Source organism: Microplitis mediator, chromosome 5, assembly GCF_029852145.1.
Source record: "Microplitis mediator isolate UGA2020A chromosome 5, iyMicMedi2.1, whole genome shotgun sequence".
Classification (NCBI taxonomy): domain Eukaryota; kingdom Metazoa; phylum Arthropoda; class Insecta; order Hymenoptera; family Braconidae; genus Microplitis; species Microplitis mediator.
The window spans coordinates 5,492,761-5,564,849 of record NC_079973.1 but is presented as its reverse complement, the minus strand read 5'-3'; the positions used below and the strand labels follow the sequence as shown (position 1 = coordinate 5,564,849).

The 72,089-nt window shown below is 29.9% G+C and overlaps 3 protein-coding genes and 1 non-coding gene across 6 annotated transcripts; 1 reads left to right on the top strand and 3 right to left on the bottom strand.

Annotated features, from left to right (window-relative positions):
- Positions 1-10,222: 10,222 nt before the first annotated feature.
- On the bottom strand, positions 10,223-13,115 carry LOC130667810 (uncharacterized). Of its 2 annotated transcripts, XM_057469664.1 has the most exons (4): positions 12,775-13,115; positions 11,087-12,657; positions 10,794-10,986; positions 10,223-10,430 (listed from the first exon to the last, which is right to left on the bottom strand). In XM_057469664.1, the coding sequence occupies exons 2-3, from the start codon at positions 12,542-12,544 to the stop codon at positions 10,921-10,923; spliced, it is 1,524 nt and encodes a 507-aa protein (XP_057325647.1). In that variant the 5' UTR covers positions 12,545-12,657; positions 12,775-13,115; the 3' UTR covers positions 10,223-10,430; positions 10,794-10,920. The 2 variants fall into 2 exon arrangements, with proteins under 2 accessions (XP_057325647.1, XP_057325648.1); XM_057469665.1 differs by lacking the exon at positions 12,775-13,115 and having other exon boundaries at positions 11,087-12,670.
- Positions 13,116-16,830: 3,715 nt separating this feature from the next.
- On the bottom strand, positions 16,831-23,879 carry LOC130668634 (venom metalloproteinase 3-like). Its single transcript, XM_057471005.1, has 10 exons — positions 23,834-23,879; positions 23,297-23,502; positions 22,198-22,293; positions 21,971-22,088; positions 21,685-21,917; positions 20,253-20,413; positions 19,920-20,087; positions 19,715-19,846; positions 17,252-17,903; positions 16,831-16,977 (listed from the first exon to the last, which is right to left on the bottom strand). The coding sequence occupies exons 1-10, from the start codon at positions 23,877-23,879 to the stop codon at positions 16,831-16,833; spliced, it is 1,959 nt and encodes a 652-aa protein (XP_057326988.1).
- Positions 23,880-25,771: 1,892 nt separating this feature from the next.
- LOC130667731 (pelle-like serine/threonine-protein kinase pik-1) lies at positions 25,772-30,131 on the top strand. Of its 2 annotated transcripts, none has more exons than XM_057469553.1 (5): positions 25,772-25,926; positions 26,025-26,210; positions 26,818-27,147; positions 27,225-27,658; positions 29,091-30,131. In XM_057469553.1, the coding sequence occupies exons 2-5, from the start codon at positions 26,096-26,098 to the stop codon at positions 29,421-29,423; spliced, it is 1,212 nt and encodes a 403-aa protein (XP_057325536.1). In that variant the 5' UTR covers positions 25,772-25,926; positions 26,025-26,095; the 3' UTR covers positions 29,424-30,131. The 2 variants fall into 2 exon arrangements, with proteins under 2 accessions (XP_057325536.1, XP_057325537.1); XM_057469554.1 differs by having other exon boundaries at positions 25,828-25,934.
- Positions 30,132-52,937: 22,806 nt separating this feature from the next.
- On the bottom strand, positions 52,938-53,100 carry LOC130669206 (U1 spliceosomal RNA). The gene has a single exon (XR_008990139.1). It is a non-coding gene; the product is annotated as a U1 spliceosomal RNA (small nuclear RNA).
- Positions 53,101-72,089: the final 18,989 nt, after the last annotated feature.

Sequence of the window (72,089 nt, the reverse complement as noted above, 5' to 3'; positions counted from 1 at the left end):
GAAAGTACTTGCAGCAAGATCATCCTTTCACTATCGACCAATCGTCATTGATGATTTAAAATTCATTTTTGTGATTCTAATTATTGGATGTACTTGCGCAATTATTTGTTTTGTCGCTGAAATGCTTATCAAATTAGTTAAAAGTATTAAACAAAAGCGGCCTAAAAAATATTATCGGTCAATAAGCTTAACGATGGCGATCGAGTATGTCGCTATCCGATACAGAAGAATAACCAATCGATTGCACATGTTGTTTAGACATCTATAAAAATATTTATTTTTGGTCCAAAATTTGAAATGGTCGTAGTATTTGGGGTGACTAGTTCACCCTACATTGTTCCTAAAGACTGTAGATAAACATTTACAATAAAATCTTGTTTTTTTTTCCTTTAAAGGTGGTGTTTTATTTAGGGCTACTCTTCCCCATGGAAACCCAGGTGGACAAATAGTATACGCACTTTGGCCAGTAAAAAAGAAAGCCTCAGACCCCATGTTTATCAGCCTCGGCTTCGTCTCGGCCAATAATTACATGTGATATGAGACTTTTCTTATTTTACTGGCCTAGGTGTGTAATATACTATTTTGTCATATCAACCGCGAAAGTTGGATTTTCGAGCAGCATGCAGAGGGCGCAAACTATACGATTTCTGGCAATCTATAGTTTAGTTAACTTACCTCGAACTTGTGTCGAAAAGTAACTTCTCTCTTTCTCTATCTCTCTCTACATTCCTCCATGACTACTAAAATACGCTGTAGATGAGTCGAATTATTTTTTAATTCGACAAACGTCCGCTTGGTAGTGTAATCGGATAAATTGCAGAAAAAATCTTAGCGGCAGTCGAATCTTGTAAACGACTCCAAACATACGTACATTTAATTCACCTTCATTTAATCTCGTGTGACAAGCTTTGTATTTAAGGTAGTTGTTGCGTAGATTAATTTAATGTAGGATTTTTATAAAACTTCACGTGATTGTTCTTTGATTGACTCCAAATCATATGAGACTAATCCGAGTAACATTGACCACCCCAATTTTGTGAAAAACGATTTCAAAATATTAAAATTTTAACACGGGCTCTTACGGAGAGTAGAAATTTACGGGCGATTTTTTTTTAATAAAATCAAAACGCAATGTAGGATCTTTCTAAATATTTAATGTGTTTTCAAAACTGAAATTACAAACCACATAAAAAGAAAATGATAATTATTGACCACGTCGTTTCTGAATTATAATTTATCAAAGCTTGAAACTTTTTCAAAATTTTAAAGATGCACCAAAACAGTAGTGTGATGTGGCAACAGCCCTTATATTATATATAGCCAGATAAGCGCGCGAGAATATGAATAGGTACATAATATAAAAATATAAACAATAAATAGAATGAACGATCATTAATAATCCGAATTATTCTATTATTAATAAAAGAAATTAATTAATTAATAAAATTAAATTTTTGTAAATTTATGAAAGGGAAACGTTTTATGAATTTGTTTTCAAACAAAATAAAGACAATTTAATATTTATTTTTTATTTATCCTAAAAATAAATACATTGTTCAATTATTTCGTTTGATAACTTTTTAGCGTTTATTATAAATAAAACAGAAAAATAATAAAATTTATAGATTAAATAACGTGTATATAAAACGTGTATGCGCAGTAACAGTAAACAGTGTTACTACGATCACTTCTCGAATATTATAGATGTATGTGTATATAAACGAATTGACACTATTTGGGTGAATGTGAGAGCAATGTGACTGTACTTTTACAAAAGTTTCCAATGAGTGGCGTTAAACTAACCACTTCAGTTATACTGTTTTTTTAATTTGATATGCTATACTTTTGAACGTGACTACCTCGAAACAACTACCTTAATACTTTATGCTCAAAGGTAGGAACCCAGATAGACTTGAAGTGAAGGCACGCTTCGCTCGACCGGATAAAAAACTCGGTCTCGATAAGAATGCGCCCATAGCCTCAAACTTGTGACGTCACTTCAAGCCGTCAGAATCCCTACCATTGCGCATATGTATCGAAAATAACTACTTTAATATCATGCTTACAATAAATAAATTTATTAATCGTATTATTTAGAAGCTTTGAAATCATGATTTGTTATTGCTGTTCTATAAGAATTTATTATGAATCTCATTTAGATTGCTCAAAAGTAGGACATTCATCACAATGGTTCCAAACAATATATATCTATATATCGCGTGCCAAATGCCAAAAGGGCGTATAAAAGTTATACGCCCTTTTGGCTTTGAAGAACCAAAAGGGCGTATAATTTTTTTTTTGGTGCCAATCGTTTTGTAAACATGTTCTAAGCCTCAAAATAAAAAAAAAATTTCCAAAGCCAAAAGGGCGTATATCTTCAGATAAAAAAAAATTTTTTATACGCCCTTTTGGCATGGAACCCTATCTAACTGCTGTAATACGCCCTTTTGGCATTTGGCACGCGATATTTATCACAGCAGTGCATCATTGAGAATGATAATAATTTGTACTTACAGTATAGTTAATTAATATTATTTATTCGACTATTGAAATATTGAATTTGTTTATTGATAAAAGGTCATAGTAAACAGATAAACACCCTAATAGATGTTATCACTTTTGTTATAATTAAGTATACATATTTCTTTTTCTTGCGTACAACGTATTGACTTTATTATTTTTCTAAATGGCAACGTCAAATGTTTTATGTGATGACAGGGAAAAAGATCCCCTTTAGAATAAAAATTAGTATTGTATATTTTCATAAAATGATATCATTCACTTATTGTAGAACATTGAATACATTTCATGCTTAATAGTCGAATTAACACTACAAAGTGAAATGAAGAATGTTTCATTAATTTTCTTGTCTATTTGTGTGGTTTCAACTAGTTGGAAGATAAAAACCGAAAATTTTGATAAATATCCGGTCTTCAATGACATTGTGGTGAGTTAATTAGAAAATTATACGAGTCTTAAGTATCGTTAACGTTAATCACTTTTATTAATAATATTTTGAAGGTTCAAATATTGAAGGAATGTTTTCCAGACACTGAAAATATAATTGTTAGTGATCCAGTAGGGAATTTCATTGAATCCGTAAATAATTTACGTCCAATCGTCGCAATATTGTTTAATTTTCGTTTCGATATAATTATCGACTTTTATTTTCCATACATATTTCATAATAAAATTGATACCTACGTATCGATCGTAGATTCGTATGAACAGTTTAATACTACGTATTTGTTATTTGCTAGTAATATTATTGATTATCGAGATGTAAGAGCTGAACTATCTATTATTTTATACACAATGAAAAATGGTTGTGTGGATGTCATGTATTTTTTAGTTCTGATGGACAACATAGAAGCAATAAATTCAATATTCTTTTGCTATAATTCACTAAACGAATTGATGATATATACTTATAATCGATTTATGAATTATGCTCCCGACGATTGGAATCAAGTTAAAATTTATGATAATCAGTGGACTCTTTACAATAGGCCTTATTACAAAGGTAAAAAGAATTCTATGAATTTTAAATCTTAATTATTAAATTAACCTCAGTCTTTGATCTTTAATTTTTCCTTGTACTGTGTGTTTATAAATATGTTTTAGTACCGATTAACTAATCAATTTTGTCTTAATTCCTTAAAAACTTTTTTTTTTTAATAAATTCTGGGACATTTTTTCAACTTCGGGAACGATTTCTGCTTCTTTCAAAGCTTTAGTACTTTCTAAATACGAATTAGCGAAAATCTCTATTTTTCAATAAATCATCTCTTAATGCTACACTGAAAAAAATAATCGGTAGCAGCTAACTATTGGCAATCGCTAGCCACGGCCGATTATTTTTCGGTAGCCGCTACCGATTATTTCGGTACCAGTTGCTTAATTTTCGGTGAAAGCTACCAATTTTTTTTCGGTAGCTGGTACCGATTACAATCAGTAACGGCTACCGAAAAATAATCGGTAGTGATGAATAATCGGTAATGAATCGTGGAAAGTCACTAATTTCACTAATTCGGAAATACGAGAGTACTGTCAAAGAAAATTTTTGTTTTTTTTGAGATCGTTTGAAAATTTAAATACATCAAGTAAACACTAATTTCACATTCTTCAAAGATCAAAAACTGGGACATTAATTCAGATTGAAATAGCATAATATAAAAATCGATTAATTTTAACAGAAAATTTATGTAGAGCTTTGAGTTTCGACCGAACAAGAAAATTGGATGGTTATATTTTAGATGCTCGATTACGAATCAAAGAAGAAGCAAAATCATATATTGATGAACATGAAATTTCGATAATATCCAGTAAAAATTATACAAATTTCGTTAACAAATATGACGCTAATTTGATAAGTGCTGTTATCAATTCATTGAATGTTTCATTCATTTATTACGCGATCTTTGATAGAATAAATGGCTACGATATGGCTTCTTTTGATTATTTTTCCAGCGATCTGTTTTTTTTTGAAGAACATCCCGATGATTACTATGGATTGTTTGGTTCTTTGTCTGTTTTTACATCGTATGATTCAGTACACATCGTTACACATAATCGTGGAGTTTTGTCACCGATTGAAAAAATATATAATTTCTACGGAGTTACAACTGTTGTATCTATGATCATTATTCTTTCAATCACATATGTTGCTATATTTTTATGGGAAGGAAAAAAATTATCATTTGCATCTTTTGAAATTCTTCGTCTTCTAGTCAATGTGGCCCTTAAAACTCAAATGGAAAAATTATCAAAGCGGATATTTTTTTCAATGATATTTTTATATTTTCTGATAATACAAGCAACCTTTCAAGGACGTTTAGCAGGATTTTTAACTAAAATAGAGAATCAGAAAAGTATTGAGACTCTCGAAGAACTCGAAGACTCACCATATACAGTAATTTATGCTGATAAACTCTCATTCTTGTATATTGACGGTCCAATAAGAGATAAGAAGACAATAATTAGTGATTATTTTCTATGTGAAGATGTGATAAAAAATAACGAGTCAGTAGTTTGTATGGATGATTTGAAAAAAAATTTAAATGTTATAACTCAATTCAATTTATCTTATTCAAAGCAACCAATTCTCAGCCGATATGGCTATCTAAATTATCGTAAAAATTTTCCTTTGGCATTACGAGTTGACAATATTTTATTGAAGTTAACGGAAGCTGGGTTATTACAAAGGTGGAGTGAAGAAGCCGTAGCTCAGGACATTTTTAAAATGAAAGTACTCGCAGCAAAATCGTTGGTTCACTATCGACCAATCGTCATTGATGATTTAAAATTTATTTTCGTGATTCTAATTATTGGATGTACTTGCGCAATTATTTGTTTTGCCGCTGAAATGCTAATCAAAATATTCAAAAGTATTAAACAAAAGCGGCCTAAGAAATATTATCGGTCAGGAAGATTAACGATGGCAATCAGGCTTATTGTTATCCAATACAGAAGAATAACCAATAGATCGCACATGTAATAAAATCAATGTAAAAACAAAATTATTTGTAAACCAATTATATTTTTTTTCATAATATAACAATTTTTATGTGTGCAATAAATCTAGATCTGCTGTATTTATGAAATTTTTGTGTCGCCAAAATTTTGTTTGCTCATTTCTAATCACTTGGCAGAGAAATCAATAAATTTCCGTGAGTTTGAAGAAAAGTTGTCCCTTTTTTCCCATTCCCTCTCAAGTGGACGTATGGAAAAAAATTTTTTTGATCGAAATTTGGCAAGGACCATTTAGGGTTACTGGCTCATCTTACATTTTTTTTTATTACTGTAGATGAACACTGATAAAGAATAGTTTTTTTTTTTTTTCGTTCAAAGTGGTGGTTTAAGTCGCACATTTACAATTGATAAATGTGGTAATAACATCATTCGAATCCTCAAAAATCGTGATTTCTAATTGCTGTTTTATAATAGTTAATCATAAAACTTAGTTAGATTAATATACTTTTAATGTTTAGAATATATTCTTGGATATGTATCACACACTGAAAAAAATAATCGCTAGCTGCTAGCGATTTTTTTCTTTAGCAGCTAGCGATTTTTAATCGTTAGCTGTAAGCGATTATTTCGCTAGCGGCTAGCGATTTTTTCTTTAGCAGCTAGCGATTAAAAATCGCTTGCTGGAAGCGATTTATTCGCTAGCAGGTAGCGATTAAAAATCGTTTGCTGGAAGCGATTTTTTCGCTAGCCGGAAGCGATTTTTTCGTTAGCAGGTAGCGATTAAAAATCGCTTGCTGGAAGCGATTTTTTCTTTGGCAGGGAGCGATTAAAAGGGGTAAATAAAAATGTTCTTTAGGCGAGTAAAAATTTTTTGCGTCAATGAATCCTTTTTTTGCTGTGTACGCTTTTTTAACTTTGAGAAGCTCCCTTAAACCAAAAGAGAATATAAAAATATGTCGTTTTGAAATTAGTAACGCGATATAAATAATATATATATTTAGTGACATTCAGTTATATTTAGTGACAGAATAGTTCAAATATTAATTTGTTTAAAGAAAATAAACACGATCGTCTTTTTTTCCGCGTAAAATTTAAATGTAATTCGAATGATATAGTTAATCAATTTATCTCAATACTTGGCTATTAGAAAGAGTTCAAACTATGAAAAGGCACAAATTCAAGTCAAGACTTTTCTAATGATACTAATTTTAATAACATAAACTAATTCTATCATTTAGATATGGTTGGAACAAAATTTTTCTTATTCTCTTAATAATATAGATTCCCACATAACAATCTTTTTCAAATCTTGAGCAAGTCTGCTCTCAAGATCGATAGGTGTTAGTGTCATTTTCTGCGTATGTGTTTTGCTGCAGATACTTGTGACCAGATTTAAATTGCAAGTCTAGTCCAAGCCTTACACAAGAAATTTGAGCCAGATTATAACTCAATTCTGGAGGAAGACTGTAGTTGAAAATAGTTGCGCATGGCTTGCTCAAGATCTGCTCAAAGCTCAAAATTGACCTTGAGCCTTGAGCAGATCTTGAGCAAGCCATGCGTAAGTACCTAATACTGTAAATTACTGGTGCAAGAAATGCGCCAGACACTTTTTCACTGCACCGTGTTCAAGATATCTTTAATATTCTTGCGTACCTTACCATGAGCAAGAGATACACAAATCTTGACGTAGGTTTCTTGATACACGATCTTGCGAAAGACACACACGTAGAAAAAGACACTCGCAGCTAGGGGTCTCGCTCAAAATACTTACTCCAGAATCTTGCTCAAACACGTGTTACTAGGGTTACAGTTGATTAACATTATTCTCTTGACAATTGGAATATTTTAGTTGTTTATCGACGGAAAATAATAATAAATAGATGTACGACCTGGTAGATGCTATCCCTGTTATTAAATGAGTATGCATGTAAACATATTTCACTTTCTTGTGTACAATGTATTGACTTTATGACTTTTGTAAAACGCAACATCAAATGTTTCATTTGGTGACAGGGAAAAATATCCCCCTTATGATAGAAAATTAGTATCGTATATTGTCATGAAATGACTTCATTCACTTAGTGTACAACATTGAGTACTTTTCATGTTTAGTAGTCGAATTGACAGTAGAAAGTAAAATGAAGATTGTTTCATTAATTTTCTTGTCCATTTGTGTGTTTTCAACCTGTTGGAAGATAAAACCTGAAAATTTTGATAAATATCTGGTCTTCAATGACATTGTAGTGAGTTAAATAGGAAATTATACGAGTTTTAAGTATCGTTAATGTTATTTTTTTTTATTAATAACATTTAAAGGTTCAAATATTGAAGGAATGTGTTCCACATACTGAAAATATAATTGCGAATGATCCTGCTGGGACTTTCATTGAATCTGTAAATAATTTACGTCCAATCGTCACGATATTGTTCAATTTACCTTTCGATATAACCATTGAAGCTGATTCTCCTTATATATTTCACAATAAAATTGATACATACATCTCTATCGTAGACTCATATAAACAGTTCAATACTACATATTCGTCATTTGTTAGTAATATTATTGACTATGCAGATATAACAGCTGAACTATCAATTATTTTATACACACTGGAAAATGGGTGCATGGATGCCAAGAATATTTTACTTCTGATGAAAGAAATAGAAGCAATAAATTCAATATTCTTTTGCTATAATTCACTAAACGAATTAATGATATATACTTATAATCCGTATTTGAATTATGCTCCCGATGATTGGAATCAAGTTGAAATTTATTATAATCAGTGGACTCTCTACAATAGGCCTTATTACAAAGGTAAAATTAATTCCATGAATTTTGAATTGTAATTATTAAATTAACCTCAGTCTTTGATCTTCAATTTTTTTTTATAATGTGTGATTATAAATATGTTTTAGTATCGATTAACTAATGAATTTTTCTTAAAAATTCGTTTTGTTTTTAAATTCTGAGACATTTTTTTAACTTTGGGGATGACTTTTGCTTCTTTCAAAGCACTAATACTTTTTAAATAAGAATTAGCGAAAATCTCTATTTTGCAGTAAATCATCTCTTGTTGCTAGTCAACAATATACCACTATCTAAATTAGTGATATACTTCTCAGTATTGAATAGTGGAAAGTCACTCATTTCAATATTTCGAATATACGAGATGACTGCCATCAAAAAATTTTTTTTTTTTTTACGATCCTTTGAAAATTTAAATACATCAAGTAAACACTAATTTCACATTCTTCAAAGATCGAAAACTGGGACATTAATTCAGATTGAAATAGTATAATATAAAAATTGATTATTTTCAACAGAAAATTTATGTAGAGCTTTAAGTTTTGACCGAACAAGAAAATTGGATGGTTATACTTTACAAGCTCGATTACGAATTAAAGAAGAAACAAAATCATATGTTGATGAACATAACATTTCGATAATAACCAGTGAAAATTATATAAATTTCGTTAACAAATATGACGCTAATTTGATAAGTGCTGTTATTAATTCGTTGAATGTTTCATTTGTTTATTGGGTGAGCTTCGATAGAAAATATGGCTCAGATATAGGTTTTTATTTCTATTTATCCAGCGATCTGTTTTTTTTTGAAGAACATGCTGATGAAATCTACAGATTTTTTGGTTCTTTGTCTGTTTTTACATCGTATGATTCAGTACACATCGTTACACATAATCGTGGAGTTTTGTCACCGATTGAAAAAATATATAACTTCTACGGAGTTACAACTGTTGTATCTATGATCATTATTCTTTCAATCACATATGTTGCTATATTTTTATGGGAAGGAAAAAAATTATCATTTGCATCTTTTGAAATTCTTCGTCTTCTAGTCAATGTGGCCCTTAAAACTCAAATGGAAAAATTATCAAAGCGGATATTTTTTTCAGTGATATTTTTATATTTTCTGATAATACAAGCAACTTTCCAGGGACGTTTAGCAGGATTTTTAACTAAAATAGAGAATCAGAAAAGTATTGAGACTCTCGAAGAACTCGAAGACTCACCATATACAGTAATTTATGCCGATTTATTTACAGAATTGAATATTGACGGCCCAATAAGAGATAAGAAGACAATAATTGGTGATGATTTTTTATGTGAAGATGTTATAAAAAATAACGAGTCAGTTGTCTGTATTGATGATTTAAAAAAAAATTTAAATGCTATAACTCAATTCAATTTATCTTATTCAAAGCAACCAATTCTTAGCCGATATGGCTATCTAAGATATCGTAAAAATTTTCCTTTGGCATTACGATTTGACAATATACTATTGAGGTTAACGGAAGCTGGGTTGTTACAAAAATGGAGTGCAGAAGCCGTAGCTCAGAACATTTTTAAAATGAAAGTACTCGCAGCAAAATCATCGTTTCACTATCGACCAATCGTTATTGATGATTTAAAATTCATTTTTGTAATCCTTATCATTGGATGTACTTGCGCAATTATTTGTTTTGTCGTCGAAATGCTTATCAAATTAGTTAAAAGCATTAAAGAAAAGCGGCCTAAAAAGTTTTATCCATCCATGAAATTAATGGTGGCTATCGGGTTCATCGCTGTCCGATACAGAAGAATAACCAATCGATTGCATATGTAGTTTGGACGTATATAAAATTTTATTTTTTTTTCGGTCCAAAATTTGAAATGGTCGTAGCATTCGAGGTGACCAGCTCACCCTATATGTTATTAAGGGGTTAGGGGTACTCAGGGGTATGAAAAAATGATGATTTTCAATAATTTTTTTTTTGTAGTTAATTACTTTATTTGACAAAAATAAAAACATAGCTTTATTAGAACACGTTTCGATTTGACTTCACGAAAATTTCAAAAAAAAAAATTAATAATTCAAAAAGTTATCGCTGTTTTTGTAGAGCCCGTTCCTCCCGAAGTCCTTTGCGGTGATCATCATAAGTCCTTGGAGATTCATCTAAAATCAATCGGACAAGAAAAATTAGTTTTATTAATAGATAATCTTGTGCCTGATCGAAGCTTTTTTTTTTTTTTCGAAATTAACAAAATGGCGGCCTCAGGAAATTTTTTTCAAATTTTCGAGAAAAAAACCGACAGTTTATTGTTAAAAAAAAATCGAAATTTTGAAAAAAAAAAAAAATCCTTCGATCAGGCACGAGTTTTTAATGTATTTCAAAAGTACAATAAATTTTATTGAAATCTACCGAGCAGTTTTTAAGTTACAGTGATCACCAGTTCAGAAAACATAGTTTTGAGAAAAACGCATTTAAAGTTTTGCTATGGATTTATGTCGAATTATAAGAATTATTTAATAACTTACACTGAGTCATCTATTCCTGGACCATATAATAGCTCTTCAGCCGACATAGCAGCTTCCAAAATATCGATTTGCTGGTGCCTACGTTGCAATCGACCTTCTCGGGTGTTATCATTAGCGCGCTTATCTGCTACTTTGATACGTGCAGCATCCATTCTTTCTGCATACCGATGAGAATTAGGCCCACAATTAAGTCCTAGTGTATTCATCAAGACTAATAATGAATTTATACCCTCATTAAATATACACATAGCAACGTATGCAGCTATTTGTACGATGGTAAAACTAGTATTTACCGTTTTTGGGCATATTTTCCATACTAGTTGGTTAAAGCTTTCATTATTATTCTGATTGAATCCACCTACACATCTTGAAAGTAAATTTTCATTACTAAGATCTTCGTATATAGGCTTGATAGCTTTTAAAACATCAGAAGGTAAAGGAGAATAATCGTGAGAAAAGGTATCAAGCTCTCCTCTTGCTTCAGCGCGCTGGTAAGAGCACCAAGATTCTTCGCCTTTTGGACACATATCATGATTCGGTTTTTCATCACTCGAGCCGTAGTGATAAAAGGTTGCCATTATAGCAGATTTCATATTTTCAATAGAATCACAATGCCGGCGTATTGCTAAACCATAGTACACAGTTAGTTTGTCTATTAATTTTCCTGTGAGCTTACCTCGACCACCAAGACCTTTTTGTTTACTCTTCAGCGTACGTAATCGACTCCCCATCCGCTTTTGGACATGCCCTATACATTCCTTTTTATTTACAGTTGTATTTTCGTAAGGATCTGATTTTATAATTCCTGAATAGGTCTTGGAGTCACCATCACCAATATAGTTGGCATACTTAACTCCATATTTAGTTTCAGAATACGAAAACATTTCGACCATCGCATCCACCTCCATTTTTCCAGAAGACCCTTGATGATTAGCAGAACACACATCTTCATGCGATTGATACCATTCCTCGAACTCAACAGTATTTGTTTTTTTTTTCCAATACTCACATAGCTTACAATATGCACTTTTAATGTTTATGTCAAGAATCTTTCCAGTAAAATAGCCAATTATAGAAGAAACTCCAAATGACGATGTATATCCCCGTTTTTGCCAGGTTCCATCTCCCGATACAGTTAGATGATTTATATCTTCATTTTCAGTTGTTGGCATTGCTTGCTTTTCTTCATTCACAGCTTTCGTCATGAAGGTTTCTGCGACGGCTTTACTACAATTCAAAATCTGTTTCAGTAAAATTGTATGCGTAGATTTATCTAAAAAAGACGGCATGTCCATCAGGCCGCAAAACTTGCACAATCCTTCGTATCCTATTCCTAGTATTCTCATTACAAAAATGAAACGTCTGTTTATTTCATAAGAATGCCCAACGAAAGAACAGGAAGGAATATATTCATTTCCACAGTTATTACATGCAACTACAATTTTGAATCCCAGCCCACGTGTACTTGCTGTTTGAAACACTACATTTCCATCACATTTTTTACATTTTATAAGAGCAGAAATTGCAGTGAATACCTGAATAAAATTTATTATTCGAAATTCAGTACTGCTGTCTTCAGGTACATCATCTTCAGTGTTTTGTTTTAATTTTTTAGAAGATGTACTCTGAATACTTTCATCACGTTCGGCTGTTTTCGGATTAAAAACATTCTTTCTTTTGACTGAACGCGACTTATTAATTTTTTCAGAACTCCGAAGTTCTCTTGAAACCTTTCTAGAATCACGTCCCATGGTTAATAATTTAATTCACTTGAGAAATAATTTATCACAAAACTATCGACTGATCAGTGCAACGACTACAGGTATACTGGCAACCAAAAATTATTTTTCAGTTCTTGTACTACCTACAAATTGTGAATATATGTAGAAGGATATATATATATATATATATATATATATATATATATATATATATATATATATATATATATATATATATATATATATATAATTATAAATACATTAAAATGGGGAGATATTCATGACAATGAAACCCGAAAGGTCGGTTGCTTGCAGCTGTTTCTAGCTACCTGCTCTCGAATGCCACGTAGCACCCGAGCGTCCTTTGGTCATTGTTAAATAACTCGAAAAGAATTTGTCGGATTCACTTCAAATTTTCACACAATATTTTTAAAATATTATACTTTAAGAAAATGCAAAAAAAAAAAAATCGATTTTTTGAAAATTCTGACTACCCCTAACCCCTTAAGACTGTAGATGAGCATTTACAATAAAACCTTTTTTATTCCTTTAAAAGTGGTGTCTTATTTAGGGCTACTCTTCTCCAAGGAATCCCAGGTAGTGAAGTATTTTTTTAATATCATGCTTGCAATAACTAAATTCATTAATCATATTCTTTAAAGGCCTTGAAATCATAATTTGTTATTGCTGTTCTATAAGAATTTATTATGAATTCTATTTAGATTGCTCAAAAGTAGGACATTCATCACAATTTTTTCTAAAAATATATATCTTCATATTTACCACAGCAGTGTATCATTGTGAATGATATCTGTATAGTACCAGTATAGTCAATTAATATTATTCCTTCGACTATTGAAATATTTAATTTGTTTATTGATGAAAGGTCATAGTAGACAAGTGATCACCCTAATAGATGTTATCACTTTCGTTAATTAAGTATACATATTTCTTTTCCTTGCGTACAACGTATTGACTTTATTACTTTTGTAAAACACAACGTCAAATGTTTCATTTAATGACAGAGAAAAATATCCCCTTTATGTTAGCAAATTAGTATTGTATATTATCATGAGTGACTTAATTCACTTATTGTAGAACATTGAATACTTTTCATGCTTAATAGTCGAGTTGCTACTAGAAAGTGAAATGAAGATTGTTTCACTAATTGTCTTGTCCATTTGTGTGGCTTCAACCTGTTGGAAAATAAAAACTCAAAATTTTAGTAAATATCCGGTTTTCAATGATATTGTGGTGAGTCAATTAGGAAATTATACGAGTTTTAAGTATCGTGAATGTTAATTTTTTTTATTAATAACATTTAAAGGTTCAAATATTGGAGGAATGTTATCCACACACCGAAAATATAATTGTTAGTGATCCAGCTGAGACTTTCATTGACTCCGTAAATAATTTACGTCCAATCGTCACGATATTGTTTGATTTACCTTTCGATAAAATTTTGTATGATTTTCATTATGTATTTCATAATAAAATCGACACATACATCTCAATCGTAGACACATTTGGACAGTTTAATACCATGTACTCGTCATTTTTGAAAAATATTATTTATTCGGCAGATATTACAGCTGAACTATCTGTTATTTTATACACGATGAAAAATGGTTGCGTGGATGCCAAGAATATTTTACTCCTGATGGACGAAATAGAAGCAATAAATTCATTATTCTTTTGTTATAATTCACTAAACGAATTAATGATATATACTTATAATCCGTATTTAAATTATGCTCCTGACGATTGGAATCAAGTTAAAATTTATGGCAATCAATGGACTCTTTACAATAGGTCATATCGTAAAGGTATAATGAATTTCATAAATTTAAAATCTTAATTATTGAATGAATCTCAGTCTTTGATCTTTAATTTTTTCTTATGATGTATGATTATAAATATGTTTTTATTATGTTTTAAAAATTTGGATTTTTTCCATTTTCTGAGCCTTCGATCCGAAATTCTAGACTACTTTTGACCAAATTAGTTATCACGATTTCAGGATGTTTTTGTACGGATAATTTCAAACATAACGACATACGACTTAATTAGATTTGCTCAATATATTTCTATTAAAAAGGAATCTATGTTTTGCTAAACTCAATTGCAAAGCTTCTTCTGCTAACGCTTACTTGGCCCTAACTGATTCACTCATGAAAAATGATACGCACACTTATTTAAATTTTCTCAACTAGAATAAAATTCATACCATTTGAAAGATAATTTATTAATAAATAAAACGAACTCAATTTTAAGTCACTTTTTATTAAAATAATGAGTGAAAAAAAAAGAAAAAATGGTCAAAAAATTGTGATGCTCGTCAGTATTTATGGATGTTGGTAGACACAATAGTTTTAAAAATACACAACCGATTGATCTATTTTATTTTTGATTTAGTATTACACTTAAATTATTAAATAGAAGAACCCTTTCGTAAATCACTATCTAAATCTTTTTGGTTTAATTATAATTAATAAAAACTTAAAACAGGCAATTCATGAAAAAATTTAGCTGCCATTGTTTTTTTATCATTATTATTTTCATTTTTTAAAAATATTTTTTTGCATAAAGGAGAGTTATCTATTGATCACTTTTGAAATGAACAAATCAGTTGTGCACGTTAGGATTTCCAACTTCTTTTAATTTTGGGTGGTTTGAATCGTCGTCCAGGACTTTAGGGTCGACTTCTGCTCTTTCCTCAGCTTTTGTATTACGTAAAATATTTATTTATTTATTTTTTTTTTCGACGAACGTTTCACACTTTAGGTACATCAATTAGACACTAATTTAACGTTCTTCAAAGATCAGAAACTGGATCATTAATCTTAGATTCAAATAAGTGATTTTATAATATAAAAATTGATCAATTTAAACAGAAAATTTATGTAGTGGTCTGAGTTTCGACCGAACAAGAAAATTGGATGGTTATACTTTACAAACCCGATTACGCATTAAAGAAGAAAAAAAATCATTTTTTGACAAACATGAAAATTCGATGATAACCAATGAAAATTATACAGATTTTGTTAAAAAATATGACGCTAATTTGATAAGTGCCGTCGTTACTTCTTTGAATGTTTCGTTCGTTTATAACGAGAGTTTTAACAGAAACTATGGCTTGTTTTATATTTTTTACTGCGATTTGTATTTTTTTGAGGAACACGTTTTTGATATCTATAGATTTGATTGTTCTCTGTCTGTTTTTACTTCGTATGACTCAGTACACATTGTTACACACAACCGTGGAGTTTTATCACCGATTGAAAAAATATATAATTTCTATGGAGTTACAACTGTTGTATCTATGATTATTATTCTATCAATCACATATGTTGTTATATTTTTATGGGAAGGAAAAAAATTATCATTTACAACTTTTGAAATTCTTCGTCTTCTAGTCAATGTGGCCCTTAAAACTCAAATGGAAAGATTATTAAAGCGGATATTTTTTTCAGTGATATTTTTATATTTTCTGATAATACAAGCAACCTTTCAAGGACATTTAGCAGGATTTTTAACTAAAATAGAGAATCAGAAAAGTATTGAGACTCTCGAAGAACTCGAAGACTCACCATATACAGTAATTTATGCCGATTTACTTACAGCATTGAATATTGAAGGCCCAATAAGAGATAAGAAGACAATAATTGGTGATGATTTTCTATGTGAAGATGTTATAAAAAATAACGAGTCAGTTGTCTGTATTGATGATTTAAAAAAAAATTTAAATGCTATAACTCTGTTCAATTTATCTTATTCAAAGCAACCAATTCTTAGCCGATATGGCTTTTTACAATATCGCAAAAATTTTCCTTTGGCGTCACGAGTTGACAATATACTATTGAGATTAACGGAAGCTGGGTTGTTACAAAAATGGAATGAAGAAGCTGTAGCTCAGAACATTTTTAAAATGAAAGTACTTGCAGCAAGATCGTTATTTCACTATCGACCAATCGTTATTGATGATTTAAAATTCATTTTTGTGATTCTAATCATCGGATGTACTTGCGCAATTATTTGTTTTGCCGCTGAAATGCTTATCAAATTATTCAAACGTATTAAACAAAAGCGGCCTAAAAAATATCATCCATCCATGAAATTAATGGTGGCGATCGGGCTTGTCGTTATTCAATACAGAAGAATAACCAATCGATTGCATATGTAATAAAATTAATGTAAAAACAAATTATTTGTGAACCAATTATATTTTATTTCATAATATAACAATCTTTATGTGTACAAAAGAATTAGTTCTGCGGTATCTATAAAATTTTGAGTTTCACCAAAGTCGTGTTTGCTCATTTTAAATCACTCAGAACCAAATCCCAAAAACTTGCGTGACTTTCAGGAACAGTTTTCACTTTTTCCTTTTTGCGCTCAAGTGGACGTTCAATGCGGTCTTTATTACACTTGTACAATAAATAGAAACTCTTCCACATTTTTCTCTTTGACAAATGACAATTTTTAAAAAGTGAGAAAGTAGATTGCTTAATTATTGCAATGCAAAATTACATAAAGAAAATAGTAAACGAGAATAAATTTAACGGTAATCAATCGTACAAAGTTCAAATTTTAATTCCAATCGTATTTTAGAAATTTTTTTATATGTACAGTACTTTGAATAATTCATTGATATTCTTGAGAAATATATATTGATGGTTTTTTATAGTAAATACGCACAAATTTTTCGGGATTCATTTGAAACGGGCGAATGTATACTTTCATACTATCAGAAACAGCACTTTTCAGATTAAGATCAATTAAATCATGTCTGTTTTGATTTATATCATCATCCTCTGTAATAAGTTGAGTAACGATTAATGTATTATTTTCCCAATAAACTGCAACTAATCGATTAACATCAAAATCATTGATCTTAAAAATTAATTCATCATCTTCTCCTGCTGCAATATACAAAGGAGGCAAAGTATGATAGTGAGGTAATATTTGACCATTTAAAATCATAACGGGTTCTTTGTCTTGATAAGCAAATATATATTCTTCTTTATGATATATATTAATACTCTTAGTTGGGTTAACAATCCTGAGATCAATGATTATTTTCCTATCATCAAGCTCCATTTTTTGAAGACGATAGTCAGGGTATATTCTTTTAGCTCCAGAAAATGAATTCTCGTGGGATACATCAATTTGTTTGACTATTGTTTTTGTATTTGCATAAGATACTTCAATTATCGAATTACGCACAAATTCATTTCGATTTATAAATGCTCTCTCTCCATCATTTATTGTCATATAAAATTCTAACCATTTTCCATTTGAGTTGTCAGTATCATTATCAAATGATTCATAATTGAGTGACGATTTCCGATCATCTGGTTTATTGTATAGACATGAAAATTTAGAATTCCTGGAATCAATAAGTGTATTACTGATATTATTTATTTAAGATGATAAAAAAATCGATTTTCACGATGTGAATTTTTAGATCCCATGTCCGAAGATTACTTACACAAAAAAGTAAACACCCGAGAAAAAAAGTTTAGATCTGGATTTTGTCTATATCTGCCCAGATCAAATTAGATCTATTCAGATCTAGACAGGCTGATTTTGAAGCAGAAAGTTATATCATCTTAGATCTACTTTGATCTGAACAGATAAAATTAGATCTGTTCATACCTATTCATGCATAAAATTTCACCAAACCTGGTCAAATTTGATCTAATTTGATCTAGACAGTTCTAAATTTCTTTTTCCGGGCAAGAAATATTATAACCTCACCCGAGTCAACAGTATAGAAAGTTATCCTAGTTCAGTCCTCAAAGTAATAGTTATGTCCAATTTTATCATTTTGAGGACTAAACTGGAATAACATAATCTGGATTAGAGCCTCAAAATACTCAAAATATAAAGGAATAATTTCATCCGCATTTGAACCTTAAAAGTCTCATTCGACGTATTCTCTCCCCTCCCTTTTCCTTATCTAAAATTTTTCCAAGTTCAAACTATAACTTTTGATTCCTTGAGAATTTTGGGGTCTTATTTACAATTTAAAATCGATAAATTATCCGCATTTAGACCTCATAGTTCTCATTGAGGATTTTGAGTACTAAAGTAGAGTTACTTTCTGAGCGGTAAATAAAACATCAAAAGAATTGAGGCTTTTGAGGACTAAATTAGAATTGGTTTTTTGACTCGAGCATACAGTAACGCGGCGCTTGGAATTGAAAGTTTGAAATATTTGATAAAATTCTGTAAAAATTACAGATTCAAATAATAATTATATTGAATATATTTCTTAGCTGAAAGAACTTCATTAACCATGAAGTTTGGATTGTAAAGACATAAAGCCAGTAACTAAATTATTACCATGTTGTTAGTAGAAATTAGACTTCATTTACATGCTATTGAGTAGTACATTTTACAATGTGCATGGGAAAAATTTAGATATTTTCCACATGTCCTCACAGTATCAAACTTTTTGAGTAATATTTACTAAAAATTTCTCTGGGTGTACTGTTGACTAATAAAACGCAGTAAAATCCTGAAATTCTTCTTGAAGCTGTTATTTTTAAAGTTTCCCATTCGAAGCGTCACGTTACTATACGCAGTAAAAAATATTGTGTTAAAAGCAACATAATTTGTTTTAAAAACAGTTCACACCAAATCCGTGATACACATAAAGATCAGAACGTTCTTCACGGAACGAAAATAAAAAAACAAAATGAAAAGTACAATTGGATCTAGATTTTTGAAATGTTTCGCATAGGTGCTAATATGTCAGCTGAAAATTGCAGGCTACCCCCAATCTTCGGAACTACTCCTTAAGCAGTAAAATTACATAAATTTTTTTTCATTTTCGTTGCGTGAAAAACGTTCCAATCTTTAGGTACATAATTCGTGTTATTTTTTAACACGACTACTTGTGTTGAATTTGAATACTAAATTTAAATTATAATTTCAACGCAAAGTAGGGCACTAAATAAACGTTATTGATGTCTATTTTTGTACTAGGTAACATATTTCAAGTGTAGAATAGTAGATCGATTTAAAATTTTAAATTAACACAGTGAAATATGTTGATTTAACAAAAAATAAACACGAAAAATTTAACAGGAAACGTTTTTAACACAGAAACACAATATTTTTTATAATATATGTGAAGTTTTAATGTTTTTCCGTATGCCAAGAAATGACTTAAATTTAGTGGCACTTCTTTACCTTAAATTTTGTGTTAAAGTGTTGGTCGAACAGTTGGACCAATTTCTATTGAGTTTTTTTGAATTTGTCGACAAAACTGAATTATGAATCACACAATGATTACTTATGTCCTTATCATGTTGGACACCGAATCTAAATTTGATGGACAACCATAATTATTATGAAAGAATCAATATTCTATAATTAACAAAATGGCTTAACATACGAGTGAGCTAGTTCATGAGTGGCTATATTTATGTCATTGATATGACTTCCTTCACAGAATATTATAGATCGATCTAATTGTTTCTTCTTCGTATTTTCTTTACACGCTCCTCCATTTACAGCTAAACCCAAAGTTATAGAGTCCTCATTATCTCCCGAATACTTTTTGCTACAAATAAATGAATTTCATTATTATCTACATCATTTACTTACTGATAAAGATTTATTTACTGAAAAATAACTTATTTTGAAATCTTACAAAATTTATTTACTGGTAGAAAAAATGTTTGGTGACTCAGAATTTGAAAAATAATTTTTATATAAATATACTTACGTTGTTATTATAATAAATACATCAAAACTCTCTTTTGGAATAATTATTTGTTTACTATACAAGTACTCAGAAACATTGAGAGATACTTTTTCGTAATTAAGCCTAGATGTTTCTTGGGATTGATAGTTATCTTTGTTCATACGATGAATAACTTTTGAATCCTTATTATTATGTAAATAACGTATGTTAATTAAATTTATTAATTACACACTATAGAAAATTTGCGGAGTGAATCCAGAGTGAATGGGGAGTGGATGATTTTTTATTTATTTAATTCTCTCGAAGTGAATTTCTCTCCGAAAAGGAGTTTCGGAAAATATTGATTACCCGGAGAAATTATTCTAGTTTGAAATGCTATGGTGTCATAGTAAAGCTGGAACATGTTGGCCACCTGCAGAAATAAACACATGCAAAAATTACTATGGCCATAGTAAAATAAACAATGATTATATTGAAAATTATTGTAAACATTGTAAATTTTACTATGGTAATAGTCATTTTTGCATGTGTTCATTTCGATATAGTTTCACTAGGTCAGATAGTTTCAAATTGTCATATTCTTACATCAACCGTACCACAAAATAATATTCCCATAACAAACATGTCACTATAACTATAATGTTTTTACTATATATTGTATGAAATTATAATAATTTAGTGAGTTACTAAAACATTTTATAAACTAAATACATAATATATTATGTTTAATTATTAACACCTGAATCAATTCTTTATTAAAATAATTATATTTCTCATAAAAAAGTTATTTCTATTAAACATAAATTTATTTAAGGGCTAAAACTCCAAATCGGAGTGAATGCGGATTCATAGTATATTACACACCAAGAAAGGAAAGTAGGACATTTCAATCCGTGTGTGTAATTGGGATGTCCTACCTTTCTCCGTGGTGTGTATACAATTCTTCACCAGATCCGCACCTGAAAGCTTAAATTTTTGCCTCTGTTTAAGGGAAGAATAGCGCATGCGCTAATTTTTATCATTTGCTTTCTCATATGAGAAAAGAACGACTTTCTTCCCTCTAAGCAGGGCAGGAATTTAAACTTTCCGCGCAGGTATGATGAAATAGTATATTACATACCTAGGCCAGTAAAATAAGAAAAGTCTCAGATCACATGTAATTGTTGGCCGAGCCTGACAAACATGTGGTCTGAGGCTTTCTTTTTTACTGACCAAGGTGCGTATGCTATTTTTTGTTCGACGGAGCCGGAAAGTTGCAACTTCGTTTAGGGCAGCGGCCTAGAAAAATACAATCCACGTCACCCCGCTCAAAAAAAAATTTCTATTTAATCCTTATGTGGAGCAATCTCTTGTTAAAAATTCCGGAATTCTTATTCATTTCCAGAATTCTTATTCACTCCGGATTCACTCCCGACTTTTTACAATTGAATAAACAGAAAAAAAAATAAATTACTTGAGCTATCATAATACCAGCGAAACTTATTTTAAACTCTGGATTTTTTAATGGTCGGTATATCATATTAACAATACTCCAAAATGTTGATAAATAAGGAAATAATTGTTGTTTTTCATGGTATTTAATGTATACTCCATAATCGATTATTAATAATAATTCTGGATATACTTTATCAGGAATCGATTGAAGATTTTTATGTTCATATTCGTGAGATGAATTTTTATCGAACACTGAAATTAAGTTTTACTTTAACAATAATACTTATTTTAATAAATAAACTTACTCTTAATAGTTTCGTTGGTTTCGTCAGAACTTCGAGCCAAATAATAGTTTTTATTAGAGTCATCAAAATTGTGTCGCAACGACTCAATCGTTAAATGTTCATTTCCTAAGTAACCGAACTAATAAACAATAAAAATAATCAATAATTGCCGATAATATATATTAATAAATATAGTAAGTAAATGCAATAATAATTTTTATTATGAAGATGAATAAAAAATATTTTACTTCTATTTTTTTTGATCCATCAGAATAAGTCTTGACGTATATCGACGTTAGGGCGTTTATATCTTCATATAATTGCCAATGTTCTTTAATAAACTCCTAAATTATTCATATAAACACAAGTTATTATTATTTTGTAGTTGTAACAATTCGGAAAAAATAATTTAGCTCTAATGACATCTCAAATTTAACCCTAATCCGGTGTCGCTGTTTTCAGCGCCCGTAAACGTTGAACATGGGTCATTAGAATCCGCCGCTTATTTAACTATGTTATTCTGTAAGGAAAAATCTGAATAAATTCGTAGGTCTTCTTTGGACTGCTAATTATGCGATAGAGTTGTTACCAGCCCCGAAAATCCCTTTTACAATAAACATTTTCATCAAAATTCGGAGGCATAAAGGTTATTTACAGTAGAATATTGGAAAATTCATGGACACAAACCCATGTTCAACCGATTAGGGTTAGAAAACATATTTTGAATAGAAAAGACACTTTTTGAACTAAAAATAAAAGTTACAGTCTAGCCAAGTAACACGTGTTTGAGCAAGATTCTGAAGTAAGTATTTTGAGCAAGACCCCTAGCTGCTAGTGTCTTTTTCTGCGTATGTGTCTTTCGCAAGATCGTGTATCGAGAAACCTATGTCAAGATTTGTGTATGTCTTACTCATGGTATCGTACGCAAGAACATTGAAGATATCTTGAACACGGCATTTCTTGCACCAGTAACTTCCAGTAGGTACTTACGCATGGCTTGCTCAAGATCTGCTCAGAGCTCAAGGTCAATTTTGAGCTTTGAGCAGATCTTGAGCAAGCCATGCGCAACTATTTTCAATTATAGTCTTTCTCCAGAATTGAGTAATAATCTGGCACGAATTTCTTGTGTAAAACTTGCACTAGGCTTGTGATTTAAATCTGGTCACAAGTATCTGCAGCAAGACACATACGTAGAAAAGACACTAGCACCTATCGATCTTGAGAGCAGACTTGCTCAAGAATTGAAAAAGATTGTTATATGGGCATAAACTACAGTCTATGATCATAGATCTACATTATTTTTTCCCGGGAAAATTGAAAAAAATAACAAAAAATTTAATAACTTACATGTGTTTTGACTTTAAGACGCAAAAAATCATACTCAGTATCCAAAAAGTAAACTGGAGTGTTAGATCTCACTAATGAATTTTTTGATGGTATCAGATTTAAATCTATTCGTTTACCGAAAATAGTCAGTGAAAACAAAACTCCATTATCAATTGATCGTTTTTGTAGATGTGGCCATTCTACATTAATGATATCACATTTTTTTTCTGAAACATCATAATAAATTTTTTTTTTTTTTTAGATAATTCTAATTTATCCCGGGTCAGAAATAAAACTTGATTTAGATTTGGTCGCCTTAAATCGTGACTGTCTAAATCAAGTTTTGTTATTGACCAGGGTATATTTCATAATTTTTATGTTTACCTTCACATTTATTGTCGTTAAATATTTGTTGGCGTTCATCCGTTGTCATTAATTTTCCCAACTAATTTAAATAATTATTTATTGACAAGTTAATTAGTTTTAGCAAAATCAATAATTATCAAATTTCGTATAATATTAACTATCACAGACTAATTATTTATCAAAAATACTTACCCTTGACATAGTCAACGCAAACGAGGCAGTATACAATAAGATCCATGCTGTTACAATTATTTTAACAAAATAATAATTTGAAAATAATTTAAATTTTTTAGAACCTACAATATTAAAAAAAAAAAAAATAATAATACAGTGAAATCTCATTTTTAATTTATTATTTTACATACTCATACTAGTACTAGAGTTAGTCTTTGATTCACTTTTTTAATTAAATTGACACATCGACAAAGTTTCAAAATGTAATTTTGGTAATGGAAATACCCCTTATCAATTTTTGCTATAAAAAAAGAAACTAAACACATAAAACTTACAATAACAAGTAATAAATAGCAATGCGGTATCAATTTCGATAAAAACAAAAAGTGACGTAATCACACATATATATTTTTACTTTATTTATTAGAACTAAATTTAAACAACGAGATTCAATTGAAATATATTAAATCACGGCCATATTTCATAGTATGCAATATAAACCAAATTTTGGGTATATTATTTCATATAAAAAGTGACCAATAATCCAAAATTAGATACAAAATATTGAGACTCGATATTAAAAAAATGAATAGAGAGAATAAATAGGATGGACAACAGCATGGATTTTGAAGTAGAAATACACTGTGAAAAATCACTGGGGTAAGTCCAAGCGGTGTAGGTGTTAAAATCGGCGGTGTTAAATTTCAACACCGAAAGCGGTATGAAAATAACGCCGCCGCCGGTGTAAATATTATGTATCTGTGTTAAAAAAAATTCCCTGGCGTTAAAATAACGCCGCCACCAGTGTAAATATTCTAGACCGGTGTTAAAATATTTTACTTTGTGAATATTTTTACTTATTCGATCACTATACTTGTTAATAAATGATATTGTTTGTTAATTTTCATAAAGAACTGAAATTTTTTGTGTTTTATAATATTCAAAGTTAATACTCCAAGCGGACGCAGTTTACCCCACTTTTACACCGGTATTTTAACAGCGCGGAATTACGTCTCCTACACCGATGTACTTTCATTTTAACACCGGGCAGAGTTAAAATGAGTCCATTTTTAACACCGCTCTTTTTACAGTGTAATACCGCGTTACTAATTCCAAAAGGACATATTTTTATACATCTTTTTGGCTTTAGGAAACTCTCTAGAGCCAAAAGGACGTCTAATTTTTTTTTATTGCCAATCGTTTTATAGACTTATTTTATAGCAAAAAATTTTTTTTCTGATTTTTAGCTTTAGAACAAATTTACAATATGATTAGCAATTAAAAAAAAAATTACACTCCCTTTTGGTATTAAACTTAATGACTAAAGCCAAAAGGGCGTATAAAAATATGACTGTTTGGAATTAGTGACGTGATATGCAGATTTTTTTCAAATTTTTGCCCTACTGAATATGACGGTCCATCTGGAAATCTTATGAGCCGACTAATTTTTCAGATATCTGTTATTGAAAATATTCGCAATATACTTTAACAAAATTTGATGATTGTAGAAATTTATAGTCAAAATTTGAAAATTCGAACCTATATTTACGTGCATCTGGTATGTGTATACTAAATATTATATCAATGTGTGTTGTAATATTTTGATGATATATATTTTTTTATTCATTAAAGATTTATTATTTAACTAACTTAATTATAATTACATATCATTACCCCACTTATGATCACGATGAGAAAAAACATCCCCTGCATTGATATTATTTTTCAATACGATCCGTTTTTTCCTCTGGAATCATAGAAATATAGGTCTGAAAAACAAACTCTGAAAAGTACGATGCAGTACATAAGAAATATATCAATGTTGAGGCAAATGTATAAATATTTGTTTAATTTTAATAATTAGGTAGAAAATTTTGAAGGAAAAATTTCTAAGAAAAATTATCGCAGCTTTAATTTTAATACCAATGAAGGTATACTATAACGACGTTGTATGAAGTATTTAAAAGGGAGGGGGGATAGAAAAATACTCGATACAGTTAGTAGAAGTAGTGTTGCAAAGTCTTTTGCAGTGTGCAGTCGAATACTTTTCTTTAAGTAAATTTTTAAAATAAAATAAAAAATTTTATTACGTTGTTACAAGAAAATATCAAGTAAGTTGGTAAATATTATGAAATTAATTTTAATATCGTAAATGTACATAAATTAAAAAAAATGAAACTTCGCACTAATTAATGATTATGTTGAATAGGTTGATGTCCAGAAGTTAAACTATAATTTTTCTACTCTAAAAATATTGAAGACTTCAATAAATTTAGTACAATGCTGTCAATCCCAAAGTCGGAAAATTTCAAATATATTTATAATTTACCATATATTGCACGCGTAGAGCTTTGTAATTTATTAAATAATAATAATCAATGGGAAGAACTTGCCGGTAAGATATAATATTGTTTAGAAACAAAATATTTCCATTAGATAGCGATCTATTGTTTCGTCAAACACATGTTATTAGAAGAGTGTTTTCGTATGGCTATGTAGCGTTTCATGTAGCCATGGTAGCCATATTCGCGCGTCATCATTATACGGGTTTCGTAACCTAAAAATAGTCCAATCAAATAAGGATTTCAGATTCAAGCTGAGGTGGACAAATTTGAAACGTTTTAAAATTTTGTGGGGTTGTTCGAAATAATATAGATATAGCTTTCATTTTAGAGCTTTTGTTTACGTAGTCAGAGAAAAAATCGTTTTTTGTTTATGAACAATAGTCGCACAAGTTTTTTCCGGTAACATTGGATTTCAAAACGTTTCAAATGTTCGTTGTACCGGTTCTCGAAGGCTCTTGGACTATAACCTCTATATAGTTAACGGCCCTGATTAAAAACTCCGATTGAAACCAATGAATTCTGATTAAAAGTCTATCGGATTTCAATCGGAATCAATCGGAAGTCAGCGGTTTTAATCGGAGTTTTTAATCAGGGCGAGTATTTCGCAAAAGTGAAAAAACTGTTTCCAAATGATTGAAATATTTTTTCCCAAATTAGGCAAGTGGATGCAGTATGATGTGTTTACAATCCAACGCCTCAGAAGAGAAGATAATCCTACGGATAAATTATTAACTTTATGGAGTATCCATAATCACACTATTTTAGAATTATTCGTTTTGCTAAAAAATATTAAGCAGCATCAGGGAATAAAGTTATTGAGACCTTTCGTTGAAGATAAATACTATTGGTTATTAGAAAGTAGAGATGATATTTTGAATCGAGCCAATTCATTACCTCAAGTGCCGTTTGAAGAACTCACTTTAGCGACAAACGGTTGGGATGATCTAAAAATAATAGGCAAAGGTGGCTTTGGAATAGTTTATCGAGGTAATAAATTAAGCTTTTTTATTTATTTAGTTATCTTATATAGTTGAATCACAGAAAATTTTTTGAAACATATGTAGCTACGTGGAAAAATACAGAAGTTGCAATAAAAAAATTAAAAAACAAAAACATCGATAATCAGAATAAAGCACTCGAGCAATCATTAAAAGAAATAAAAATATTGCATTCGCGGCCACATGAAAATATTCTTGTGCTTTATGCATTCAGTATAAGTGGCGAAACTCCATGTCTTGTGTATCAATTTATGGCAAATGGATCTCTTGAGGATTGGCTACTGTTGCGTAATCAGAGATCACCAGCTTTAACGTGGCTCCAACGTTATGAGATCATCAAAGGAGTTACCAAAGGGTTACAATATTTGCATACTATCGACAAAAAACCGTTAATTCATGGCGATATAAAAAGTGCCAATATTTTGTTAGGCAAAAATTTTGAACCGCGAATTGGAGACTTTGGTTTGGTAAAAGAAGGACCGACTAATGGCTTCATAAAGGTATTTTTAGTATATTAATTTGTGTGTTTAGTTGAACCCATATCAAAATCTAAGGCATACTTTTAACCTAAATGAGCATTGAAAACCTACGTTAGACTTTTTAGGACATGATCATTGTAAAACCTTAAAATGAACCAACTTACCCTAGTAGTGATTTGGTAAAAGCCTTGTGCCAGCATGGATCAAGATACTTTAGAAAGATTTTAGATCAAGAATTGTACAAGAATTGGTTCAGATTCTTGACCAATATTATTGGTTCAGATTCTTAACCAATATTATTGGTCAAGACTTGAGCCAGACTGTGATCAGAATTTGATCAGAAATCTGGGGCCATCTATTGCTAAACTTTGGGACTATCCTATAGAGTAGAGATTTTCATTCTCGATTAGTTTCATTTACAATACTGTAGTCGAGAAGTGAGTTCTCTGTAGAAAATTAATCTAGTTTTTTTTTTTTTAAATACAAGTGACAACTCATTGATTTCGTCATTAAATTTGACAAGACATTTCTTTAACAAATAAAAATAGCAATTTTTATGAGTCAAAATCATCTAGAAAAAACGAGAGACTCTGATTATTAGCAATAACTCAAAAATTAATAGAGCAAGCGTAAAATTAAAAAACGATTATTAAAGAAGAAGCAATTTTCAATAAAATTGTTCCAACTTCCGGAATTTTATTCCCATTATTTATAATTTTAATTATTCGTCTTAATCTATTAACAAGCTTCCGAAATTTTTCAAGTGCTAGAAAATTCTGGAAATAAATTTTTCTAGGCATTACTACAAACTCAATGCGTAATTGTAAAAAAATAACATTTTCAAACTTGTTGACTAGACTATAAATGAGAACCACTGCAATGCTATACTTCTCACATTCAAGCGGAAAGGCATGAATTAGACCTCCAAAGACATATATCGTGAAATGAACAAACTCTGAATTTTTTAATCGACTCTTTGTTGGTACCAGGTTGCGTCTGGGTCCTATCCCACTACTAAGTGTCATTAATCTACTGATAAAATCGCTGGATCATTTGCAGCAATTTTTTACTACCCTTAGAATTTTTTTAATCGACCCTCTGTTAGTCTCAGGCTGTCTATCGGACCCAATTCGACCTTGGGTGTCATTATCCCACTGGAGAGATGCCTAGATCACTTGCATCAATTCTCCAGTAGTCCGCGAATTCGACGATTTTACCTTTTTGTAGTAAGGTACCAGCTTATTCTTTGCAAGTTGTTCCTTCTGTTAAGTTTAGTTACGTTCGTTTCACGATATATGTCTATGAAGGTCTAATTCATGCCTTTGTAAATCTAAGTAGGTTCAATTCAAGCCTTTGTAAGTAAGCAGAGCCATTTCAAGCCTCATTTAAGTTCAAAGTATGTTTTAGATTTGACTCGGGAAGTACTTAATAATTAGTTACAATACTGATTTAGGTTAGCAGACCACAAGGAACAAGGCCATACTTACCTGAAGAATTTTTGAAAAATAAAATTCTTTCAACTAAAGTTGATGTCTATAGCTATGGAATCGTTTGCTTAGAAGTAGTGACTGGATTATCAGCTTATGATTCCTCTAAAGGATTATTTCTAAGAGATTATGTGAACATTTGGATTGATCAGAATGTTTCACTGCAAGATATAAAAGCTGGTGATGAAAACGTTAATATATTTTATCATTTACTTACAATTGGCATGTGGTGTTCCACTAAAGTTCCTATTGATAGGCCTGAAATGGAACTTGTTTTTAAACAATTAGATGACTTTTAATGATAATTCTTCAAAATTCATCGGTCGCAGGGAGTGTAAAAAAGTCGCTTTGTCAAAAAGACTTGGGTTTTTAACTGAGGACGTCAATTTATTGAATTACGTGACATCCTGTCACTTTTTCAAGCTTCGGAAAATGTAAACTAAAATTTTAATGTATAAACTACTATACCAACAAATTAAATTTGACTGTTGGTCAAGTTTCTTCTTCATTGACACATGTACTTACACAAAAATTAAATTTAATCATACATTTTATAAATGCTGTCATTTATATTATTATTCATAAGTTTGGAATAGAAGTGAATAAGATGATAAAATTATATTTATATTGAGATGTACCTCGATAATGTTATCTTCTATTTATTGTAGGGGATGGTTGGGTGTCACAGTGGTCATAACAGAACACATTGAACGAAATACGAACATTAATCGGCGTCGAAGAATCAAATGGGAGGTGATGCCTCCGCGATTCTTCGACATCAATCGATGAAGCGATCGCTACAAATGACCGCTTTGACACCCATACCCGGTCTCCCCTATACTGCATATATTGTCTTTATTGCTTATGTAAAGAAATTGTTTTGTAAATACATTAATGCTTGTCAAGTGTTTTTATGAGGGTAAACATCCTATCGTTACCCAAATCATAGTCATTCCAATAAACAGCTTTCAAAAAAAAATATAAACCCAAAATTTTTTTTGGTTCTCTCATTCATTTCGCTTTCCTCATACGTATATTTACACGCAATTTTAAAAATTTTAAAAACAAAATGAGTATACAATTTATCACAATATTTGTCTTGTGCATTTTTGTGGTTCTGGTGCCAGGAATAATTATCGAGTATCCGAGGGAAGTTTCTATTTTAAATAAAATAATGGTAAGTTGTTAAAAAAAATATAAATTTAAACAGTTTTTCTATCATAATTTCAATTTTAATTGTTTTTTTTGTCTAAAGATTCATATATTCGAATTTTGCGAGCCATCTTTTAAGAATTTTATCGTTTATAACGATTCTAATGAGGATCTTATTGAATCTCTAAGTGCTCTGAGACCAATTACTGTAATAACAAGAGATCTTTCATGGATTACGTGGATTGACAATGTATCACACTATGAAAGCAAAATAGATTCGCTAATTATAATTGTAGATTCAGTTGATCAGCTGGAACATATTCTTAACTCATTTCGACATTTTCAACGTGGAGATATTATTAAAACAATATTCATTTTATACAAACCAAATAACGGATGTTCGGAGGCTCAAAGTGCTCTGAATGAAACGTGGAAGATAGATATGATAACATCCTTTTTTATTTGTATGCATTCACCAGAAAATCCATTTATTTATACCTACAATCCGTTTACAAATAATGCCCTTAGTTATTGGAACAGAGCACTCACTTATGGCAGTCGATGGACCCTCTACAGTCGACCTTACTCTGAAGGTAAAATATTAATTTAGAAAATGAAAAACTACTTGAATATATATGGGGCATTCCACGCCAAATCGACCACTTTTGAACCCGACCCCTTTAGATTTGGCTGAAAATTTTTTTTCTTTTTCTACCACATCAGAAACGTTTCTCATAATTTTTTCAAATTTTTTCACCCAACCAAAAAAAAGTTATAAATTAAAAAAAAAACGGCATTTTTTTTAATGGCTATAACTTTTTCAAAATTCGACTGATCCGGACGTTTTTTTTTTCAAAATTTTTGTTTTTAAATTAATTTTCGAAAAAAAATACGAAAAAATTATTCAGAACGTTCTTCTATTTTTAAACTTGATTTTTCGAAAAAAAATCAATTTTTTTGATGATTACCATTTAAATTTATTGTTTTTATTTTTTTTTTCTAAATTTAAAAATTCTCTGAGCACTCTCAGAAATTCTTAGCCTGGTGTTATGAGAAATAAGGCTAGTGGAAAAAAGTTTTTTTTTAATTGAAAAAAAAAAATATAAATCGAAAAAACATCGCTGTGAAAAAATTTGAGGATTTGAAGAAAATTTTAAAATTTTATATAACAAAAAAAAATCAAAATTCGAAAATGGTAAACATCCAAAAATTTTCGATTTATTCCAAAAATCTAAAAAATATCAATGAAGATAGGTTGCAATAATTTTTTTGAATTTTTTTTTCGAAAAGTACATTTAAAAACAAAAATTTTGAAAATAAAATGTCTGAATCAGTCCAATTTTGAAAAAGTTGTAGCCATTTGAAACAAAAAAAAGCCATTTTTTTCAAAAATATATAAATTTTTTTTGGTTGAGTGAAAAAATTATGAGAAACGTTTCTGATGTGGTAAAAAAAAGAAAGAAAATTCTCAGCCAAATCTAAAGGGGTCGGGTTCAAAAGTGGTCGATTTGGCGTGGAATGCCTCATATAATATAATAAATAATAAATAATAAATTTAAACTTTTTTCATTTATAATACAGATGAATTATGTAAAGGTTTTAATTTTGATCGAACACTAAAAATTGATGGTTATCCGATAGCTTCAATGGCATATGTGAAAGAAGAGAAAAGGTCACTATTTTCAGATTACAAAACATTTACGATAACTCAGAAAAATTACACCGAATACATACGAAATCGTGAAGCTAATTTGATAAACGCAATCATACAAACAACGAATGCAACATTTGAATTCAAAGAAAGTTTTCAAAATGAAAATGGTGAAGTTTTAGTTTACAGCGAAAATTTAAATTTTTTTACGTTTTTGGACCTATCATTCGTCGAGTTCCATCCTGATGACGATTTAACAAACGTTTTTCTATTGTCTATTCCAATTTCATTTGATACTGTCCATATAGCGACACATAATCAGGGTTTTTTGAAACCGATTGAAAAAATTTACAATTACTATGGGTATTTAATTATTTTATCAACAATCATCATGCTACTGATGGCATTTTTAGTGATATATTTTTCAGAAAATAGAAATACATTTTTTGCATTTTTTGAAATTCTTCGGCTTTTAATCAATACGGCTCTCAATAGTCGAATCGATGGTTTAGCAAAGCGGATATTTTTTTCAATGATATTTTTATATTTTTTTATTATTCACGCAACATTTCAAGGTCATTTGTCACGATTTTTAACTAAATTAGAGTATAGAAAAAATGTTGAGACTCTTGATGAGCTGATGGATTCAAAATATACTAAAATATATGCTCATTATCTAGCTCAATATTATATCACTGACAAAGTATTAGTGAATAAAACATTTTTCGGTGACTTTGTGTGTGAAGATGTTATTAGAAATAATGAATCAATAGCTTGCATAGATGATTTTAGATTTATTTTGAAAGCTATAGCTTCTTTTGATTTATATTACACGAAAAAATCAATTCTTAATCGATACAGTTATCTGAGAATTCGTAAAAACTGGCCATTGGGAACGCGAGTTATGAATACACTTATGAGATTAACACAATCAGGTATCTTAAAAAGATGGAACGAAGAGTATGTAGCTAGAGAAATTTTCAAACTTAAAGTATTGGCCACAAGATCATTGACCCACTATCGACCGCTTGTTATTGAAGATTTGAAACTTTTTTTTATTATTTTAATTGCTGGATGTACGTGCGCATTGATTAGTTTTATTGTTGAAGTAACTCTCAAGGTCTTTAAAAATTTCAAGTCGAAATGTTTGGAAAAATAAATAATATTAATAATGTTACAATTATTTATTCTTGCACAGAAAATTTTATTAAAAACCAATAAAATACTTCTAAGCAAAAATTAGTTCAATCATTCATTTAATAAATGTCATTTATAATAAAATAAAATATTTACTATTTATAAATTTGAAGTGGATGTAAAGAAAATGGGAAATTCATATTTATTTTGAGATGATAAACCTTGATAATGACATTCTCTATTTACTGTAGACGACTATTCATATTCTTCGCCGCTTTTTTTAGAAAGAATAAATCGACTACACGTCGCCACCTCTTGTCTGATTTTTAAACTTTTCAGTTATTTTCAACTGATAAGAGTTTTATTGAGGTTCCCGTGATCTGGTTCGAAAGTTGGTGTCAATTAACTGCGGTCAAGTTGACAACAACTTGTTGACAACTTCAACTTTTGTAACTGTTGACTACAAGTTGTTACCAACTTTCCCAGATGCTTGACTACAATCTACTGCCACAACCTGTCGCCAATTTTCTAGGAAAATTGAAGGCAACATTCCGTAAACTAATGGAATGCCAACTTTTGCACCAACTATCTCAGCAAGTTGATGTCTAGTTGTCGTCAATTTATGAAAATGATAATTTTTACGTTCAGCTTGGCGACAAGTTGCAGCAGTACGTTGTCGTTACTTGCCGTCAGCTTGGCTATCAGGTCACTTGTACATTAAGTATTTGCAGTCAACTTGACGTCAAATTTGGGTCGCAGATTTCTGTTTAATTGCGATCAACTTCACAGATAACAACGGTTTCTTCCCAACAAAGTTACGGAAAAACAGTTTTGGTCAATGTGCCGTCAAGTTGAAGGTAACATTTGACTTCAGAAAGTTGGCGACAATCTGTAGCCATAATATAAAGGCAATTTGACAAAGAAAGTTTCCGTTAAATTGTTGGCAACTTATTCACTCAACTATTGCATTTAACTTGGCGACAAATTGCCATCAAGTTTCAGCTGAAAGTTTATATCGTTGCGAACGAAATGGGTTGACAATTGAGTCTTATCTCCGGAATCATAAGCCGGACTTCGTTATCTCTAAACGATAACTCCAGCAAGAAACTAGAGAATCGACAGTAAAATATTAATCCAAAACAGATATTCTCTTACATTTGTACATTTTTTTCCCGTTAGATGTCACTGGTTCACCCATTAGCCAATTAAATTATTCTATGGACCAATGAACACCACAAAACTCTTTATTGATTAATAAATCTCAAATACTATTCAATAATTACTGTAGTCACCTATCAAAATTTTACCAATATTCCGTAATATCTCCGACCTAATTGAATACAGTACAAAGAATACCCCAAGTTCTCACTGCAATCATTATACTGAAATAAAAAAAAAAAGTAATCTTTAACTGTATAACAGCAATCCACATTTTATCAATAATTCAGATAAACGCGGCTTTATTCAGTTCTCCGAATCAAACAAAATAAAAACTAATCCTACAATCCAGACTGAGCTATCTCTTCTCTCCTCAATAAAATTTTTTTATTTAAAATATTTTTTGCTACTCATCGTAACTATAAAACTCATAACTTCATAACATCTTAGAGCATAATACCGCGGGCTTATTTCATCACCAACTCTCAGAATAAATTTACAATCACTGACACATCAAGTACCCTAGATCCTTTAGTACTTTTCCAAGTATTTAACGCTTCTTCTCTCTCAGTCTTTCCTTCGACCATCTTCTTATCTCATTCTTTATCATATAAAATATTATATTTAAGTGTAGCATCATCTACACCCAGACCTCGCTTCAATTCAATGCCACAGACATCAAATATGTCCGCTATGTCTCGCTATCAGCGACCAGATCCTCTATAAGATTATTCATATCAATCCATCCTCAAAACACATGCCCGTCATCTTAAGCTCTTAATTAACGTATAATGCATTCACTATAATCTTAAAACTATTTTCAAGAGAGCTTCGTGAACTTTAGATGAGCAACATTACGATAAATTTTCTCGGATAATAACCTAAATATCAACAAAGCAGCTGGGGACTAAATTAACGAATCAACCGGATCGAGTCTCATGTTCCAGAAGCAGAAGCTAATCTACGCATATCCTGTCACGATTATTAATCTCCTATAAGTGCTTATGAATGTTGAAGCAATCGCATTGCATTGGAAGAATAAATTCAATAGTCTCCGCTGCGAAGATAAATGAAATTTCAATACCGCAGGATCGAATGGCTCTTACGACTGGACGTTGGTCACATCAATGATAGTAGCAGCAGTCTATCATTATCATCATTATCATCATCATAATCATGATCACCGTACACCAGCGTACATTAGACTTCAATGCATCTGAATATCGAGACCTGGTAGTATATATTATGAATCGGCATGTAACGACCGGGTGTATCATCGTCATCGATTCGAGATGATTAGCGATAATATAAAGGGTAGGATCACGTATCAGTAAATTTGTGCGCCATCTACTATAGAGTACAAGACTACTAGTACACTACTAGTACACTACTACTACTACTACTACTACTAGGATATTAAACTCATCTATAACGATAATACTGATGGACTCAAGTCTCAGATCTTGGAATATATCTAGAGTTAGTGCACTTTGGATTTACTCCCTTGTAAGCTGGTGCTTCTGATGGTCCTGCAGTACTGCATCGGCATCGATAGAGGAGTAGAGAGCACGATTTCACCTAATTGAAGTAACCACAGGGCGCAACGTTCACTCGTACCCGAGAGACATGCTGATGCCTGATGGCGTATACTATATATTCTTATTTTTCTTTTTCTTCTTCTTCTTCTTCTTGATCCCTCATTCCTCTGGTTCACTCTCTCATACTTACCATCCAAGAGGCAATTCCATCAAATGATCAAAATGACTGCCTCCCGTTTCTATATACATATACATTTTCAGCCCTTACATTGCCGTTCGCACGTGCCGGCATCAGAGGAGTCAGAAAAGTATTGAAGTTACCGAGTACAGAGCCGAAGTTAAAGTTACTCCCTATACTGCAGTAAATGTTTTACGTACAGATCTATACATGTACATGAAACTGATCATTAAATTGCTTTTACCGTCGAGCAATTCAATCGAACTACACTAATTACATTGACCTCTTCTTCAGTTATTGAATAACCGAATGACATTTCCGGTATTAAATTTTAAAATATATATTTTAAATCAATCAGTTATTGCATTAGCTTATTTTAGTTACACGTACATGGTAATTGACGGAATCGATTATGAAAACGAGATTAAAAAATGTTTATCTTAAGTTTAAATGAAAAAAAGTAACTTGGTAATTCAAAATTGTGAAAACATATTTATTTTATTAAATTACCACATGTCTTTTTTTATATTTATTTTTAAATATCAACGAGGTTAAATTTGTTCTTTAGATGTCCTGTCAATAATTGCTACAGATTGTCTTCAAATGTACCAGTTACAGACAGAAATTATTTTTTTCTTCAAAAGCCATTAGATTAATCAAATTTTATTACTTAAATTTCTTTAAGGTTTTAAATTTTACTGGACACACTGTAAAAAATTTTGGTGTAAAAATGGCCCCCGAGAACTTTACACGGCCGTATAGTGTGAAATAACGGTGTAAAAAATCCTCGGTGCAAATTATCCATCCGTGTAATTTTAACACGGTGTAATCTACTTTTTTTTACACCATTCCGTGTTACTCGTGATAATTTTTATTAATGAGCAATAAATGATCATTGCAGATTTTTAACTACTTAACTATTAATCAATAACTACATTAATTTTTTTTAGATATTAAACAGTAATTTTAACATTTCAAAATTTTTATGATTATTTTTCTTAACGCAAAATTATCATAAATTAAAAATTTACACGCTTGACGGTGTAAAAATTTTTAATTCACACCTCTTAAATTTAACATGATAGTTGGTGTAATTTTCAAACCAAAATTTTTTACACTGTCATTTACACTACACCAAGTCCAAAAATTTTTGACAGTGCACCCGCTGTAAAATATTTTTGGTGTAAAAATGATCTCCGAAGACTTTAAACGGTCTGCCTGGTGTAAATTGATGGGGTGAAATATCAAGCGGTGTACTTTTAACACCATATGAGTGTTTTTTTCACACCGTTCGGTGTAATTATCTCAAATATTGTCTGATAGTATGCCATTACTATTGCATATTGGTGTAGATTATTTTAAAATAAAAACTACATACTTGGTGTCGACGTAATAAAAAATTTAAACAATAACTTATTCATTTACACCATAGGTGGTGTAAACACACTAGTTCACACGGTCCCAAATTTAACACCATGCATCGTGTAACTTTCACACCAGCAGTGTTGAAAATTTTAACACCAAATTATTCACACCACACCGCGGACTCAACACTTTTTACATCCCATAGCTCATTAACATGCCAAGTACTAATTAATAATTTTAAAAAAACTGAAAAATCTAACAGCTTCCGCCATTATGAATAATTTGAAGTTTAAAGCTTACATGTTTTTTTGATACAAAAATTTAAATATTTATCATCAATTAACATATAGATCATTAATATGTATTTTGTACAATTATTAAAATATCAAAGAATTGACAATAATATCGAGTATTCTCGGATTCTCAGTATCAAACAACAATGTCAACAATCGGGCTATTATTCGAGCACAGAGCCATTGAAAAAAAAAAAGAAATTTAAGAATTATTTTGGAGCACATTTCATTCAAAAGTACTTTATATCCCTATTCAATAACAATCGATCATGTCGAATAAATTAAACGAACTTTTTGAAGAATTCAAAGAATAAGTAGACATTTATAGAAATGTATGATGGGTTAAAAAGAAACTATGACACAAGTAAATCATCCCACGCGTATCGCGATGGGCGGCCCACACCAACTTGGTCAACGGAGTCGAGTGTTTATATATTAAAGCTTAGCATATACATTCTTATATATATACATACAACAAAACACGACCACTTTAATATAAATAATGGTGCTAGATATTATATGTGGTGAGACATCAGGGGGTGTGCAACACTAGGACCCGCAGGAGAGATACAATCGCTCCGGGACAAAATCTAGTTGTCTCCATGCAGCCGTGTGTATAAAATGTTTATATATATATATATCTTGTATATATATCAAGCACACCACTCGAGTGTGACGATGATAGTTGTGTTTTTAAACTTTTTGACCACACGCCTTCACCAATTTTGTTGTTACCCGCAGACTCACAACAAAGAAAATCTATTTAACGTTACTTTAGAAATATATATATTGATATATATCTATTTTTTCGTTTTACACCCTTAACACCTGTATATTCTATCTCTAGCTATACTTAAAATATTATATTTTCTCATTCACTAAATTATTTATGTCTCAGCTTTCTCAGTCATATAAATCCTCAGTTACATCGTCAACCTCCACTTATTAACCCTCGTGAAACGTATATATATAATAAATATATGAATCATATTGTGTATAAGTAAACTAACACCCCATGGGGTGATTTTGTGAGGGCTTTTAAAGTACGATAGAATACACACCTTTCAAGATAAATTCCCGTGGTTTTTGTGACAATGTTTTTATTACGTTTTTTTTTTCTTAAGTACACATGCTTGTGTATAAATATCAAGCCCACACGTAGTCACGTACTGTTATATTGTTTGTGTATATGGTACGAAAATCTATTTCAAACGTTTCTGATTATTCCCCAGGGTGTGCTTAATACAACAATAGCTGTACCATTTTTAAACGTTTATTCGTCATGGTTATTTATTACTTTTTTCTTGCTGACATTTTTTGTAGGCACATTTTATGGCGAGAGTGTGATAATAGAGTAACGATGACCATGGAGACAACTAGACAATACTTAATTTTTAACAAACTTAAAGCCGTCAAGTCTTTATTTTATTTTATTCCAGTAAAAATAAAACGTTAGACCTTGAAAGCTTAAAGTTCAAAATTTTTTTAAATTATAATTGAATTATTTAAAGCAAAAAGGTCAGTAAATTTTTTTTGCTGCTAAATGATAATTAAAAAATTTTTTAAAATTTAGATATCAATCTATCAGTTAAAGTTTACGCACACAGAAAAAAAGTTATAGAGTCAAGAAAATATTTTGAAAGACAAACGTTTTCGGGAAAAAAGTCAAGATTTTCTTGAGCCAAGAGAATTTTTCTTGTTCAAAAGAGATTTCTACACAGAGAGAAAAGAATAGTAATGATTACACGCTGAAAAAATATGTTAAACTATCTTGTAATAGGGAATGGTTACCACCCGGGTCATAATATCTAGCCTCAATCTAGCCTCATCGAACCCAAGTAAGCCTGAATGAGCCTCAGGTAGTGCTCACAGAGCCTGAATGAGCCTCAAATGATGCTCAAAGATCCTCAATAAGCTTCGATGAACCTCAAATGAACCTAGTCTCGACTATGTACATTACGACTATGTAATTTAAACTCGATTAGTATTATTTGAGGCTCTTTGATCACCATTTGAGGCTCATTGAGGCTCTGTGAACATTATTTGAGGTTCAAAATGCTTTTTTTACTCAGTGAGGCTGAATTGAGGCTTACTTGGGTTCGATGAGGCTAGATTGAGGCTAGATATTATGACCCGGGCATCTGTATGTGATAATCATTATCATGCTTCTATGTTAAGTATTCGTTTCTCGTATAGTAATAATTACTATTGCCGATAGTAATAGTTACCATTTAGACAGTAATATTTCTTATCCCTGATAAATTTTTCAATTTTGCCTTCTAAGATAGTAATGATTATCATCTCTGATAGGTAAAGTTAACATAAAAGAATGAGAATCATGAAAATGTAAGGATACACTGTAAAAAATCACCGGGGTAAGTCCAAGCGGTGTAGGTGTTAAAATTATCGGTGTTAAATTTACCCCCGAAAGCGGTGTGAAAATAACGCCGCCACCGGTGTAAACATTCTAGACCGGTGTTAAAATAAAGCAGCCGCTGGTGTAGATATTCTTTACCGGTGTCAAAATATTTTACTTTGTGAATATTTTTACTTACTCAATCTCTATACTTGTTAATAAATGATATTTTTTATTAATTTTCATAAAGAACTGACATTTTTTGTGTTTTATAATCTTTAAAGTTAATACTCCAAGCAGACGCTATTAACCCCGATTTTACACCGGTTACCTCGCTTTTACACCGGTTTTACTCCGCTTTTACACCGGTTACCCCGATTTAACACCGGTATTTTTAATACCGGTGTATTACTCCTCCTACACCGGTGTAATTTCATTTTTACACCGGGCGGAGTTAAAACGAGTCCATTTTTAACACCGCTCTTTTTACAGTGTAGGAATAGTTACTTCACGAAGAAAAATGGTCTCGAGAAATGAACGAATTTTTATTATGCTGTCGACGAAACTTGTAACAGGAAGTTGAGTCGTCAAAAAATTATTATACTGCACTCGAACCAAAAATATTTACTTTCAGTCGAGAATTTTTTTTCTGTGCAGCGAAAGTTTTTTAAGCGACTGTTTATTTGACTACTACCCCAAAGTATAAAATTGTACTTACACCCTTTTTGTACAAAGAAAATTAATTTAAAAAATGACAAGACGAGTTATATATTGTGTAGAATATATTTATTTATTAGTATCACTAAAAGTCTCACCATAAATTTAGTATCTTTAGAGTTTTATAAATTGCAATATTACGTGTCCGATAAACTGATAATGCACTTAATGACTTGTACAATAATTTCACGATGAGCTTTTGCCGCGATTTCATCGGCAATTCATTCAAATATTCGTATATATACATACTTTTATTTTATTAAAATATAAATAGTCCAATAGCGTGTTTAGATATAAAAAAAAAAAATATTTTCGTGTGTGATAAATGAAAAATAACTTGTTTATATATATTATTAACCTGCAGACATTAAGATAAATATAAAAATACTTAATGAAATTTTTTTTTACTATCTAATACTACTGAAGATGCTACTGATGCTGTTATGTGTTGAGATGGGCATATCACAGTACTAAAATGAGAACGACGAAAAGATAATGAAGACTCAAGGACTTGAAGGTTTTTTTTTTCGATGCTATATAATGAGAATATTCTCAAGCAGCCGAGGATGCTGGAGAAAGCCAGTATATGATGTTCTCAACGAGCTAATCTTACCGGCGGGGGCCAGTTGGTGCCACAAGAGTATAAGCATTCTGAAAATAAGAGTATCATCATCATCATCATCATCATCATCATCATCATCATGATGTCAAGTGTAGCTTGCCGAGAGTAAATTTTTACAGAGATTAACTTATATACCAGAGCCACTGTTTTTTCGTAGGACGATAAGACGAGATACAAGTGGCACGTGTCGTCTATTCCCGAGTAGTCAAAAAAAATAACGTTAAGAAATTTTAAGATGCAGGTAATAAAACGTTTCCTTTGATATAACCATTTTCCCATAAGATCAAAGACGGTGTTTTTTTTTTTTAAATATATGAAGAAGTAAATTGAGTTGTCGACTTTTCGTATGCTGGTTTGCTGGTCTTTCAAGTAGCGTTTGTTTTGTAAGAAATAAAACATTTCCCACGTAGCAGACATGGCTCCCATGAGACTATTATAACGTATTTATATACATTTCTTATCATGTACGTAACATTTTTTTTAGTTGGGTGTGTTATGGATTTATGAGTGTCGAGTGTCGTTTTTGTGATCTCGTAGATTCAATCTTACGTTATCTAATTATCCTAGGGCATTTATTGCGTTGTATATATTTCCTAAATGGTTTTATTCAAATTTATATTTTGCGTTTTAAAATAAACAGAAATTTATTTTATTTAAGTTTTTTTTATTAATCAATTTTAAACTAGGATGGGGCAACATGACCACTCAAGGCAGTGAAGCCAAAATTTTTTTATTGAAATCTTATTGATACACGCAAAATAATCAATTATAAAAATTAGTAATTGATAACTAAAAATTTAGAATGTGGTCACAATTTAATATCATTTCAAACAGTAATTTCGTGGTTTTATTGAATATATTATAATAATCTTAATTTAAATATTGAAATTTAAAGTTTATGTGTAAATAAATCTTGTTACAAGTAATAGAAATTACTGTTTGGTAATAGATAAAAAAATGAAATTATAATAATTTAACGTTTCAGCTTCAACATTCGATGTTTGGAACATTTAAGTTTATAGTAAAAAAGTTAGAAAACATTCAGTATTATAAATAAAATTTTCAATGTCGAACAATTGATTTTATGTACAACGGGATATAATTATTACTTTCTTCAAATTGTCAAAGAGTATACCTTAAGCGCATCAGTTTTTATAGTTTGAAACAACAAAATTTTACTTGTGTTTATAAGCTTTTGAGGGGGATACATAGCCATTGTAAAATTTCAAAAAAAAAAAAAATTTTTTTTTTTTTACTAAATTAAAGTTTATATATTCAAACATATGTATCTAGAGTTTTATATGAAAATTCCGAATATTTTTCAAGTTATAGCCATTTTTTTGACAGCACGTCAACTGACCGTTGCATTGACTAAAAACTTTAAACGCGTTTTTCTCGAAACTACTTTTTTCGAACTAGTGGCATCTGTAATTTTCATAAATATGAACTGATTCGCAACTTTTTTTTTTTTTTTTCGTATTTGTCTATTCAGTAGCTAAAGTTGCACGTAGGGGATTTTAAAAATTTTAATTTTTAAGATTTTTTAGGGCTGTTTGAATCCAAAAAAACGAGAAAAAAAACGAAAAAATTTTTAATTTCGCCATGTTTTTTGAAATCCAAATTTTCAAAATCCCCTACGTGGAACGATAACTACATGCATACAGATTACAACGCCGTTTGGTTTTTTTGTTTCTGATAATCCGTTTTTGAGTTAGAGATGACACCGTGATGGGGGAAATTTTTTTGGTGTTCCACAAAAATGCTTATAACTTTGTAACAACATGATATTTGTTAATAAAAATTTAGGAGAATTATCTTCAATGTATACTTTATAAAACAAAAAAAAACCCTATCCCCAAATTTCTTTATTATTCCAGTTAAAAAAATCCCCGAAAATCACATATTTTTTCGATCCTCACAGTGGCTATCTCCCTTAATGGTATTTTAGATTTTTTTTTTATATATTTAAATTTTTTAAAAATTACTTTGATGAGGAATCGAACCCACGACTTTATGATTAATAAGCAAATGCTCTATTATAATAATTGTCATTATAAAAAACTTTTTCGTTTAAAAATTCTGTAAGTATTCGAAATAAAAAAAATTAATTAATGGATAATTTGAAAAAAATTCAAATTTCAATATCTCTACCGGAAATATTGTTGTATTTATAATCACAGTTATCTTAAAAAATTTATAACAACCATCATTGCAGAGTAATAATTAAAATTTTTTAAAAATAGAACATTCTGATCTGAATACCAAACATCCATTTCCTTTCAACCGGATCCACATAAAATCATTAGATGATCGAATAAAATAAAAATAAAAGTACTGACTCCGGATATTAATAAATTTTTTAGTTTAAATCAACATGAAAAATGCATATAAAATTATATTATTCCATATGCGCAGTACTTAGCCATGCACAAGTGCAGTTATTAACATTGAAAGATATCTCAATCAAATCGAGAATTGACGTGTCTGGTAATATTAAATGAAAACTAATTAAACATTCGACTGGGTTTCAATTTATATCTAACAATTACGATCGATTATCACAAAATCTCTTCGAGAGTACCGACTAATCGAATCAATCAGGTCAATTGTTAATTCATAATAACGTTCCTGATTAAATCCATCATCTACTTGCTTCGTTATATTGGATCTCCGACCCACTCCCTCTACTTTATTTAAATTAAACTCAATTTTATTAAATGTAATTACATCTGTGATTAGGTAGATATCGATAGGTATTGGTACAATGATTAATACAAACCTTAAACCTGAAGTTATATATCTAGAGAGACCGGGGTAAAATGAGACACTTTTTTTTTAAACAAAACAAATTTTTTTCTAATTCTTGGCATCCAAAATTTTTTTTTTTTATTAAGAAATCAAAAAGCTGATTCTGAGGTAAAATAGACACTAATGACTATGAGATTTATTAATTTAATTATTAAAATTAACTTTAATTATCAAGTACAAGAAAATGGAACAAAGAACTATTTTTTTTTTAATAATGACCAATTTGACCCCAGATTCACCTTGTTATGGATCTGAATAAAATAATGCGAATAACAAACATTTAATAATAAAAAAAAAATTTTTTTTACTAAAAGTTTCTTATCCAAACAAAGCCGCCGAGCTTCGAAATTTTCCCATAGATCGGCCGATGCCTGGTTTGCAATGATTGGCCAATAAATGGCTAACTATACTGGCCCGTGCATGGTGAATCATTGGCAGCCGTCTTTTTGCTTATAAAAACGGCGCACAATTAACCGCCATTCGTTGGCCAACGGTTTGATCGAGTGCTCTTGATACCAAGCTTTGGCCGATGATTGGCCAATACTTGCGACTGCCATGCTTGGCATACCGTTATCATCCGATATTTAGCCGATCTTCGGCCGATGCTTGAAAATTGGCAGCCACTCACGACCCAGTAAAGGGCCGATTCTTTTTTTTTGTAAATGGGAAGTGACGTCCGGACGGGCGGATCAATTTGTCTCATTTTTGAAATGTAGAAAATAATTTTTTGAGCAAAAAAAAAAAATTTTTGTCTTAAAAATGCTGTCCATTTTGCTGTGATCTTCCTTATACTTATAAAATATCGCATAAATCGTTAACTGAATTAAAAGGCTATGAAAATATTCATCGTGGGTGGCAATAATGGCTCTCGAATTCAGCCAACCATTGAAGTTCGAGTCCGACGATGATGATCGAAGAATTTGGTAGTGGCTCGTTCACTCATTCCTGATGTCTATTGTCCATATAATTTTTTTATCTGTATTCTTATTTTTTTTTTTTTTATGATCGATCAGCAGTAACACGCGCGTGTCACGATTTGTCTCTCACGCATTATAATCACTAGCCTGAGGCTTTAACGTTTTTTTATTTTATCTTCCACCTCATTGTTAATCTTTTTTCTTTATTCTTTAACTCATATCCATACTCGTGCATTTAAAACTAACGATGATCCGACAGAGTCCATCAAAAGAGAGAAGGAAAATCTGATAACTGATCTTTATCAACCGTAACGCGTTCGCATATACGTCATAAATATCTTCAAGAGCTTTAACTAAAAAATAGTCTTTTAAAAAATGCTACACCATCATCTCATTCTGAAGATCTTGATCAATAATCAGCTACCATACTATAAAAAAAGTGTTATGGCGTCACAAAAACTATCTCGCGGGCGTTCAAATGGATATGAGTCAAAGGATTTGTTGTTTACAATTTTTAGTTTCGATTCCATTTATTTTTTTAAATAATTTTATCCCTGATTTTTTTTTGGTATTAAAAATATTTATTTAAAAAATTATTTTATTTATGATTCGTAAATTTGGTGGAGGGTCGCGCGAAAAAGAGACCTTTTGATGAACTTTAATCCGTTGGATCTTTTATTTTGTACTCATATTTAAAAAAAATAATTTTTTGGGCAAATGAGGCAACACAAAATTTGTTTTTTGAAAACGTTTTAATAAAATTTGTAAAGGGAAGTGATTAACGTGTTGATTTAGGTAAAAAAAAGTGATCTACGATAAATATTCGAAGATCGAGAGTGTAAAAAAAATTAAGGAACAAATTTGCAAATTAAAATTTTTGAGCGGTTCAAATTTAAAAAAAATAATAGATACTATAGAAGTACGGTAGCAAAAATGACTTCAGATATTTTCAAATATTTTTATTTAAAATCGCTCTATTTTAGAGGGATCTTATGAAAAAAAGGACAATATCAATTTTACATAAATACTTTTTAATTCTCTTAAGAAATAAAAATTTATTCCCGGGCAAATAAACTGATCAAAATTTCCAAAATATGTTTAAAATTATCGGCCGCCCAATTTCAAAATACAGTAAGGCACAAATTTTTCCAAATCGATTTCTTAATATTTTCGTTTCAGTAGAGTCTTGTGAACATGATTCAATACTCAAAAAATTTTATTTTCCTCAGTTACTGTGTTTTGAAATTGAGCAGCTGTTATCCTTCAATTTTTTTTTTTATAGTATTTTCCTTCAGAAAAGTTTCTCATTATGAAAACAACTGAAATAATAACGAAAATTTAATGGCATCATTTCATATAAGAATTTTTTTTAAATTAATTGTTCTATTATCGAAACACCAAATTTTAAATTTTTGAAACCGGAATAAAATAATGATTCAAATGAAAATTTTTGTGCGCCATTTTGCCCGACTTTCTATAACAAAACTTGTCAACCATAAATACAAATTTTTTTCTAATTGTCCTCTAAAATAAGTCTTTTCTTTGCACAAAAAAGAGAAAACCATCTCTCTGACATTCGTCATTCTAAACGAGCTGAATGTTTGAACAAACGGAGCTCGATCCGACGGTTCGTCCGATAAAATCATCTCGAATCGCTTATGATTTAACCAAAAAACCAAAGAAACAAAAAATCGCATGTTTTTACGCATGCTTGAAACAATCGATTGCACACAGTCTAGTCTAGTCGCGAGTAATGTACAGTAGTGCAGATAGATGTATAATCCAAGTCCAGCTTTGGTCCATCCGTCGCATATCATACACTCTCGTAACACGTCTATCAGATATTCTGTCGTGGAAAAAACCGCATCAATTACACAGTTATTTTGAGAGACCACCAGAAAACAGGATCCTACAGTACATATATATTTATCTTTTTTGTTCATTTTGTATCCATCCATACACTTTTATTTGTTTCAAATTTCAAATGCGACAGCGCCGTAACCGCAGCGTACATTTTAATACAAATTGTTTGGTTACGGTCTTTATTATGAAAAATACCACATGTCGAATAAATAGACGCGAGGCTCATCATTACCGTGTCTCTGGAGAATCAACCAACTTACCCAAATGTCATGCAGTCATGTACACTCGTGTAGTTAATATTAAAAATTATACCAAAGTTTAACTGACCCTTAATTAAGGACCATTCTGAATTTTAATATCTAATATTAACTATAAATTACACATATTACTTAATATGTCTCAATTTTCATTTAATTCTATATTTATATTTAACCTTTATTTTAGTTACTCTATATCACGAAAGAGGCATAAAGTCCACCTGATAAACTTTTATTCCTTTTTTTTACCCCTCGTCACAGTCATCTCTATATGTATATATATTATATATGTACATGTATAGTAGGAACAATGCAGTAGTAGCAATAGCAGCCTCATCAGCCTGATAACCCACGAGAAACGCGTGTCGCCCACTCACTGTGATTGCTACAATATCCCAAACCTCTTCCCTCATTCTATATCCTCTGTATGCCCTAGTTGAAGTTGTAGTAGTAGTAGTAGTAGTAGTAGTAGTAGTAGTAGTTTGGTTCATGTCTCACCCTCTTGCCAACGCCCTCGGGAGTCCTCGTAGCCGGGACACCAATCCGTTCACCAGCAGTCTCGACCGACGACCAACCATCCCTTGATTTAACCCTCCTACAAGTAACACCTCTATAAGCAACAGACTCTCTGATTCTCTATTAAACGGATAAGGATAACTGTAGAATAACGAAATCCTTGTTTTCCTATTATGTCAAACTGTATAAGGGTTTTATTTAATTACTGGTCATTGTCGTTATTAAGATAAGACTGTGGTCAGAGTTAATAGTAACTCTTGGTATAGGAGAGTTAATACTTGAGCCAAACGATTTGATAATAATTAGTTAGTTAATGAAGAGTTGTTTCAGAGTATTGTCAATAAAGGTTAATTGCTTTTTGGTTGTTTGATTAAATTTAATTACTAGTGATCACGGATCGTTTGAATTAATCCAATTAATGGGACGTATTTGCTGCTGTTGTCCTTTGGGATGAATTTCAGGCGGATGGTCATCAATTGGATTTTTTACCTTTTTTTTATTTTTTATTTTTCAATGTCAGCCAATTGGTTAGATTGCTATTGCGGCTGGCTAAGTTTAGACGGGGACATATTAATATTTTTTTATTGTTTCGTGATCGGGTGAGTGGAATAATGAAAATTGGATCGAGTCACTTTCTGAGGATTAGGTTAAAACACGCGTGCGTGATCCACCCTTGACATTACGCTGCGATACGTGTGTACTATATTATTGTTATTACCCTCTCGATTTCACTTGGATTATCAGCAGTAATGGTTGCATATTAAATACAGATGACGTACGTAATCCCCCTGTTAGTTGTGGTTATATGTATCAATATATTTAATATATCATATCATATATATTTGCTATACAACCATTGGAAATTACTCATCAAATAATTTTTTAATTCAATTATATTTTGTTTGTCTCTTATGGTTTGTCTCTTATGGTTTTTTTAAAAATGTTTTTTATTGAAACCTTATAAATAATTGATTTGATTGACGGGAGTAAAAAAAATTTCTTGTGAGTTTTAAGATTTGCATTTAAATATATCGAGTAGGTCTATTGACGGTTATTAAAAATTCTAGACTCAGGGTTGCAAATTACAAAAATTATGTGATAATTAATTTATTACTTAGAATTTTTAATTACTTGCATGTGTGTGATATAAAAAAAAATAATTGAATATTCAAAATTTAGGGAAGAGGGGGGCAAAGTGGGTCCATTAAGAAAAATAATTATATTATCATTAATTTTTTTTACGCGTTTACTTCTTTTTAGACTCTTGATACTTATTTTTACTCCATTATGCTGCGTCCATTAAAATTGAAAAATCGAAAATTAGGAGCAAAGTGGACCCTCCAAAAAATTTTGGATTTCATATTTTTTATTCTTTACACGTGTGATAATTGCAAATTACTATAAAACAATTGTATTTTAATAATATAAAAGCCATTTTAATAGTCTGCCACGATACAGCTTAAAAACGTCATTTTATTATCTTTAACTTTCTTAATAAATTATATTTAATGAACAGTTTTGATGGTCTATTTTAGCCCTTATTACATAAGAAACTTCGATAAGCTCATTATCCGTCTCAATTTATTGACGTATAGAAAATTTTGAGGGGCCCACTTTGCCCCCATATTTTTTGAAGTTTTGAAAATTTTAATAGGGCCCCCTTTGCCCCCTCCAACCCTATATAAAGTATTGAATTTAGTATTAATTTTTTTTTAAATTTAATTCAGAGATGTACAAATAAGCAGATGGGACTAGAATTTTTTGAGAGGGACCACTAGTGTGAAATTTTGAAAAAATCTATTTTTTTGCACATGTCGCTAGTCTATACCTTCGAAAATAATACTAGAATTTAAAGTGCTTATCTAAAATAGTTTTTTTGAGTTATAGCCATCTAAAAAGCAGCCGCTCATCGGTTCTCGAAAATACATTTTTTTAAATTGCTGCATTTATAACTCGAAGACAAATCATCCTATCGATTAGATTCGAATGCAGCTTCTTTTTTATATATTTTTTCATACCATGAACCTCCAGTTCTCCGATCGAATAGAAAATATAATTTTGACAGGCCAAAAATCATCAAATTTTTGCGCGAAATTTGAAATTTTTTTTTAAAACTCCACCATTTTGTTAAATTTCAATTTTTTTCTTAGCCCGAGGGTCATGGTACGGGAAATATCTTTGAGTTTAATAAACTTTTTGGTTTTTTTGAATTCAGACACTGTGAAGGTTACTATTACTACATTGAGGACTTTTTTTTTTGAGCCTTGGAAGATTGCGAATAATTTACCGAATTTTCAATTTTTTGGTCCTGAAATTTCATCATATATTTCTTATAAATCCACTAATATATCCTCGAACCATCAAAATATTCCATGGGGTAGTTTTCTTTGAAAAAATTCCCAAAATTCTTTTTTTTAGGCGGTGATACTATTAGTGGTCCCCCTTAAAGCTTCGAAAAAAAATTTTCGCCTATTATCTTCTAACATAACTTTACCTAGCCTACAAAAACTATCAAAATTAATAAAAAGTCACACCATGCGCTCAATTAATTAAATAATAAAATTTCCCTCTATAATTTACATTACCATACAAATAATAAACAATTAAAATAAACGCTAAAGATTTATCTCCATAATAAATTTTTACCCTCCATTATAGAATAATAAAAAAACTATTTATACTTCCCCATTTTATTAATCTATTTTTCAACACTGAGTACTCATTTAGATATCACTAAGATATTTTCCACACACCCATCCATACATTTATATACACACATTAAGTATCAAGAGTCGAAACGTAAGGGATAGGAGTTAAAACGCGATCCAATTTCTCAGGCCATTGAATGCGGCGACTACCATCTGTCTAACGCGGGTGCGCGTTCGTTTATATACACACTCAGTACAACTTTATACTTTTTTTTTTTTTTTTTACAGACGAACCGTGAAATGCGCAAACAGAAGGCACGCGGACTACTCCTTTACATTTTAATCAAATCATTTATATATATATATATATAACAAGATCGCGTTTTATTTTCATTTTCATGATAAATTTTCCAATTCTTTAAGATTTAATTAACATTTTTTTTCTCAGTCTATTGACCTGCTCACAAGTCATTACACTATTTTTTTTTTTACCCTTTTTATATTTAATTATTACTTTTATTTCATTCGTTACAAGTATTTAATATATATATTATATATTTATATATTGTTGAGACTTAATTGCTCGTCCTTTTACGGGGCACGAGTATGTGCACGATGCATGGACGTATAAGTGAGTCTTGAGATTTAATATTACACTATTACTATTATACAATAACACCATCATGTATAATATATATAATATACAATATATAATAGTACAAGTTATCTTTAAAATTAGTAGACTCCGGTAGGTAATTGTCGATACAATTAATAGTTATTTTAAAAGATCGCGCGAGTTATTCTCGAGTACACGAGTACATGAGTTGTTACTTTGAATTTTTATCATCATCACCAGGCGTAAAGAAAGTATTCCTTTTTCCGTTAATATAATATATATACATGAGTATGAACGCCTTATAAAGACTAACATTTAAACTTTCAGTATTTTAACATTTATTTATTTTTTTATTGTTATGTACCGTGACTGAAGTATGATTAGAGAGATTATTATTATATATTTTTTAGTCGAACCCCTTTTTTATATGTATTGATGAGGGAAAATATATATTAAATGCGGTTCTTATAACTTCGTGTAATAGAATTATTTTTTAGTGTAATGCCGTGGGAATTCTTGAGAAAAAGGTAAATTAATATATTGAATATTAAATTTTACTAAAAATTCATTGTTTTATTTTTTTATTATTTATTTTATTGTATGGGATTGTAGATTAACTGATGCAGTTTTACTTGTTTGTAATTATTCTTTGTTATTATTTATTATTAAAAAGTGATTAGAATATTGCGATTATTATAAGACGTGTAATGCCCGACATTTAATTATGCTTGTTTAAGAGTTTAAAAATTGATAATTTATGTGGGAATAATATTACTAATTGTTAGATTCATTTTTTTGAATTAATGTGTCAATGTAGTAGAAGTTTTAAATTTATTTAATTGGACATTTTGATTTAAAAAATTATGATCGCGATTTAAAGTACGCGGGGAGTCGGAAAATTTGAATGAATAATTATTAGTAATTAAAAATTTTATTTAATAAACGATTTATTATCAATTGAGTCATGGGAGAGAGTGGGCAATGAAGAAGTACCGCGAAATTTATTTTTTTATTATAAATTTTGGAGGTACCCCGTCATCCCTTATTAAAAGAAACGATTTGAAACGATTAGAAAAAAAAAATTTTAAATACTTTTTAATGCTTTTGAATTCTCTTTTAATCAGGGATGTTCCAGAAATTTTGTAACGTTTTGTACGCAAAAAAAATTAATATTGAGTCAGGAAAATATTTTGGAAAACAATCTTTTTCCGGAACCAAGTAAAGATTTTCTTGAGCTAAAAGAATTTGTCTTAATTAAAGAAAATTCATCTTGGTCAGAGGAGATTTCTACTTTATCCCGGAAAATTGAGGTTTCAAAAAAAATTTATTTAATCAAAAATAATTACTTTCAATCGAGAATTTCTTTTTTTGTGTAAATGTAGGGCAGAGGTACCGTTTTAGGCCACTCTAGGTCCAGTCTTGACCACTAAAAAAATTTTATAAAATAATTTGTTATGTACGCAATGACATAATCATTTTTTTTAATTCGTTCAAAGACACTCGAATTACTGTATTAAAGTACAAATTTTTTTTTATATTGTTTCCTCAATTAAAATAAAATATTAAATGTCCAAAAATGGAGCAGTGGCCACAAATGCTACTATCTTGTGTACATCGTTTGGCAAAAAAAAAAAAATTTGTATGACGTTCAATCATAAATTATGAAAAAAAAAATCCGGTAGTTTTAATTTATAATTTAAAAAAAAATTTTTTTATAAAAATTATTACAAATTTTTTTGTTGACCAAAAAATATTGAATTTATTTTTCCTCATATTTTTTTTTTATTTACAAATTTAATTTTATTGTTAACTATCTCTAATTAAATTCCATTACTTATAAAATATTGGATTTATAAAAAAACAACGGTTATATTTCCAGATCTTAATTTTGCACGACTGTTTATTTTTTTTTTTTTTTTAAGTTTAAATTACAACTGAATTTACTATCGCGAGTAATGAGTAGCAAACACAACAGAAATGAGCTAATTCGTTACTTAAATTAGTCATGCATTATCATTTAACACGGGGCCGCGCGAACGCAGTCCCGACTATCAAAAATTACGCGCACGATGTATCCACATTAGGGATACTCGCGGGGGTCAATTCAACCGTAGTGCAATGGAAGAACTTCGCCCCGGAGGAACTGCCTTCTTGATCGCAGTCTCCTCTACGCCAAGTAAGTATGAAATTGCGTCATTCTAAATCAGGTTTAACACTTCTATGACATGTATCTAAATAGAAGCAATAAACTATAGTCCGAGCCACCTGGCGATTGCTTTCCGTACTTATCTTAAGGTCATAAATTAATCATTTGCTAAACGTCATAACAATTGAATTTATCTATTTATTTACAATTTGCTCGACTAAGCGTTTGTAATAGAGTTTACGTCAGACATTAGTGATAAGTATTGACATGATAAGACATTGCATAGTCTTATATACATCGTATGAAATTCGTGTCATTATATCATGAGTTTAACCTCATATTTTAATGAATCGTAAGATTTTCATTATTAATTTATTAATTTTATATCAAATTTATATCGTCTTTTTTTTACTATCGTCAAATTAACGAGGAGAAATTAATTTCATTAATTTATAATTAATAAAAATTAAGTTTTATGCTGGTAATTAATTTAAACTTTTTGTAAATGTATTAATTAGTATAAAAAATATATAAATTATTTCACAATTTATTTAATGAAGACAGGAAATTTTTTAGGAATATTGGGAAATTCGATGCAAAATGGGCCACTGTATTTTTGCAAGGCTGGGGTAATATGAGACACCATTTTCGATGAAAAAAAAAATTTTGTTTATTTAAAAATTATAAGTTGTGATTTGGAGACAGGGTGGGGCAAGATTGTCAGTCTGGATCGACTGCAGCCAATTCAAAATTTCTAGTAAAATTTTTTTTTTTTTTCAAGTGTTTTTTATTTGAATTTTTTTATTGAAAAGTAGAAAATTCTTTTGGTAAAAATTTTCTTAAAAAATTTGCTATGAATTCGAAAATTAAACATTTTTAGAAATTGATTAAAATAAAATTGGAAGCTGTATATAAGTATATAAGTATTGAAAGTAATATATATATTTATAAGAATCTGGTGGTTAGAATTGACTGAAAAATGTGAAAATAATAAAAAAAAAAGTTTAAAAAATGATTTCGATCAATTCTCAGAATGCTGACACACACTCGGACAGAGACCGTATTTTCTCGTGAAAGCATTCAGCAATTCGCGAGAGTATATCGCCATCTCGACGCTCTCTGGGTGAATGTCTATCACAAGATGTATAAAGAGTAGAGGGAGTAGAGGGAAACAGTGAAGAGATAAATGTGGAATTGACGTCGAGAGGGTGAGAGTCACATGGGATAGAGCGAATAAGACTCGGATAAGGGAAAGAAGGGAGCAGAGATATGCGAGGGTTCAGTTTGGGATGAAATTCAGGGGTGAAGAGATGGATAAAGTGAGGTCGATAAAGTAGCGATCGTGCACAGGACTCAATTACACGCTCCGACGAATTCTCTCTTTCTCTCCACTCAGCCTAAACTCTCTTTTTATCCATAGACTGTTCATTTTACTTCTCTCTTTTCGTCCTTTTTCTCTCCCTTTATTTCTCTCTTTTACCCTTCCTATTATTTTTATCTTTTGCAAGCCCTTCATTCTAAATCTTCTTGCATTCTGTACGTCGACGATCAACTATGATGAAAGTCTTGGGAATTTCGTTTTTAACGTTTTTTTTTTCTCTCTAAACAAGAGTTTATTTTTTAAAATACCCTCTTTCCATTATTCTTTTTTTTTTACATTCACACGGAAAAAACAGAATATTAAAAATTAATAAATAATAGTAAAAAGTGGAATCTGTTATCAATAATTAGTACTATTATGTACTTAATGCAAAGTAGTTTACTAATTTTTGTAGATTCCGAAAAACTACTATCAATTATTTCAAAAAGTAAGTAAATATTATTACTTTTAGGTATAATACGTGACTTATTAGTGAAAGTTAATTAATTTATGGCATAATCTATTAAAAAGTAATGATTGGTCGAATTAAGAATTGCTATCTTAGATACTGATTTTTCCAGCCGAAAAATTGCAAAAGTTACTAACTTTTATTTTATAAATTCGATATCACTGATCAATTATTAGCTTAAAATATCATTTATTCATCATTATAAATTAATTTACAATATACATAAATTGAATAAGTGGTGAATAATAAAATGAAAAATTAGTATACTAGATACTGATTTTTTGCTCATAAAAATACCGAAAATTTTTAACTCTCATTTTATAAATTCTATCCCATTGACTAATAATTAATATAAAATGTTATTTATTCGTTATTATAAATTAATTTATTATATACATACATCGAATAAGTGGTAAATAATAAAATGAAAAATTAGTATACTAGATCTTTATATATTAATATGTACGTTTACTAATTTTTCGGTTCCTCATTTTTTTAATTTTTCTATGTTTATTTGAATAGTAATAACTGTAGATACCAATTTATCGATTCTTTTTCATATTAATTTTAATATACGAAATTACAAATTTTGCTCTTCTATGTGTATCAAATTTTAATATAAATAATAGCCATGTCGTAATATATATAATGATCCTGGTATGATATTAGTATCGAATATATTAATTTTAAGTCTAAAATAAACCACAAACTATTAAAATTTTGAGCATCATTTTTTTCCGTGCATAGATGTCTCAGTAGTAACATATTGTGCAAAAAAAATCAAGTGTAATGGAATAATTTATTAATTATGTACTTGTATTACTGAGTCTTAAAGGACCTAAGGTCCAGATCTATTTTGCATTTTCATTTTTTTTTCTTTGATAAAAAAAAGAAATTCAAGTTTTATGGAAAACGACAACCGGATATTCGAGTGAGCTTGTATGTGTAAGTGTTCCATTATGGACACGCTAATAAAATAATAACCGATTTTTAAAGATTTCCTCTGCATAGTTATGAATGAGATTTAAATGTAAGTTTATTACTCAATTGAATTAAAAAAATTAAAATTTAATTCCAGAATCTATTGATAGTCGATTTCCATTCTCCGCAAAATTGATTTTTTACTTAAAATAATTAGCGGTACGAATTATATTAATATAATTTTCTCCTTCATCAATATTCAAGTTTCCGCTGTAGTCTGGAAAAAATTTACTATATCAGATGTATATCAATTTCATATGTGAATATTTAAATTGTTACTTTAGGTATTAATTTTTTATTGAGGATAAGAGATCCGTTTGATCCTAAAGTTTTTTTTATTCACATTCTTAAATTAATTCGCAGAAGAAAAATTTATAAAATATTGAATTGTATGATTGTCCGTGTAAAAAAAAAGTTATGAAAATATTATTATAAATGAGAAGCTTTTAAATTTGAGATAAGTCGATACTTGGACAATTTAGTTTTGGAACTTTCAAAAATTAAAATGAGCGGGCAAAAAGCTAAAATTTGAATCTTTTGTACAGGAAAAAAAGGACTTCTTGTTCCTAGAAATCCTTTTTTTCTGTGTATACACAGGAACACTGGTAGAGCGCTCGACGCGATACCGACATGGTCTGGGTTCGATTCCCAGTTCGGGCTATCTATATTTTTCTCAATTTATCTATAAATTGTCTTATTGAGGTTTGCATGTCTAGGTTTCCACTATATAAAAAAAATTGGTTCTACCAGTTCCTATAGGAACAAGAAGTCTATAGACTTTTATGCAAAGTTATATACTTTTGTTTATTATTTCGATCTATGTAGATTTCAGGAGACGAAAGTTAAAAAAACGCAAATTATAAAATTGTGAAAAATTAGCATCTATTTTTAAAAAAAAATTTCTGAAACTTGTAAAAAAAAAATTCAGGTCTACGGAGATCTAGATGGAAATGAATTTGAGTAGATCGATATATAGATCTTTAAAAATCCCTGTAGATTTAAAGTTTGAAAAATTTGATTTTACTTAGATCCAAATTATTTTTTCCCGACACGATCGGCAAAAGTTCAAACAAAGTTAAAAAATTTCTTAACCGACCGATGTTTTTATTTTCAAATTTTGAAAAGTTACAAAAACCTTCAACTTTAAATTCCGAATTTCCCAAAGTTCTAAAGTTCCTTGAACGCGGAATATTTTTAGATTTTTCTTACGACAGATACTTTTCATCTGGATTTAAAAGAGTCATTAAACACTTTTTTTTTTTACTTGACATTTGTAAAGTCGTGGAAATAATTAAAATCTCTATTATATTTCCATCTATAAGAATAGTGACAAAAATAAAAATTCAACTTATAAAACTTCTCTTGCGACATTATATTCAATTCTTATTTCTCTTATTTCACCATCTGGATTTTTTTTTTAAATATAAATTTTTAAAATAATCAGTATCCCAATGACGTTTTTACTGACACAATTTTCTTACCAAAGTGCAATCGTTACCTCTGTAATAAATTTTTAAATTACATTACCTGTAAAAATAAAAAAATTCAATACTTATCTCGAGCATTTTTATTGAATAATTAATTAACACATCGGATTATTTAAGTGAATAACTAAAAAAAATGTAATATTGTTAGAGTCACGTCATAATGATAATATATAGATGTAAATTTCAAAAATAAAACTCTTGAAATGTAATAATAATTGGTAGCTATTTACCAGTTAATATCACATTTTCACGGATATTATCAATATCTTGGGGAAAGATCTTCATAATGATAATATATATCTGATCGGATCTTCGTGTTAAAAAATATGTAGAATAAAAAAGGCATCAGCCCAAAAGCGATTTAGTAAATAATAACCAGCAACAAGCAAGACTAACGTCCTATTGGTATGTTATGTATACGCTTTCGCTTCTTCTTGTACATATATTATATATCCACATACATGTACATATATACATATATATATCGTCATATAAAAATGAGGATAAGATCTCTCGTCATCGAAGAATCACCTGGCGATCTTATTGTCTGATTCTGACATTTCATTTTGCTGTATCAAGTAATATAGATAATCATTTGATTACATTATATTCTCCTTGAGGATAATTTACTCACGAGTAGTTGTTACAAAAGGGCGTTATCAATCATATTCCGCCGCCGCCGCCGTTAATTTTTTTTTTTCTTTTTTTTGAACAAGATTGACGAGACGATTTGACTGTTTATATTTTGTTGTATATATATATACATATTCATGTCTAACTTCATTTATATCATAATTCTAATTTTGAAAATATATATATGTATATTTAATATGTAAAAATTAAGTAACGATCACACGAGATAATTTATTGCTTTTTTATAGATGACAGGTTTATAAAGAAAGTCATGATTAGATGGATATAACATAATCATTTTTTTTTTTAAATTAAAATTATTTAATATAAATGTATAGAAATTTCAAAAAAAATTAAGTATTGGTAAAAATACTGTTATTTTAATCTCATTATTAGGGCTAAGATTTTTGCGTTAATTTAAAAATGATTAATAATTAGTGGTGTGGAATTTGTTATATTACGGGGAAAATAATGGTCGTATTAAAAAAGTTTTTAAACAAAAGTTTTAGGAAATTTAATTTTCTAAAAAAAATGTCTCTTATAATTTTTTCTTAGGACTAATAAGAAAGCTGTAATTTCAAAATTAAGATTTTCATAATTAATCAAATTTTAAATCGTTCATTATTAATCTTAATTTTTGAATTACGGTGAAAATATTGATCGTATAAAAGAATCATAAGAGGCATTTTTTTAATGAAATTAAATTTCCTACAACTTTTGTTCGAAAACTTTTTTACTAAGAACGATATTTTCCCCGTAATATCAAAAATTTGAACAATTCATTTAAAAAATAAGGCAAAAATCTTGTCCTATTCATTATTAAAAATAATTTACTTTACATTCGAAAAAATTTTTACTCAAAAATTTTAACCTGAGGACTTTTCGAGAGCTTCTAAATTTTCACCTTTAATCTGAATAGACTTAAATAGATTTATTGATATCAATGCACTGTCAAAAATTGGGAGTGAATTCGGAGTGATGACGGATTTCATTTAAATCCGAATTCACTCCGCCACTCTGAGTTCCGAGTTTCAGAAAAAATCATTCTGCATACGGGATAAGTATACGGAGAAAAATGGAGACAAAAACTACAAATTTTTTTTATGCTGTCGACCAAACTTGAAATAGGAAGTTGAGTCATCAAAACATTACGCTGCACTATAATTATTATTGTGAGCCTCCAAAATTTTTTATTTTCGACTATAATTCCTAATATAGACGAATAATATCCATTGCTATTTACCAATAAGATATTATAAGTGTATAATATTTTTTCGTAGTGTAGCATAATAATTTTTTGGCGACTCAACTCCCTGTTTTAAGTTCGGTTTTAATTTAAAATAAATTCCCCTTCGGAGTGAATTTCACGTCAAGGAAATTAAATAAACAGTCATCCGATCCGCATCCAATCCGGATTTAATCTGCGTTCACTCCGCAAATTTTTTCCAGTGTGTAGATCTAAACTTTGAAAAATTTGGAGGTTTCTTATTCTTATCGCCGGGACGGAATTCGATATACTCACTGACCGCGGGACGAAACTCGCTAACTTCGATTAAATTTTACTCCGATCTCGTTAGATCTTGAAACTAGATTTTGCATTATTTTGCATCATTCCTTATACGAATATATGAGTAATATATTACAGTCTGATGTATACTTATTATATACAATCTCAATTAGTAACGATAGGTGAGAAAATTAATTATCCCGGCAATCCGGTGACTACTACCTAAGCCAAAGATTAATTCAATCTTAGCCCGTTCCTGTTCTTGCAATCGTTATACTCCATTTCATAACGACGGTTTCAGGTTTAAAGAGGGCACTTGATGAATACTAGAAATTACCCAGTTGCTCCTTAATTACTATCGTTGTGCGGGTGCTCTTCACCTCCTTCATCCTCATAATCTCTACATACATGTATTACACACATCCAGATTTAAACCACTGCACATTACGTTATACGATAAATTAATTTATCATATGCACTCATCTTTTCACCTTCTAGTAACCACCTGGAGTTAAATCCACCTACTTTAATTCAAGATTAACATAGCGATATAGATGCAAAAAAAGGTTACACCCGATATAATTTCCAACTCGTTATCATTTCCGATTTTAATTAAAATAATAAAAAAGTGCCAGTGTTACTATTAAATATAAACCAGAGACAGATAATGTAATAAGTGCAGATAATTCACGTGTGCACGTGTGAAATATTGTAACTAATTTTACTTTTAAATTTAACTAAAATAGATTTAATTAATTTACCGAGAAAAAATTAATAATTTAAACTATTATTAAGTGGGAAAAATTTATAAATTAATGATGTGACTTACATATTTTATTTTTTTAATATTTAAATATATAGAGGAGCCTAACGCTAATTATTTTTGTGGCTTTTGAGTACCGGGTTCAAGTTGTTTCGATCTATCGAACAAATCCATGATAATTTTGCCATAATTTAAAAAAAACAAAATTTTTGTCGGGGTACGACGGACCCCTTTAGAAAAATATTTGTCTCATATACGAGACATATATTTAATTTTGCCCGAATATATACTTTTTTCGAACAGGATACTCATGAAAATATGACGATGACAAAAAAAAATTTTTTGTGACAAATTTTTGAGGAGGTCGGTTGTGGCCCAATCTTCCCTTAATTATTACAACTCATATTTTAAAAATATTTAATACGTAATTATGTCAATTATAGACACACTAATTATCATAAATTACCAAGCGACTGATCTTTATAACTCCAATAACTAAACCTCCATAAATAATTTGGTTAAAAAAAAAACCGCAGCACAATTGAAAAATGAAAAGTAATTTAAATCCGCAACATACAAATATAACTTTCAAGCTGATTAAAAAATAATTAAATACCCGAAAAACAGCTCGATCGTTAATACTCATTCCGTGTTTCCTATTACTTAAGAGAGAATAATATAAGCCTCTGGACTGAAAGGATGAACCTCCTTAGAGCTTAACCTTCTCATGAAAATCACCCGGACAATAATGTATCTCACGTGGCGCACCGAGCTAATTGAATGCTACCACGGTAGTTGGTTAGTTTCTTAGCTCTCCATCTGGACGTCACGGGTTTAAACTTGAATTTCAGTTTAAATGTGTGTGTGTGTGTGCTTTACTACTCCTTGGATCCGTTGGAGATGGTGTTGGATATCTCATCCTTATCCTCATCCTCATCCGTACACACCATATTGAATTCAACAAGGGAATAGCTCGTAAGGTTTTGTATAAACCAAGACAAGAGACTGAGGGTGTAGGATCCAGCCGAGTATCCTCGTTGTCTTGGTGTATCAACTCTCTACTCTTTGCTCTCTACCAGCTCCCAGTTCCCAGTTGGATGAGGACAATAATTAACCTGCGGTTAGTTTACGTCGCCCCCTGGTGTTCACTTGGCACGAGAAAGACCCCAGGATATCTTTTTAAGTGAATGAGAGTAAGAGAAAGATAATAATAATAATAATAACAATAATATAAATTTTTACTGTACACTGCATCAGTTTTTTTTGCTGGTTTGGCTTTGCCATATTGGAATATGTCCCAAGACCGCACTGTGAGATGCATAAATATTAACTGTCTGTATACTGTGTAACCAAGTGAGGGGTCACACCTTCTTATAATTATTAATGCGACAAATGACCGCACATCGTCTCTACACAAAACTAACATATCATTCTCTTTTATACTAATGTTAATATAATCTTTGTTTTATTTTTTGGACGGCCAAAAAAATTTATATACCATTTAAATTTTACATGTATATGTAAGAGAGACGGGAACAAAATTAGACACTTTTTTTTTTTCAAAAAATACTTTCTTTTTTTTGAAAAATGTTTAGGTCGGGTTTGTAAAAAAAAAGAGGGTAAGAAGATCTGCCTGGATAACGAGGTCGTTTAAATAAATTATTTAATTGAGAACTAGAGTAGAAGGAATCTGAGGTAAAATGGCCACTATTAAGAAAGAAAATCGGAAAAAGTTGACACACACAGCCGGACTTCCGACCGGAAATAGAATAGTTTCCTAGGACCTAAAAAAGTCGAGATTTGATGAAAAATTGATTTTCGAGAATCGGACAAGTCAATAACTTCCCTTTTTTTTGGAAATTTTTCAATTTTTATAGCGGGAATTAAATTAATAAATCAACAAAGTTTCAATAATGGCCCATTTTACCACAGAGTCACGTTTTCTAGTTTGAAATTTAAAAAAATTTTAATAATAAACACTAGCAAAAAAAAAATTTTTTTTATAGAGAATTTTAAATGTATTGCACTGTCCAGGCTAGGGATGGGCGATATTAAGAAAAAACATCGATATCGTAACATCGATAGTTTTAGTTTTTTATTATCGAGTATCGATATATCGTGTCCAAAAAAATATCGATAGAAAACATCGATAGTTTTAGTTTTTTATTATCGAGTATCGATATATCGGGTCCAAAAAATATCGATAGAAAACATCGATACTTTAGAAAAAAAACATCGATAGTTGAAATATCGATAGATATCGCCCATTCCTAGTCCAGGCTGATCAATTTACCCCACCCTTTTCAAAAAACCGTGATTAGTTTTTTTTCAAAAAAAAAATTTTTTTGTCCGAAAATGATGTCTCATCTTACCCTGGACACCCGCAATAAATATGACGTCTCATTTTGCCCCAAGTTTCTTGACACATAAATATTATATATAATATATATATGGAAAAAAAACATATTTCAAATAGATTAGTAGCCGAATTCCAGAAGCCCAAACATTCCACACTCATTTTTATATCTTTGCTGCTCATATATTTATAATTTTTTTATACTTTGATTATAAATGTATTTTTTTTTTTTTTTTTTTTCAAATTTAATTAACACTTTGAAGAGATTAGTTTTATGCTACTGCGAGAGAGTGGTATGGTCGAATATATTTATATAAGAGCCTGGGTGTAATAAAATATATGTTGCTTCTTATTCTATGAAAGGAGAAAATGATACTCGTTGAGTATCGGTGTCCTGATCGTTGTATTATATAGCACCCGGGTTCGTCGTCAATTGATTTGTGGATTGGAGAATAGAAGTTTGTATTGTATTGTTCGTGTGTGCATGTGTGTGTATATGTGAAGAAGTGTGGGCGGAGTTGGATTTCAAGATGAGATAAATAGAGTTACGTTGATGGTGAAGATTATTATTTTTGGGTTTAAGACACCTGCTATACGTCTTCACCTACTGAAATTTTTTATGTTCAAATTTTTTTACTCCTCAACAATCAATAGACATGAAATACTTCAGTATATATAAATATATATTATACTTATGAAAATAATTTTTTTATGAAGGATTTTGAATAAGTTTTATTATAATTACCAAATTTCATTATACGTAAGACATAAAAACCTTGAGAACGAAATTAAGCGTCACTTGTTCAAATCATCAAGTGGTTGTTTTGATGAATTTTTTGAATTACATATTTATTATTATATTTATATTTAGATTTAATTGTAAGATAAATATGCACAGGTGGGGCTAAAATATATTTTTTTCACTTTTTAAACCGTAACGAACACAAAAGTTTAGATTTCGCAGTGATATTTTATTTTTTTCGATTGGTCATTTGCTTCGTTGTTTGAAAAAATTTGAAAATTTGCTACAAAATTAATTTAAGATTTTAGTTTTTAAATCCACAATCACACGGAAAAAACAGAATATTAAAAATTAATAAATAATAGTAAAAAGTGTAATCTGTTATCAATAATTAGTACTATTATGTACTTAATGCAAAGTAGTTAAACTACTAATTTTTAAGTTAGTAAATTACTAATTTTTGTACATTCCTAAAAACTACTATCAATTACTTCAAAAAGTAAGTGAAGATTATTACTTTTAGGTATAATACGTGACTTATTAGTGAAAGTTAATTAATTTATGGCATAATCTATTAAAAAGTAATGATTGGTCAAATTAAGAATTGGTATCTTAGATACTGATTTTTCCAGCCGAAAAATTGCAAAAGTTACTAACTTTTATTTTATAAATTCGATATCACTGATCAATTATTAGCTTAAAATATCATTTATTCATCATTATAAATTAATTTACAATATACATAAATCGAATAAGTGGTAAATAATAAAATGAAAAATTAGTATACTAGATACTGATTTTTTGCTCATAAAAATACCGAAAATTTTTAACTCTTATTTTATAAATTCTATCCCATTGACTAATAATTAATATAAAATGTTATTTATTCGTTATTATAAATTAATTTATTATATACATATATCGAATAAGTGGTAAATAATAAAATGAAAAATTAGTATACTAGATCTTTATATATTAATATGTACGTTTACTAATTTTTCGGTTCCTCATTTTTTAAATTTTTCTGTTTATTTGAATAATAATAACTGTAGATACCAATTTATCGATTCTTTTTCATATTAATTTTAATATACGAAATTACAAATTTTGCTTTTCTATGTGTATCAAATTTTAATACAAATAATAGCCATTTTGTAATATATATAATGATCCTGGTTTGATATTAGTATCGAATATACTAATTTTAAGTCAAAAATAAACTACAAACTATTAAAATTTTGAGCATCATTTTTTTCCGTGGCACATTAACAAATTTGTATTTATTTTATTACTCAATCTACCGTAAAATGATTTCTTAAAAAGAAAACTTTTGAAGCCACAAAAGACCAAAATGGAGTCCTACTGCATATTTATCAATCGTAAAATGTCATTTGACATAATGATTTTCCAATATGATGTGATAAGATCTGAGTTTTCTAATGTTAGTCAAATTTTTAATTTAAATATTAGTTTATATTTTTTATGCTTCAATTTTAGTATTATTTAGTGTCTTTTGTGGCAGATGAATATAAAGAGCAATAATTTTACACTATTTTGGAAATATCAAAGACGTAATTTGTGAGTAAAATATTTGTTTAGTATAATGAGGGGACTGCTACCTTTTGAAATGACAAAAAATAATATTTTTTTCATATATTCTTACAGAGAATATATATATGAATATTTTTTAGAGTAAAAAAAAATAATAATTCTCCGTCACACTTTTCTCCAAAAAATACAATTTAAAGTTCTGTCAGAAAAAAAAAACGGAAGTAAATTTCGATGAACGCGGTGTTAAAAGACTTCTTTACAAATTCTTTCAGTTCAATCGGAAGTCTCTTATTTACATAAACAGGAAAAGTGTACCGGAAGTCAACACAAGTGTACATTCAATCTTTATTTAATTAAACGATTAAACTAAACTTGAAACATATTTTTTTTTAAATTGAATATCTCTAGTTCGGCTGCCTATTCAACTCTTTCATTCAAAAAATTCTGAATAAAAAAAAAAATATAAGTCGCTTTTTTATGAGCACGTCTTTTCGTGAAAATTAAATACTGCCCAATAACTGAATAACAAATACCAGCGAAATGCCTACAAAAGGATTAATAAAAACGGGGTGAGAAACGATTTGGTGCGATCGAGTCGACTAGTGTCCACGGGGGGTAAACGCCAAAAGAGAAAGCAGCTGACAGCAACCAAATATTAAATATATATATAGAAATAAAAATAACAAGAGTCGGATAAGAAATGATAGTCATATACATATATGAGTATATATATATATAATATAGAATTGAGGCTAAAGTTAAACCATTACATCAATACAATACACACTGGAAACCCATACGTCAGGGTCCCATAGCGTCATACAATCTAAACGAGTCGAATGTTGTGAATGGTTTTTGAAGAATAGCCCGAGTGTGCCGTGGCCGAGGGCCATTAACCAACCTCATCGTTAAATCATCTTTGCTGTCATCGTCTTAGTTATATTATATATCCACCCCACATATCTATGTGCGATACTTAAACATCAGCCATTAATATCATCGCTTTTCAAATAACAGCCAATTGCACATTCTTCATGGCTGTGATACTCCTTCTATTCACGAACACCCTTACATAAATATTCAAATGTACACGGAGAAATTTTTCTTGTTTGAAATACTATGGTGTCATAGTAAAGCCGGACCATGTTGGCCACGAGACGGAAATTGAAATAAACACATGCGAAAATTACTATGGCCATAGTAAAATATATCGACAATGGTTACAGTGATTTGGGATATCGTTATCTATTTTACGATGACCATAGTAATTTTCGCATGTGTTTATTGAAATTTCTGCAGGTGGTCAAGATGGTCCGGCTTTACTATGACACCATAGTATTTCGAACAAGAATAATTTTTCCGTGTACTGTACACTGTGAAAAATTCCCAACAAATTTTACTATGGGTGCATAGTAACACCGGACTATAAGAAAACTGGTACAAAATGTACAAGTGTCCCATAGTAAACGTATTACACGTTTACTATGGGACACTATTAAATTTTGTACCAGTTTTCTTATAGTCCGGTGTTACTATGCACCCATAGTAAAATCTATTGGGAATTTTTCAGTGTAAAAAGAGCGGTGTTAAAAATGGACTCAATTTAACACCGCAGGGTGTTAAAATTAAATAACACAGGTGTAGGCGGTGTAATTTGGCGGTGTTAAATCGCTGTAAAAAAATACCACGTATAGAAATTGGAAAAAAAATGTATTACATATAAATAAATGTAAAAATTTAATGAATATTCTGGAGGAAATTTCAATCTTGCTATGTACTTATTTATGTTATACGCAATTTATTTAAAAATTACACAATTTTACGCCCACCATTTCAATCACCAATAATTTAATTAATTAATAAAAACACTGTGTTAACTGCAGTGACCGAGTAACTAAAAATATTCACAAAGTAAAATATTTCAACTCCAGGAAATTTTATTTAACACCGGTAAAGAATATTTACACCGGTGGCGGTGTTATTTTAACACCGCTCTCGTTTTTGAAATTTGACACCGAAAATTTTAACATCTACACCGCTTGGACTTACCCCGTTTCTTACAGTATATATATATGAAAATATACATGTATAAAAAAATTTACACCAAACTTGTTTAACTGGTCAATTAATAAATACCCTGTGATATTTTTATAAATAAATAAATAACAATAACCGAAAATCGGTGTGTGGCTTTAGATTAGTCCAAAGTTTGTGGTTGGGTTGAGACACTCCGCGGGGGGTTTTTAAAAAGTATAAGAGAGAAGACAAGTGACAAAAGTTAATAAAAAAGAGAGAGACTTTTTCAGGGCTTGCCACATTCCATCCCCACTTTTTTTAGGATCTTAAATCTCGTGTATTCTTATTTTCTCTTATACTTAGACATTTTTTTTTCTTTATTTTTATTAACCATCATCAGAAAAATGAAATAAAGAATAAGAAGAGTAGGAGTGAGAGTAGAAGGGGAGGGTTCAAAGGCATACTCTGACACTCTGGTACCGGTATCATCGGAGTTAGCTTAAGGTTTTACTTTAGCTTTTATATCCCTCAACTCACTATAATACGTTTCTTACTTCTTCAGCAATGTGTATGTATACCGATAAGATCATATTCTGCTGGTCTCTGGAGTTTTAAATAAGAAGGAGAGAGAAAGAGAGACCCCACTGAGTGAGGCACGGCGGTGGGTATTCCGGGTACAACCTGCCACTCGTCAGCAGCCCACCCTCATATAAACCTGGGCCTTGAGCTACCAGTCCTGTGTAAGTTTATAATACTGCCTATCATATATACATATGATACTTACATCCTACACAATATATGAAAGTGTATATATGTATATATGTACATATATATTCTTTCATTTGTTGGCTGGTTTTCTCTCCTCTAAACGAGAATATAATATAAATAATGCGACTAACATATATCTCTTCGTCAACTCACGAGTTGAGAACTCACGATCTGTTCACCTGTGATGTTGATATATACAAATAAAAAATAATACTTGAGAGCTCCTGACAGTGGATTCTAATAGGCTTGAAGCTTGGATGTGATGATGCTATATAAAAGCTACTTGCATAAATTACTGGATGAGAGATTTTTATATTTAATGCTGTATTAAATATGTGGATGGAAATTTTTAAGTAAATATTCGATGATGAAGAAAGTTTTTTGTACAAATATGCACTTTGACTGCTTAATTTTGAAAACAAACCGCGAATTATTAATTTTTGTCTTGAAATAGGATAGTGCGTAATAAATAAATGTAATGATTTATTAAAACCGGATACATGTTTACACTGTAAAAAATTTGCCAAGCGAACGCGGATTAAATTCGGAGTGGATGTGAATCGGATGACTGTTTTACACGCCTCATAAGCGAAGCGTTGAGATTGTGCTCTACTCTCGACATTTCAAAAAAAGTAGTTTCCTCGAAACTGAAATTGATTTTTTTTATTTATATCGCACTTACAGGTTAATATGAGTGTACTAATATCAAGCCAAATAATTTGTCAGACACATAAAATATAATTCAATAACAATTATTTTGTTTAACATAGTAAATAATAACATTAAAAATGATCTTTCCTGGACGTCCGTGTGTCTGTGTTTATGGATTGGTGATTGTGGCAGGGAAATTGGTCGAAAAAATTATCGTACCGCAATAATTTTTTTTTCATTATCTAAAGTAACACACTACGGACTTTCTCAATTAATATGAGCGTTCAATTCACTGTCGTTTAATTATTAACTATAAAAAACTAATATACGACTGTATTTTTTTTGTATATTTTATTTTTTTTTCACTGGTGCCACCTCTGACGGATACGTTTGCAAACCTCATATATATTATATATATTTTGTTATGGGCCTTTTACCGGTACTGCATCCAGACGGTTTTTTTCGGCACAACTCTTTTTTACTTTCTTTCTATTTTTTTGACGTCAAAAGTTGACATAAACAGTAGCGTGATAGTAGCAAAAATATTTTTTTTGATTTACTCTATAATTTAGGAATACAAGTTATTTTGACTTCGAAATTGAATAAGCGTTATGAGGCGTGCACTTTTGGATTTTCCAAACTTTATTTGTTTTTATCACCTTGGAGGAAAATTTACTCCAAAGGGGAGTTTATTTTAATTTTGAAACTCTGGTTTGGAGTGAAATTCAGTTATAAAAAAAAATTATTTTGATATTAAAACTTTGCATCCGAGTAAATGCGAATTTACATAAAATCCAAATCACTTTGCAATCATTGATTTTTTTTAAGCTCCGGAACTTTAAGTGACGGAGTGAATTCGGATTTAAATGAAATTCGTATTCACTCCGAATTCACTCCCATTTCTTTACAGTTTGCAGTAAAAAATTTCCGGAGTAAACGCGAATTTACTTATTAATTTGCTCCGTAGAAGTAATTTTTTTTCACTTTGAGTAACGTAGTAAATTTGGGTTCAAAATTCACTCCCAATTTTTTATGGTTTATTAATTCGACTTCGCAGTTTCTAGGATTATAATACGGTCTCAAGTTATTCCAATGTCTAATTGACATCCATTTTGAGGTAAAATTTTGAAAAATTTTTTAGTAAAATCAATTACTCCCAATTATAATAAACGTTGTCCGAATTTATAGATCACAAGTTTTTTGTATGAACGTAAATTAAAAATTACAAAATATTATTCGCTGAAAATAAGTCGCAACAAATTGATCATTAAAAAAAATATTTATAAGTCGGAAAAATTTATTGACTAATAAATTTTTGAAATTAATAAACCGAAATATTTTGTTCAGATTTAATAGCAATCCTACAATTTTAAAAATCAACAAGACAAGAATTTGAAGACAATTTTTTTCCAAAAGATGTATAGTAATTCAAGCGATAATCACCTGAAAAATAAATAAAATCGTGTTAACGCATATTAAATATTATTATTAATAAATCACGAAATTTATTTTGATTAAAAAATAAGCCTGGTAAATATTTAACACATAAAGTTTGTCTTGTTTGTCGTTATTTATCGCGGGGTCAGGATACTTCTTGATGAAGCTCTACACTACACTAGCTCACTACACTCTACACTTTGTAGCTCCAGGCAGTTTTATTATTATTTGTATTATGTATATTTATATATATACATAAACTTATAACAAGACATTTCACGGATGTGTGTACAATCAGAGTGTCTTACATTAGTAGCTCTTGGAGATCGGACACGCTCGGGAGGTCGCAGCCGGATTTCAACTATTTTTTTTATTCTTCCTCATTTACTTCTCATTTTTATTTATTTATTTATGTTGTTATTTTTTTTATTTTTTATCAGCTCACTCATTCACTCACTCTCTCACTCTTTCTGTCTTATTTTTTACAATATGGATATTGTATCTTGTTTTTCAAGTTCGCGCGTAAGCCACGACCAAAAAACTTGGAATACATTAATAATTTCCAGGAGCTATCCCCGGGGTCTCGCCGAAATTAATTCTACCGCGTGTTTAACGAGCGTCCTTCTGAATTTATGCTCGACGCCTCTCCATCGACGCTGTGAGTCTTTTTCTCGATATATATTATAGTTTCTCTCATCATATATACCCGTCTTTTTTTATTTTATTTTTATTATTATTATTTGTGTTAGTATTTATCATTTTTTTTTTTTTCGTTATATACATATATATATGAATATAACTACTACTGGACAGTAACCAGTTTTCATTTAATTCTTTCGTGATATTAAAGTTAAATTGATGAAGTGAATACTGTTGAGAAGTCTAATAAAATTCGTTTGCCTGGGCTATAAACTTTTTTTTTAATCTTTTTGAAAACTTGTTAATACAATGTTAATGTACTTTACATCTAATAATTCAAATCATTTTTTTTTTATTATAAATAAATACAACTTTATTTATTTTTAAAACTAATTAAATATTTTAAGTCAAATTATATGAAAAAAAAAAAAAAAAATCATCATAATCCTCAAAAATTTATATCAATTTATTAATGTATTGAATCTATTACCAATAATTTGCTGGAATATACTTTCAATTTCGAAAGAGTATTTGCATAAAAATTAATTTTAATGAGCGGATGTGATGACATTTTTTTTTTTAAGTATTTACTTAGAGTCGCCGAAATAGAAAAAATTTTAAACTAAAGCTTAATTTTCGCGGTAAAGTTTTTAATCAATGTAATATTGTTTAAAAAAAGTCATTAACAGAACGCGTGCAAATTAATCGCAGGGTTGAAGGTTCGAATCCAGATCAGTGTTGTTGAAAAAAAAATTTTTTTTTATGAATTTTGAATACAAATTAATTGATTATTAATCAATTTTAATGAAATTTTATTTAGTTTGTTTATAAAAAAACTAGGAATACGTCCATTTTTTTCACTAGGCGTAAATTGAATTTTCCAATGAATAGACAAGTCTTGAAAAAATTTCATCGTTTTCCAAAAGTGTTTCCATCTTTTATTTGCATATAATGCCAGCGTTATCCAAAAATATTTTTGTAGATTTTTCAGTCAATACCGACAAAAAATGCCTTATTTTCTACTTATATCGATAGCATGATGCATTTATATATTTTTTGAGTTAAAAAAAAAAAAAAAGATTTTGAAACTATAGAAAACACATCATGAAAATTCCCATCAGAGTTCGCTGAATTCTGTGATAAGTTTCATATGAATATATTTAGACTTTTTCGCGTATAGCGCGGGCGTACTCAGAAAGAAAGGATTTCTTGACGTAAAAAATTTTGATTCGCCCCAAGAAAATTTTTACATTATAAATTGGAAACAAGAATATTTTCTTCCAGCCAGAAAAAATTATTTAGGACAAGAAAAAAATTCTTGCGACAAGAAATCTTTCTATTCTGTGTAAAAAAAATGTCACCTTATTTATTAGTGTAGAATTTTCTATAAATAAAATATAAATACGATTGATTTTTAATTGAACAAATAATTACAAGCCATGTCACGTATCAGACATTGAGCATCTTCAGGTTCGATACAAACTAGTGACATGATTTACGTAAAAAACAGGGCGAAAAGACAAGAAATTCGAATAACTTTGTAAATTTTTAAAAATTAGTTACTGTACCATCTCTAAAGTGCAATAAATTTTGTGTTATGCATTTTATTTTTATACATTCAGTATTTTTTCGCAATTAATACGAACACAAAAATTTTATATTTAAAA

Bases quoted from the DNA above. Each gene is read 5' to 3' on its own strand.
- LOC130668634 (XM_057471005.1), bottom strand. From the start codon at position 23,879: ATGGATCTTATTGTATACTGCCTCGTTTGCGTTGACTATGTCAAGG. The intron at 20,414-21,684 runs GTAATTTATTTT...CATAATAATAAG, and splicing joins CTGGTATTATGATAGCTCAA to GATTCAAAAGTTATTCATCG. The intron at 17,904-19,714 runs GTAAAGAAGTGC...TATTGATTCCAG, and splicing joins ACTTTAACACAAAATTTAAG to GAATTCTAAATTTTCATGTC.
- LOC130667731 (XM_057469553.1), top strand. From the start codon at position 26,096: ATGCTGTCAATCCCAAAGTCGGAAAATTTCAAATATATTTATAATTTA. The intron at 26,211-26,817 runs GTAAGATATAAT...TTCCCAAATTAG, and splicing joins TCAATGGGAAGAACTTGCCG to GCAAGTGGATGCAGTATGAT. The intron at 27,148-27,224 runs GTAATAAATTAA...AAACATATGTAG, and splicing joins CTTTGGAATAGTTTATCGAG to CTACGTGGAAAAATACAGAA.
- LOC130667810 (XM_057469664.1), bottom strand. From the start codon at position 12,544: ATGGGACGTGATTCTAGAAAGGTTTCAAGAGAACTTCGGAGTTCTGAA. The intron at 10,987-11,086 runs GTAAATACTAGT...TGAATACACTAG, and splicing joins GGAAAATATGCCCAAAAACG to GACTTAATTGTGGGCCTAAT.